At 35.1% G+C, this 72,089-nt stretch overlaps 1 long non-coding RNA gene across 3 annotated transcripts; it reads right to left on the bottom strand.

Annotated features, from left to right (window-relative positions):
• Positions 1 to 16,396: 16,396 nt before the first annotated feature.
• On the bottom strand, positions 16,397 to 50,578 carry LOC116997676. Of its 3 annotated transcripts, XR_004418227.1 has the most exons (4): positions 50,503 to 50,549; positions 45,952 to 45,980; positions 19,767 to 19,878; positions 16,397 to 16,906 (listed from the first exon to the last, which is right to left on the bottom strand). It is a non-coding gene; the product is annotated as an uncharacterized LOC116997676 (long non-coding RNA). The 3 variants fall into 3 exon arrangements; XR_004418226.1 differs by lacking the exon at positions 45,952 to 45,980 and having other exon boundaries at positions 50,503 to 50,578; XR_004418228.1 differs by lacking the exons at positions 45,952 to 45,980; positions 50,503 to 50,549 and adding an exon at positions 26,452 to 26,520.
• Between the last annotated feature and the right edge of the window lie 21,511 nt (positions 50,579 to 72,089).

The raw sequence follows: 72,089 nt of genomic DNA on the forward strand, positions 1-72,089 counted from the left end.
GAATGAAGCAATATGAAATAACCCAATATGGCTGGAATAAGTAATATGAGAATTCACTGTACTTAAATAAAAGTTTTTTTTTTTTTTTTTGTTCATTCAAGTAACTAAATTACTTGTGCATGTCTTATTGGCTGTATTATCAAGATATGTATTTGCAGTAGAAATTGTGAGAGTTGATTATGGTTTCACTGTGAGAATGAAATGCTGAGAAAAGTTTGAGGATGTTTTCTCTTTTCTCTTTTCCAGTTTTCCAGGATTCTAAAGGAATGTGGTATGAGAGATGACAGACTAAAAGAAGATTGATATTTTTTAACAAAATGTTGTAGTACTGTTTTAATGCAGATTACTCCAACTAGTTTCTTCCTTCTAGTATGAAAAGCAGACATGAGGAAAAGGTGGGAAGTGCCAACTATCATCTCCAGAACAATGATCACTGCAGCTGACTGAACTCTGAACGCTGCTATCAGTTGGACTGGGTAGACCAATTCAGTTTGCACGTTTAGTAACTAGATCAGCAACAGCAACATAACAATAAATTTCAGAAAGCAGCATGCTTGACTTATTATTGCAAGCTCAGCCTAAGCACCCATTTTCTGTTCATGCCATAAAAGGGATGCATAAACTTGGGTATAAACAAATATTGATTTTTTTTTCTGGATAGGGGGTAATTATCCAGGAACGAAATTTTCGAAGACTGGCTTGGAGTCAGAAAATGAGCTGGAAACCATTCCTTTATATAAGTCACCAGCTTAATGGGACAATACTGGAAAATTCTGTTTGTCAAAGTCGCTGATATATAACTGAAGAGGAAATTAGATGTTGGGTTAAGAAGCGTGTAATATTGTAACTCTTAGTCAGCTTTTCTTTATTCTGAACACTACTTTTCTGTTGTTCAGGGTTTCTTTCCCCCCATTCCCCCCCATACATTTAATAGAAAAAAATTCTTACAGGGAAGAACGGTTGTAAAAAAGTGTTTGCTTTTGGCTTAATTTCTCAATATAGAAATGATATGAAGGAACTATTTGATAATAGACCCAGTGAAAATGCTGTTACCCTTAGAAAGGTCTGAAAATTAGTAAAGAAGGACACAGAAAGCCAGAAGAACCCTCAAAAGAAAAATACTGGAAACCATTTATTTTATAATGCTAGCGTTTTTTTTTTTAAACTTCACAATTTTTATTTCAATGAATGCTTCTCACCTCTGACATATGTCCAAAACCGAAATTTTGAGGTCTATTATCAGTGCATAGAATTTAGATATCTCACAGTTATGTCTATTTGTTAGAAAGAGGGGTACATGAAAACTGAAAACAAGAAATATTACTAAAACTGACAGTGATTTTAAGAGTGTCTCAAGGTTTTCTATCGTTGTAGGACAGGTCTGGTTGATAAAGAGAGAAATTAAAATTTATTTGTATGCCCCTGTGTGTACCGAAGGGTAGGAGAAAGGAAGGGAAAGTTCATGAGGCAAGTGTCTATATCTTAGTTTAACAATTTGTATAAAAATTATAATACCTAAAATATTTCAGTATCTGATAATGAAGTTTTGTGGGAAGCTCCATTTCAAGCATCATGTGCATCACTTTTTAACAGCCTTTTTTTGGTTTTTTTTTGTCATAGAATCACAGCATCATTAAGATTGGAAGAGACCTCCAGAGGTCATCTTGCCCAGTCCCACTACTCGAAACAAGATGAACTAGAGCAGATTGAGCAATCATATGTCGAGTTGGCCCTTTACTTTCTCAATACAAGTATTGAGACTCTACACCCTCTCCAGGTAACCCATAATGGTGTTCAGCCACCTTACAGCCTTGAGCAACCTGGTCAGAAGAGCAACCCGAGTAAAAGATGTCCCAGTCCATGGCAGAGAGTTTGTCAAGATGGTCTTCAAGAGACCTCTTCCAACTCTAACTTTTTAGTGATCCTACAGGAATTATGACTTTCCTTGTATTTGTCATGATCTGCTCAACCTGAACAGGCATCGTGATGGCTCGTTCAACCCCAGGGTATAAAAGACAAATAGCAATGGACCCAAGTTTTCTTCTGCAGCAAGCAACAATGCACTTTATTGAGTGCCAACAACTTAGTTTACGATAGAGGAGAGAGAGATAAAGGAAATGCAGTAAAAGGGGATGGAGAGAGAGAAAAAGGATGGGGGAAAAACTACCAACAGATGGGGCGTCATCCTCTAGTCGTCCGCCGATAGACGGAAAGTCTCTTCAGAAAGTTATCTTTTTTATAGTTTTTTTCCAAGGCAAGTGGCCTCTGGCCAAAGGTGCGGAGATTTATGGACTATGGTGTGTGTAGATCGTTGCTCCAAGAAACAGGTGCAGAACAGAACAAATAAGCCATGCTCTGCTTGAGAGCAGTGTATCATGGAAGCAGCAAGCACTGGCAAGCACACCTGTACACAGTCCCTTGGCAAGCATCTACCTTGGCCAGACCAGAAACTCCTGTCCAGAGTGAGTGGTGGAGCCCCAGGGCCTCAGTCTCTGATGATGCTTGTGAGGCAGATCAGGGAATCTTCGGACCAACCCTTACAATATTTAACTGGAATTTCCTGCTTTTTAATTTCTGCATGTTGCCGCCTTGTCTTTTTTTTAGGTGTTGCTGAGAAGAGTCTGGCTTCCACATCTTTATTTTCTAGCATTAAGTATTGATACACATCAACAAGATCCTGCTGAACCTTTTCTTCTCCTGGCAAAAAATTCCCAGCTGTCTTTCCCAGTTCAACAGATGCTACAATCCTTGAGTCACGTTAGTTGTCCTTCACTGTGCCCTCTCCAGTACATTCATGCCTCTTGTACTGTGCAGCCTAGCCCAGGGAACAGCACTCCAGATGTCTCACCAGTGCTGAGAAGAAGGGAAGGACCAGCTATGTAAATATAATTGCTGCTACTGCTCTACCTAATACAGTCCAGGATGCTGTTGACCTTCTTAGTTGCATGGGTATGTTGGCCCTTGTGCAGATTGATTTATGAGAAGCAAAGGGAGAGAGCTAGCTTTTAGTCTGTAAATCAAGTCCTCATCAAGTAGTCTGATCTCATGCTTGGTTTTAACACCACAGTACTGACATTTCAAATGTATGCTTTATTTCTTATTCAAATGTCTAAATTCCACAATCAACCTTTGGACACTATTTTTCCACCTAACTGAGCCAAATTCTTTTCATCCATGTGGAACATTACTGAGTTCTATCAGCTATGGGTCATTTGTTTGTTTGGTTGTTTTTCTTCCTTCAAATTTGTTGATGTATGAGTTGGGAAATGCAGAAGACAATGGTCTAGTGTCATATAGAGATATTATATAACCTCCCCTTCCCCACATCTACTATAATTATTCTTATTACAGTCATGCAAATATTTAATCATCATTAATTAATTTAGCTTTAAAAAAAAAGTCTCTATTGAATTTCCATTAATATTTGTCCTTTTTAATCTGTGAAAAAGATCAGATTGAAAAATATATAGTTATTTGGGCCATTGGTTTTACCTTACTAAATCAGATGTACAGTGACGGTTTCATACCACTCTTTTGGGATCTTTGGAGTTGTTGAAAGAGAGGGAGAGACCTCATTAGCTGAGCCTTTTCCAATTATTGTTTGTAAATTATCAATAACTTGTGATTTCTAAGGTGCAAATTTATTAGTTCTTGTTTAAGTTCTGCTTAATATCTGCTCGGATGAAAAGTATTTTTTTCCTTCAATGACCAATTACTTATTTCCCAAACTCAAAATAGCTTTTACTGAAACACTTTAGTCCTCTATGTTAGCAGCTTTATTATTTGTATCTCATGGGAATACCTAAGAAGTGACCAAAGATTCATTGAGCCTTAAGTAGTCTATAGGGATTTCAGGGTATTCAAAAAAGATAAGAAGGGATGAAAAGCACTAGTCAGTGTCATGGTTTGAGCACATCTGGCAAGTAAGCCCTAAGCAACTGCTCTCTTAAAATTATGTTAACTTATAAAGTTAAATCTACTTTCTCAATGTAACAGAAAATTTAGTTTTGAAAGAGGAAGTTATAGAAAGGAAAACTGGGAGAAGTGCAGAGCTTAAATAAAGTAGAATAATCTCTGAAAAGACCCATGTGATGGCAAGGAGGCTGTGACATTACCAGTTTTCCCTAGGATTTGGGATGAGTATTGTTTTAGGGTTTTTAGAACTATAGTCGTTTTACAAGAGGAGGAAAATTTATTTGGCTGAGGGAAATGAAATTTGGATTGAATTCATAGTTATAATTGAGGTGGTTTTGGTATACTAGACATAGCTCTGCACTTTGGATGGTTTTGCTGTGTTCCCTGAGGGTCATGACATAGCCCTTCAAGGGCTATGTCAACTACCTTGACCTTTTCCTGATTGCAAGGCAATGCAACTGTAAGTTTAAGAATATTCAGCTGAATGTCTTGGAATGTGCAATTGTGCAAGCTGAAGTTGTTTGTAACAAGCTGCACTTGCTACTTTCCCTTGTGGCTTGGTTTAGGGATATTTTTATAAAGGCACCCAAGGTGCAGTTCTAGGCCTACCCAATAGTGAACAACTGTACAATTTAAAAGTAGGGTGAGATTCTTTTCTGGATTTACATCAAAACTTTAGAAAAGGATTTACTGAGTTGCAAGTTGTATTACTGGAGCCCTGCAATAGCACAGTTGATCCAATAATAAAAGACAAAAAGATGCTAAATTAACATGGCAGTCTGCCAGTTAAAAGTATTTTATTTCCTCAAGTTCTGGAGTTTCCTCCCAGGTAAGAGACTATGAAATCCTGTTATCTGGACATATAATTTTGGGACAATATTTTAAGTAGACCCACAATGTCTGTAGAATTGTCTAGTTTTAAAGTGTCTGGAAATCAGATAAATACAACAAACTTGTATCTTTCATTTGATTAGGGGGCTTCAAATCTACAAAATGGTATATAAACAGAATCATCATTATGAGCACCTCTAACTTTAAAAACTATCTATCTGTGGAAATGCAGATTTATTGAATTCATGTGAGCCTATTTGTGAGACTTTTCTCTATGGAAGAAATTTAAGTGAGCTGTCTCAATAAAACTGCTGAGATTTTGTTTCAAGGAATGTTTTCCTAATACTTTATATGCAAAAGTGCAGTAGAACGTCTAGTCCAAATTTATTTTTTCCAATCTAACAGCTGAAAGGTAAAGATTGAAAATGTCTCATTTGAAAAGTCTGATAGGAGGACAATAGATTAAAGAGAGCCTTTCATTTATCCCAACATGATGGCCTTAAGGTTTTTATTCCAGACACTGACAGTGACAGAAAATGAAGTTATAAAACACTGAATGCAAAAGAAAAACAATAAAATAAAAAAGGAGCACATACACTGGAGAATACTGTGAAAAGTTAATAATGTATTGTCAAATTCTTGGAGCTAAAATGAAGAAGTGCTTGTTGTACCACAAAGTTTTAGGTTACGTGTGAACTAAATGCAGGAATTTTAGTAACTAGGAATCTCATGAGAGGATAATATTCTTGCCAGTTCTTGATTGTATTTTTTTTAATTTTAATGACTCAGCTGTTAACTAGAGGTCCCTGAATGTAATTAATCACTTGGAAATGTGATAGAGATATATAAACAAGAAATTACTCAGCTATCTGCAACAATTGCATCTAAAATATAACCATACCATATAAACTTGTTGGGAATAACTAATCTGTACAACAAAATTCATCACAGGAGTAATTGATGGTCATCAGAACCAATATCGTTTCACTGATGATAATTCATATATTACAATACTGAATAAAGACATTTGCCATTTTCAACAAGATTGTACTGTGTGGATTTTTTGTTCATTCTTCCTCCTGCAACATTTATATCTGAGTGTTTCCAAGACCAGTGTCCTGCAACAGATGCTGCCAGCAATACTGAATACTTTCAATTAGCAGTTCTCTACTTCTCTGGTAGCTAAGCAACTGACCTGTGGTGAAGAATACATAATGATCTTGTGCTTATCCACCTTAGAGTATCAGGGAGAGCTAGACTTCAAAACATGGGTTTATTCACTCATATTGATGAATTTGGCTTAGCCTTCTGTGAATTATAACATGTATTTACTCTGTGCTTAATGTAAATAGGTCAAAAACAGAAATAAGAGGCTGTATACTTATATAGCTTTATCTTTCCCCATTCATGGAAATTACCATGCTATTAGCAAGAGAACATACAGAACTCTATAAAATCAGGGTAAATAAGGATTTGATATCATCAATATACAATGATAATTAACTGCATAACAATCATTTTGACTTGCTTTTTTAAATGATTTTGAGTAATATGGTCTTGTTAATAAGGCAGTATTTACTGAATGGGAAACTGGCACAGACTTAATCCACATAAAAGAGTGGCTATTAGTTGTCAAGGGGATGGTAGCATGAAAAGATAGCTGAGAAAAATAACCTTATCCTTTGTAAAGCCTTCCAGTACATTGAGTCTGTACCTCAGAGTTGGACAGCACTTACTGGAATCCCAGATTCTAGAAAATGCCTGAGCAGTTTTCTTCTCTCAGCTTTGTTTGATCAGGGGACTTGCTTATTTTAGCCCAATGAATCTTTCACAGTCCTGATCCATGTATTTATCACCTGTGGGAGACTGAACAATTCCAGGAGGATTGGGAGGGTCTTACATAACCCAGAAACTCTTAAAAAACCCTGGTCAAAACTCACAAAAAATCCAGAAGAAGCAGAATAAAAACATTATAGATTCCTGGGAAAACATTGCAGTGGTCTAATTAGATAAATAAGAAACAACACTTTGGTCAACAGAGGTAGTCCATGTTTCGCAAAAGCCTGAAATTTAAAGGTGGAGGTAGTTGTCAGAAATCAGTCTGGCTCAGCAGCCAATTTTGCAGAGCTTTAAAGAGTGTTTGGGTTAAAGTGTGGTTCAAAGCATTCTTCACGATAAAGAACACGTTACACTAACTGAAATGATTTGAAAAGGTCTCTAAGATGTTTGCATCAGTCCTGAAAAGTATTCAACTTTTATATAGTGCTTCAGCAGCTCTCCATTTTCAGTTAGCCTAATTCCCTAGGGAGATTTTAGGAATAGTAATCTGCTGTAAAATTAATTTAAAGGGAAGAGTAAAATGTGTGTTGTCAGAATGACTAAGGAAACTAACATTTACCTAATGTAAATCTATGAGAATGTCTGTAATAGTTCATGCTTCAGATAAGTTGCATTTATACTTCTTTTGGAATAACTTAAAAAAAAAATCACAATTATCCTACCAGTCTTTAAAATACCCTAATAATGACAGCTGTAACTGTGTAATGAGTTGATCCTGGCTGGACACCTGCTACCCAGCAAAGCTGCACCGACACTCCACTCCTCACCTGTACAGGGTAGAGAATATAAAACCAAAGGCTTGCAGGTTGAGGTAAGAACAGGAAGAAATCACTCATACAATTATAGTTACAGGCAAAATAGACTCAACTTGAGGAAATTAGTTTCAATTACTGCCAATCAAATCAGAGCAGGACAACAAGAAATAAGAGCTTGGTAAGATTTTAAAGCCACAATATTAAACATCAATCTTTTCCATGGCTTGGCTCTGAGAACCCTTCATTATCCATTTTGCATCACAACATCTTTACAGATATTTACTGTATAGTCGAAATAATCTGTCATCATGTACTGTCTTTTACTAATTTTTGTAGATATCAGAATCTATATAAATATATAAAAAACCCCAAAAAACTCCAGTGTACCTAAGTACTAAAATTCAATAATTTAAAAAAATCAAATAAATTCAGAAGTCAGAGAGTCTAAGATGGTATTCTCTACACAGTTAAATAAAAATCTCAAGTTCTTCACTTCTAAAGCAATCTGAAGTTATATGGGCTTTTAAAAATATTGAATTACTAAAATAAATCATCTGAAAAGTTATTTTCTAAGGCAAGTAATTTTCTTTACCTTAAAGCAGAATATTTAATTTGGGAACAATGATATAAAAACTTGTAAAAGATAGATAGCTCTGTATTCTATTTCAGTCTGGGACTGACAGTCCCTCTGTGATGTGAGGACAATAAATAAATCATGTGGTCTCCCTTAACAACTGCAACTCACTGCATTTGTCTCATACTCTTCCAACAGTAATGGGTATAGAATATGTTGAATTAAGAAAAAAAAAAAAAAAGGGTTGGTAAGGGTACCTAGACTGCTCCTACTGCACCTGCCTCATACAGAGAATTTTGCCTTTCTGTGAAGGAAAGTGTTACCTTGTTGAAAGAACTTTGTCTGACTCCTGGAAGTCTTTGAAGTGTGATGGTGGAAGAGGAACAAAGTGGAACAAGTACTGCGATAGAGTGAAGGACTTTTTAAAGAAAAGAAAAAATGAGAGAGAAAAAAGTAGCAACCAGTTAGGGGAAGAAAAGTGGAGAAGAGCTGATAGAAAAATAGTCTGTATATGTATGATTGCAAGTAGAATGCAGAAGAAACCTCTTCCTATGTAAGATCTAATTTAAAATTATATATAAATTTAATAAATTTTGTTCAAATTTTTGTTTTAAGTACTGCTAATTTTAAGGGTCATATTTTGGGATTTTATTAAGTGTGAGGAATGTAATTTATGCAATTCTGCCACATGTCACACAGCCACTGTGAACATTATCAGCCTGTTGCCACCAGAGTCGATGTTCAGCTGTAAGGATGTGGCTGTCTGCCTTACAGTGTGCAGATTCTTTTCTCAGTGTGCACTTCCCTTCTCCATCTGCTCTGTCCATGACAGGCATCATGGTACCTCTCAGGGTTTTGCTGCTGTGTAGTAAACCATGGTAGCACTCCATGCTGCATCAAATAATAGCACCCTACAAAGAATGTTCTATTCAGAGGATGGGAATAAAGAACCTAAACCATAAAATGCCTTCTCAATTTGATGAATTTAATTTTCCTTAAATTTACCATTTTCCTAAATTTAAACCAAGTCGAAGGTAAAGTTGTGGCTGATAGATATTGCTGACTTGTGAGGATATTGGAGTTGAACATTTCTATTGTATGCTTAGGATAACAGTATTTTCCCATGGACTCATATGCCAGGGACAGTCACAGAAAAGTAGTGATAGATGAGCTGCAGAAGGAAGTTGCAATCAGAGGAAAGGGAAAATTTGCTTTAGATTGGCATTAACTGTTAAAATAATGTTCTTACTTGTCTCCATAGTTTGATATGCAGGAATGGGTTGAAATGAACCATTTCCATATGTACATCTCCATTCGCACATACATCCAGATGTGATGACAACTTCCAGAGAATAAGAAACTAATATTTATAAAAGTCATTATTGTGAATTTCAAAATGTTTCCTTAAAAAGTTATGATATTTGACGACTTAGACAGAACTTTAGAGTCTCTTGCTTGGTTACTACAACAGCATCCTTCAAAATCTTTAATTTCACTTCCCATTCATAGCCACCTCAAGGTGGTTTTGTTCTTGTGATGTCTGTTTTGAGGGGTTGTTGTGGTTTAAACCCAGGTAGCAAGCAAACCCCACTCACTACACCACCAGCAGGATCAGGGAGGGAATTGGAAGGGTAAAAGCTGGAAAACTGAAAAAGCTGGGTTGAGCCAAAGACAATTTAATAGCAAAAGCAAAAGCTGCACATACAAACAAAGCAGAACAAGGAATTAATTCCCCAGTTCCCATGGGACAGCAGGTGTTGTTCAGCTATCTCCAGGAGAAAACAGCCCCATCACATGTAACAGTGACTTGGGAAGACAAACACCATCACTTCAAATGTCCCCCTCTTTGTGCTTCTTCCTACCACTTTATGTACTGAGCATGATGTCACATGGTCTGGAATATCCCTTTGGTCACTTGGGATCCCTTGTCCTGGCTGTGACAGGCTGCTCCTCCCAACCTGCCATGTACCTCCACCTTCCCTGCCAGCATGGCCGTACAAAATGCAGAAAAGGGCTTATCTCTGTGTAAACCGTGCTCAGCAATAACTAAAACATCCTCGTACTATCAACTTCATGTTCTGCACAAATCCAAAACACAGTCCCACAATAGCTACTGTGAAGAAAGTAAACTTCAACCCAGCCCAAAGCAGCACACTGATTTATTATTTTTAATTGCTCCTGCAGAGTTGTGTTATTACATACGCTTATAAGAAACCTTGTTTTCAGAGTATGAAGAAATCAAGAAAGAAGTATGAACTTTTTGTTGCCAGGTAAGTGCTGGAGCAGTGGTTTGAATATCTGAATTACAATAGACCTTCCTGCAAGAAACAGGAGGGACTCTTGTTGGAGAAGTTTGTGAAGGAGTCCTTCTCAAGAGAATGGAGTAACAATCTGCATTGAACTGAGCACTACTCCATTCCCCATCTCCCTGCACTGCTGTCCAGAAGGAGGAAGAGAATTTAGGAATTAAGTTGAGGCTGGAAAGAAGGGAGGAGTGGGTGAGAAATGTTTTTTTAAGAAGTGGTTTTATTTCTCATTGTCATTCTCTGATTTAATTTACACTAAATCAATTTCCCCACACTGAAACAGTTTTACCTGTGACAATAATCTGTGAATGATCCTTTCTGCTCTTATTTCACACTGTGAACCTTTCCTAATATTTCCTCTCCCCCAGTTCAGCAGAGGAGGGCACTGACAGAATGGCATTTTGGGCACCTGTCATTCAGCCAGGATCAACCCACCAGAATCCTGCTCCTTCATAATATATGACATCCATATCTGATCAGGCAAGGGTATCTCAGTATCAATCAATCATTAGCAATCACCTCAACTGAAAACATCTCCAGGGGTAGTAAGTGGCATTGACATATTTTATTTACATTTGCACAATTATTAACTAATTATATGTTCAAAAATATAACTTTTGCTTTTCAGTAGATTTGGGAAATTTCCAAAAAGATAATACTAACTTAATAAATAAAAAGATAATATTAAGATAATATTTTCAAACTTGACATAAGTGACCATGCAGATATTGCAGATATCTCATGCTGTCTAGAACAGCCAGAAATTTCATTAAGCTTTTGTGTTTAAATTTAAGCTATTTTTATTTACTAATCCTAAAAGATGCAATTGTCCTCGTGGAGGTGAAACACACAGGACTAATTATTATTATTGTTATAATTGTTTTTTGTTATATTTTCATGATAGATTCAGTTATATATTACCTACTCTGGAAGCAAACCATTTTATATGCAGATTTAAGGTAATGGGCATTCAGCTTTAAAAAATGGTTCTGATGTCCTGTAGCTTCTCAACAATACTATGCTCTTATATTACAACAGAAAAGAATGGATTATGGCTTTTTCAATTTGCATCAGGCATATTAATTGCAGAGTAGGATTTCCACATAAAATATCAATGTACTGGAACAAACCGTTAATGTACCAGAATATGAACACTTATATTCATTTCTTTAAATTTAAAAGCAATCTTCTTTTTCATATATCTGAATAGTATTTTTTTAAATACTATTTCTCTGCTAATGAGAACAACGTAGCCAATGTTTTCTGAAAACCTTAATTAGCTAAAGTGTTAATAGCGATTTCCTAGTCATTGTACTGGCAAACAATACAACAAGCCATTAAGGAAAGAAAATAATTTACAGGGTATGGAAAAACTTCAAAGCAGCTTTTAAGAAATGTGTCATGGAAGATCAACTTTATGTTGTATTAGTGAGAAAAGAAACATTGATTTCAAGTTTTACTTGTTTAGGGTTGTTTTTTGTTGTTCTAGGTTTTGTTTGTTTTGTTTTGTTTTATTTTGTTTTGTTTTTCCCTTGGAGAAAGTATTCCTAGACTAAGAAAAGTGTACTTGGAAGTGAAGTTCAGCTGGGAATTTGCAAAGTGTTTTTAATGATATAGAATAGCAAGTTTATATTTCATGTATTAACTAATTTGTTTGAATTGACACAAAGAAACTGAGAAATTTGTTTTAATAGGTAATAATAATACTAAAAAATTTGCTGTACAAAAAGAAAACAATTCTTAAAAGCGGTGAGTAAAGAGTTATGATTCGTAACAATACAAAAGGAGTTGTTTAGAACCATTATCTTGTTATTAATACACCTGGGCAAGTACATATCTTCTCATTCACTTTCAAATACTAGACTAGAGCTGCTTAAAAAGATGCAAATTAATTCCTTCTTTGTTTATGTAGTTTTGTTTTATGACTGCTCTGTTTCACACTACTAATCTTTAATGGGCCTTCAAATTCTTTTTCCTTTTTCTTTAAAACAGCAAATGAATGCAGGTCCTTCCTTTTAAAGCCAGACAGAGAGAAAAAATATTTAAGTTTTCATGCCACAGCTGCAGGCTGTGAATTATCCCACTAGGGAAGAGTGAAAATACCACCCACATAATCCAACAAGAGGCTTGATTCTTTTTTTGTCTGAAGCAATTGTTGTGGTCTTACAAAGCTGAAATAAGTTTTCTTTTCAATCTTCACAGGAGAAAAAAAATGAGAATATCTTTCTTACAGGTTCAAAGCAAGATTCCACATTTTAACTTATTTTTACATCTATTTCTAATTTTTATTTTTCTTCCTTAGTTTCTCACTATTTTGCAAGTACCTTGAATTTACATATAACAATGGAATTGATTATGAGACAGGATGTAAAGAAGAGCCAAACAATGTCTTCCCAGGCCTATCAATCCCAGCTGAACTTGTGACAAGTGATTTGGTTAGTGTATGAGCACCAGATACAAGGAACATTGTAGAGCTTGATTTTAAGGCTCCTATTTGCCCCAGAACAGTCAGGAAACCCTCCTGTCTCACAGACACAGGGAGTTAGTTCCATCTGTTTAAGATCCCAGTGGAAGTACCTGCCTAAGGTTCTCTCTAAGTATGCAGGACTGCACTCAGTATGCATAGACACTCTGTGGCTTCCTACAGATCATCAGAGATTAAATTCTGCCTTTTAGGTTCTTTACTCAAGGCTGTAGGGAGGTTTTGTCCTCTTGGGATCCTAACGGTTGAATTTTAACTTGGAGAACTTTAAAGTGCTCAGGATATATATATATATTTTTTTTTTTTTTAAACGAGCTGTATTAATGATTTAAAAGTTCAGCTACTGACAGATGAAATGATGACTGCAGTAAAAGTCAACTGATTGCAGTACTTGTCCAGAAACAATCCTTTCTGTTGCCTCAGTATATTCATGCACTTGCTGACCATTCCTTCATACAATCACAAGGCTGTATTTACTAGGCAGAAGGAAAAGGGGAGAGAGGAAGGGAGAAAGAAGGAAAGAAAGCTTGTTATTTTGAATTCTCTCTTGATGAAGGTGGTATTAAATAGATGTTTTTATCAGATGGACTGGTTGATTTTCCAACCTGGATTATTCTATTCCATATCTCCAGTGGATAACATGAACATGAGATTAATGCTTCTGATCTACATAAAGTAGAAATTGCAACTGTATGTTTAATGTGTGTGAAAAGGTGCACTTTGAAAACATTTTCCAGACCAAAACTCTCAGCTGAGTTGGCTTGCTGCATGAACAATTTCAGGATATTGACCAAGCTTAGGGCTGGGTGGTGTAGTAATCCTGTCAGCTCTCTCAAGAACTTGTAAGGATGTGGAAAAGCTCATCTCTTAATCTGATTTCAGAAGTTTTCACCATATAAGGCTGATAGATTTCAGATGCAAATAAAGATTTGAACTAAAGAATTCAATTTCATTGTAATTTCATTTTACTTTTAAATAGTAAAAATTATCTAATATTTCAATACTTTATTACTGTGATCCATCTCCACATTTAAACTGAGATTTAAATCCAAGTTATATTACATACAGTTCTAAATATTTCATCACATCTATATGTGTTTAAATTCATGTGTGTTTTAGATCTAAAACCTTGATCAATGCTTATTCTAGTGCCAGTAGATATATCTGGCTCAGAATTCAGTGAACTCACACAAATGTTGCTGAGACCAGTGAAGTTCTAAGGAGAAATGGCTAGTGTATTTAACAGCCTTAGACATATGTAATGAACTTGTAGTCATTATTGTTTTAAGATTCCATAAAAAATATAAAACTGAAAAAAAATGTATGTCAGCTCACCTCTTTTTAGTTTACTCATAAATCATAGCCTTAGCTGTATTTTGTTATGTATATTTAGGAGCTGTAATCTCTGAAAAGCTTGCCAGGCATTGCCTGTGAACTCCCACTAATAGGCATCCTAAACAGAAAAGGAACCTGAATACAGGAAATAACTGTTCTGAGAGCTCTGGCATGGTCCTCGTTGCCAGGGAAACCTCTTCTTTGTCTCTACGTGTTCAGAATGGCTGCCTCATTAGACACTGAACCTGATCATCACGTTGCACTACCAGGAGAAGAAAATGAGGAAGGGAAAAAGCTAAGAGTTTCACAAATCTTGAAGAAAATGCCAAGAATAGGGGTAATCTTAAATGAATCTATGTGTAGCTGTTATCGTAATTATGTTCTGTAAGGTAAATCTGTCCAGGCTGCTGCATTTATTTGCAGGTGGAGGTGAGCAATTCTGGGCTCTCTTTTACTGAATTAAAAAAAAAAAAAGAGAAAAAAAAAAAAGAAGAAAACCAAAAAGAATGTGAACACAAAACTGGTGACCTGCATATTTTGTCTAAAATATATCTCTTACTTTTAAATATTGAAAAACACCTATTTAATAAGGTCATTGTGCTTATTTAACTGCCTGAGACATTGTTTTAGCTTTTCTATTTTCTAGGTTTTATTAATGGAGTCCAAAGCATAAAATGTCAGGGAAAAATGTATATAGGTGCATTTATTACTCTGATCATAAAGAAGAGTGGTGAAAAAATAGTAAAACTTGAAAATATATAGTGACAAGAAAGTTACTTTATGTTTACTACTCAGTTTTAATCAAGATACTAAAAACAGCACCACATAAACTTCCGAAGTGCAGCAGAACTGGATGCAGTTTGAAGGCATTACTCATTGGCAATAAAACTACAAACCCAAGGTCCCTCAGGAGCTCAGCTCCTGACCTTGGCTGATGAGACAAGCCATTGAAAACAGGGCCAGAGCTTAACCTCCACCCTCTGTGGTTTATAAATATCAACATAAGGAAGGGATTTTAAAGTTATCATCTCAACAAGCCTGTTCTCTGAAAAGAAAAATGAAATCCAAATCACAGGTGAAATAGTTAAGGAATGTCTGACTTTGCTCTTATTTACGAAGAGGGAAAGCAAACCAGTTAGACCTTTTTTCATATTTTTTCTTGACTCTACCAGGTGTGAAACTGAATAGTTTGGTACAAAAGCTAGAGAGCCTGACCAGGTGGTCTGAGATTAACTGGTTGCTTTCCAAGAGCATAAAGAAATTACATGAACTAGATATACATATACCTGGAGCAATTTTCCTTCTTACTAAGTGATAAGCTATGCTGACTCTGACTGTTGCCTAAGTAACAGCATTCAAATTAATATATTTTTTAAAGAATGCCTTTAATCTAACAAACATTTCAGGCAGTTGTTTTCCTCCTCTAGGGAAATATTGTTAAAACAGGACTTGAAGATTGCAGCTAGAAGAAAAGAGAAAAGACATGGCTGAATGTAATTGTCTATCCACTACATGGCAAGAACAGAGTTGCTCTCCTTGGAAAGTAGTTCTTTTCAGTTCCATGGTGTAATATTTTCAAAATTCAATGAGAGTTGAGTCTTGTAACCACCAGAGTTCTTTCCTTTCTTTATTTTAAACAGTTACACATAGAGAAGAACTAGAAGAAGATATTTAAAATTAATATACAAGGCAAGAAGGAGTAGCAGGAAAGATACTAGAGTATTGCTTGAAGTGGGTCTGATGTGCAGGTGTGAAATAAGTTCTTTTTATATCACTAATTTAATAAAATTTGGTAAATACAGAGAACGTAAATGGTTCCTCTTGGCTTTGCTTTTGAGCAAATACACACAAGGATACCAAGGTTTGAAAAAGAATAATAAAAAACATGGTCTAAATCTTAATGCATAAATGTGTGAGCCTAGATGTCTGTGAGAAAAGGTAATTAATGAAAAGATACAGTTTTAACTGGGTAGCAGTTATAATCACTCTATTATATTATGGCAGTCAAACTGAACCAGGCTGGAAATTCTAGGAGCTACATTTCTAAATCTCATTTATGTCCTGAGCACCAGAATTTTTTCTTGAATTAGTTTCCATTGACATAATTTCATGATTGCATTAACAGACCCAAAATATGAAGTTTGGTGTCTCTTCATTATTAAAAGGGACTTTAGGAAAAATGCTGAAGAGATTTCAGTTGCCTAAGGATCTCTCAATGCAGAAAGCAGAAAATATTTATGAAAAAAATTGTGTACTTTTCAGTCCCAAATGCTTTACACATATGTATATTTCTATACTTTCATACACAAAAGCACAAAAAAAGAGAGAAAGAAATGCAAATGCAACTTTTGATCCAGTTTTGTAAAATTTCAGTAAAATATGTGCATACTAGGGGTGCCAAATAGTTCATACTCCTTTATTTTACATACAGTGTTGTGAGACCTGAGGAAAGAGTATTGTCAAAGTTTAATCCCTTTAAACATTACATACACAGTATGCACAATGGTGATGGATGCACAGTCACCATCATCATCAAACCAGAAACTTCTGGAACTAAAAAAATAAGCAGTTCTAGTTGGATGTAGAAGACCATGAAGGAAAAAGGGCACCTGTACAGACTGCAAAAAACTCTTGGAAGTCTCTAGGCAATAGTCCTTAAGTCATCTGATCCCACAAACTGATGCTTGCACATGCAAGTCACACTTTGCATAAAAAGCACAAAATAAGTAAGCAAAAGGGTTGGACCTTTGGGAGTGACTTAAATCACATACAGATAGTGTATTATAGATGCCAAATGTCCTCACAAGATCCTCGGTGTCATGATACAGTGTGCATCTTGCTCTCTGATCTCAGCATACGTCAAACCCCACTGTAAGAAAGAAAGCAGCAGATCAGCTTCATCTTAATCCCATTATTTTTCACTTTGCAATCTGCACCCCTTATGTAACCAACTAGCAACACTAAATGTGAGCAATGATGGAAATCCTAGGTCTTGCACGAGGTACATGCAGGAAAAGGAAATAGATTATTTGTTTAAGGTATATAAGAAGTGACACAGAAGAAAGACACAGGTCTCCCAACATAGCTGGTGTTATAAGAATATGGCGAGTACCCACGATTCTTGTTTGTGTTTCTTTTGTCTTTTGAAAACCCCACTTTAGAGGTTTATCCACACCTTCTTCCTAAGGTACTTGCATTTACTGACAGACTGATGGGAATTTTAAAGTTTGTATTTTAGTCCAGTGTGAAAATTGCAGTCTCTTGTCTCCCTGCTCTATGTATCTTTTTGGTGAATACAAGCAACAAAATTACCTTCTTAAAGCTGGAGACACAAATCAGATATATAAAGCAGAAATTTGCCTGCCAAACTCTTATTATTCTACCAGAACCCCCAGATAACACCCTCTGGATATTTGGAATGTAATTTCACCTTTAGAAAGGAAGTATTCTTATCAGTCAATTGATATTTTTAAACACCATATTATCACTGCAAAATGAAAATCACTGATGATGCTCACAAAAATTTGGTACTGACAGAGCTATAAAAGTAATCTTTCTAAGTGTTAAGCCTTGGGACATAGTGTTTATGCAGTCTAACAACAGCTCTTGTCTCAGCATAACATATATTAAAAATCTAGAACACACTTCGAGGATTATTTTTAGTTGTTTTTTTTTTTTCTCCTGTCTCCATGGTTTTACCTTTGAAATTATCTCTGAAACAATAGTATTGCATGCCTATTTGAGCCTGTTATTCCAGGTATACTCAAGAATATTTGAAAGGATTAAAAAAGACACTTGCTCTTCTGGGTTTAATGTTTTAGCTTTACTTGCTTTGACATTGCAGGTGAAAGCCAAAAATGAAATAATTAAAAAAGAAAGAAATTAACCTGTTGGTAGCAACCTACCGTTTTCAGTTTTATTTCCAATCACATCGAGACAGAAAGTAGCCCTGACAATTCTGTGACTGCTCCAGCCCATTGTAAACAGGAGGTGGCAGTTCTAGTCTTTGATCCAATATGCTGCAGTGTTATAAAATGGCAGTAACTAGCTAGGGAAGACAGTTCCACAATATGCAAGCTAAATAGCTTTTCCAAGGCTAGCCGGAGCTGATTCCCCTTTATTCCCTTTTTTGTAGAAAGCTAAAATGTGTCACACACACAGAGAAAAAAAAGAATAAAATAGAGCAGCCTTCTGACAGCTCAGAATTGGTACTGTGATAGAGACTCTAGAGCTAACTACAGCGCATCCAAGGATCTTATTTTTCTTTTCATTTCCTTTTTTTTTCTTTTTGTTTTGAGTGTGAAAACACATAAAGATTTTCTTTATAGAGCTTTTGTGGAAAAAAATCCTCTCTATTCATTTTGTGTTCTGTCTCATGCATTAGTTTCACAAATCGTTCTTATCACAGAAAATACTTTTATTCTAAAGTACTAAAATTCCACTTAAAAATAGATCAATAATACTCCTCCCCCAATATATGACAGGTGAAATCTAGCAGGAGTGGCTCTAAAATCCATCGCAGCCTATTCATCAGGCCATTCTTTTTTAATTTCTGATGTCTTTCTGAAACACCGCTGAATTGCTGAGAAGACATTGCTTTATCATTAAAGCAAATTCAGGATGAAACCTCCTCTGCTGGCTCTAGTAGTGGAAACAAGAGCTTTAACCTGCATGTTAAAAAGCCCAATGACAGTAAAGACTAAGAGCAAAGTAGAGCCATTGGAAAGTCTTTCACCACAAAATGAAAATAGCAGAACAAGAGAAATAAAAGGCTGTGAAGAGTGCAGTCTGACATCTAAGAGAAACTATACGAGCAAGCATTGTATTTACTGCCTTTTAACCAAACTCCATGTCTGATCACGATAAATACAAGGAATCACAGCAGAAATATAATACACAGTAATATTGTGAATTTTACAGAAGGCCTGGAAGCTAAGTGGAGGTGAGAACTACTGAAAGCACCTGACATTCAGGATCAGGCAGAGTAGCACATATCTGCAAGGTGCAAGTCTCCAGGAAGTTTTTTGATGTAATTACCGAACAATACACTTTCTTAAGAAGAGTCTTGAGATGCTTTATTTTGACCAAATACTTTTTGCCTTTCTGCGATTCCCCCTATGCAATTTCTGTAAGAAACTTCTCTGAGTAGAACAACTGCTTTGTACTGTGGTGCGTGAAACAAGGACATAATGTCATGGCCATAGATAACAAAATATCCTACTGTTCCCATCATGTCATCCAGTGGGAACTCCTGTAGTCAGAGATTCAGCAGTGTACATTAATCTTCACAGTGTTATACAAGACATCACTAGCTCAATTCCCTTGCATCCCCACAATGGATTATGCTCAATTGTAGAAAGACAAGATGTGAGTCTGATGTTGTTAATCAGACAGGCACATAGTCTGACATGTTTCACAATAGGAAGAGAGTACAAATCATGACTTGTAGCTATGGAAAACAATAAGAATGTTAAGGGCAGTACTGAACCAAAGAAAAAATCTGGTTATAATTTTAAAAGTGTTGTAGAGGCAGGAAAGCAGTACAGTAGTACATATCATTCTGCCAGGATCTTTCTGAGAGATTTAGGAATCATTTAGGGGATTTACACACAATGAAATTCAGTTTAATTACTGTGTATCAGCTGAGCAATAGTAACAGTCCCCAAGAGTGCCTTAGGGCCAAAATCAGGTCTGCAGCACTGCTTATCCTTCTTTACATTCCAACTTACCTCTGTTTAACATCACATTTTCTGAGCACTAGAGGAGCACAGTTGAAGAGGTTGGTGATTCTTCTGATGTGTAGTACCTTAGGCTGTGTTCTATGTTTCATTGGAGTATTTCCTAAAAAAAGTATTAAGCAAAGGTAAAATCAGCATTCCATATCCTAATTAGAAGGGACATCAATCCAACCAAACTTCTCACACAGAAGATCTCATGGTAAGAGGCTGTGCTAAGATTCACAGATGTTCTGGCTATAAAACAGAAAAAATGTAGAGTATGACTCAGGTTCTTAAATTTCTGTTCTAAGCAGAGGTATGTGCCTTCCTGTCCGCTACAAAGATCCATCTATTGAAGGTTTTACTTTTATTACATTAAGACATTTTTGTAGTCTATTTTATCCATGAAAAATAAGATAAACCCCCCAGCTTCACTACTCACAAGGAACAGTGTTACTTGTTTCGGTGAAAGAGATTTAGAGTCAGAACTTGAGTTAAATTTCCCTGTGTACTTGCAGAACCTGGAATGATTTGAGAGTATTTTTCCAGTGATTCCACTGAAAACTGTATCACTTTTGCTTATTTGTGTCAATTTTTCTGGGACTAGAATCTCCATGAGTCTCTATGTTGCATATCCCTGACAAATGCTTGAAGAGCAACCTACAGAGTTAGTCTTTTTTCTCTCCTTTCTCTCAGACCAATATTCTCGCATGCATTAAGCCCAGCTCTATCTCTGAGAATCCTTCATCTTAGAAGATCAGTTGTCATTTGTGAGATCAGGGCTCAAATTCTTGCTATGCAAGCAGTGGGTGCAGGAGACACCTGCGCAATTCAGTGATGCTGAGCAGACAAATGCCAAGACACAAGAGGGTTGCCTATTCTGGGGATCACACTGTGGATGTTACTCGAGGTCTAGAGGTAGTTATGGTAGCTGTGTAGCCTTGTAGATGTCCCCTGAGAGAGAAAGGAACACAAAAACATGGAAACTGAGGCAGACAGAGAACAATGTGGCCGTTCAAAGACTGAATATTGATGTGGTATTGGTACCTCTCTGAGAAATAAGATTTATAAAGCTCTTGTTGAAGTTTAGGTATATAAACTGTCCTGATAGCTTCAATGAGACTACCGATGAAGAAACTGAAGTGTGGGGTTTGATACCTCCAATAAGAGTGAGATTACAACATACTACTTCACTAGATTTTTCAAATATTTGAGAAAAGCTTAGAAAGAAATATAAAGACTTGGACACACAAATAAATTGCTAGAGCTAAAAAACCATTCTCTTGCACCTGAGACACTGTAACTGTTCATAAAAATTCTTTTTCATTGCAGATGTAAATAAATCTAATTATTACAATTTTGTAAGAGCAAAAGCCCACACATGGACAGGAGAGGAGATGGGAGGAGAGGAGATGAAATTGAAGAGGAAGAGACATGCAGAGACATATGCAGAGGGAAGAGAAGAAAGAAACTACCTGCCGTTGAAAACCAAATAATTGAGAAAAAATGCAAAGTATAAAATCGTGATTCTGGAAGCAGATAGACAGTACTTGTAGACATGTGAAAAATACTAATCTAAACAAAAAAATTAAAGTGGGAAAGAGTTCAAGGGGTTGAATTGTATACTAAAAGCTGGATAAACTCACAGTAAACTGTCATTTTTTTGTTTCTGACTTTTTACCAACTCAGATTTATAAAATACTTTTATAAGTATTTCTAAAATGATGTTACCTGCGATTTTATTCCTCTCCACATTAGTTATGAAAATTTGTCTCTTAATATACTGACTAGATTTCTACTAGAATTCTATACACAGTGAGTAGATTTGTCTAGTAAGTTACCACAGGTTTTATTTTTGCAAAAACATTGAAATGTTTTTTTTTTGTAAATTTTCTTTTTCTCCTTTTTTTTTTCTCCTTTAAACCACATAAACTCATAAAATCACTGAGGTTAGAGAAGACCACTTAAGTCATAGAGTCCAACCATTAACTTGGGACTGCCATGTGCACCTCTTAATCACATTTTTAAGCCTACATGCTTTTATCTACATGTTTTTTCAATACTTTCATGATGGCAGTTGCGCCACTGTCCTAGGCAGTCTATTCCAATTCCTGACCGGCCTTTCAGGGAACACAGTTTTCCTAAGACCCAGCCCAAATCTCCTCTGGCTCAATGTGAGGCCATTTCTTCTTGTCCTCTCACCAGCTGCCTGGGAGGAGAGATTGATCCCCATTTCTCTACAACCTCCTTTCAGGCAGGTGTAGACAGCAATAAGGTCTCCCCTGAGCCTTCTTTTCTCCAGGCTAAACAACCCCAACTCCCTCAGCTACTCTTCATGACTTGTGCTCTACTGCCCTTCCCCTGGTCTGCTGTCCTACTCTGGATGTGCTCCAGCCCCTCAAAGTCTTTCTTGCAGTGAGGGGGCCCAGAACTGGACACAGGATTTGAGCTGTGCCCTCCCCAGTGCTGAGCACAGGGGACAATCACTGCCCTGGTCCTGCTGGCCGCACCATTGCTGATACAGACCAGAATTCCACTGAGCTAATGTGTGTGAGATGCGTATTCTTCTTCACTGCCTCCTTGATCTTGTCAGCTTCATTCTTCTCACTTTTGTCACCAGTTTCACTTCATGAGCACTAGACTTCTTCGTTAATTATGACTCATCAGAAAGGTATAGTCATACCAATTCCTGCTCAATGTCCTTTGCTCTCACTTAAATACGAAGCTTTTGCCTGTGGCTGAGATATCAAATGTGTTTTATTCTCTGGATATCACAGTAAAATTTGAATCTGCCTTTTCTTAATTCTGTCAAGTTTGTTCTGCTTTACCATTCAAATTCTTTCCTACGAAGAGCTTGTTATGAATTATTTTGTTAAATATATGGGACTCTTGTCTAATTTAAATAAACATAAGTATTTAACCAATGCAGTTATAAAATGCACACTTAAGTACAAGTTATTATTCATAGAAATAGTTGGGTTTAAAACAAGATTTTCTTTTAAAACAAATTTGTAGATACCAAGTTTGTGATAAAAAAAGGAAAACTGATTCCTGCAAGTAACTGCAAGTATGCAGACTACCATTAACATAGATGGAGCACTGGCAGCAGTGACTTATTTCCCCTTTAAAATATAATAAGGAAAGAAAAAAATATTTTGTGGTATATCTTTATCCATTAATTTCTAGCACCAAAACCTCATAAACATGGGGACAGATACAGAGTAATTCTTATATTTCAGAAAAGGTCAATCAAAAAATAGATAAAAGGTAAAAGTACAGTCAATAAATAATCCTATAAGACTAAACATTGCACTCATCCTTTTCAAGGCACTCATTAGTCATCTACAGTGCCCTCAGTGACACTTTTAATGCATTATTTCAAAGTTCTTTCTTTATTATTGAGAAGGGAACTTTTTTTAACTTATAAAGCTCCATCTATACTCGAGGTCTGGTTCACCATAAATAAGCAATTTCCCAGTGGACAAGAATCTACTGTGACTGAACATTAATAATACCTTTGAACATCTACTGCCCCCCCCCTTTTTTTTTTTTACTGAAGGAAAAAAAGCGGAGAAGGAAAGAAGAGGCAGGAAAGGTTATTTTGTGGCTAAAGCTGGTTGAGTTATTACTGTTTAATATTCCATCTTTTAAATTACTGCTTAAAATTACAATCCTACATTGATTGTTTCAGTTTAAGTCGAAGGAACTTCATAGTTGTATAACAGACTGTTTTGTTAGGTATAACATTTCTAAAGATGGTTAAATGATTTAGATAGTGCTTTGAACCTGGAAGACACTAGATGCCTTTTGGGCATTGTGTGAAATCCCTGGAAATGGCTTAGGTAGCCATGTAATTTTTTGTTTCCTCTCTCTGCGCTTGATGTCCAATAAACCTTAAGAAGTCTAATAAAAACATCTAATTTTAAAGGTTTGTCCCTCATGAATGTAGTGTTCAATCTATTCCTGTCCTTCTGCATTGAAACCCTTCACATTGAATTTATACAGCTATTGAATAATTTGCTGAAGAGATGTATTCTTCTTTATAATCTAAGAATTTAAAAATCTGAATTTTGAAAAACTTTTAAATTATTTAAGTCATAGACCCTTATTTTCCAAATGCCCTCATCTAGGAATAGTTTGTCCTATTAAAAGTTACCATTTGGCTGTAATATTATTCATAAAATGTATTGTATCTATTCACACAGGAGATCTACTTTTCAGGTGTTCAATGGCAGTTTTATAAGGACTGTAATGACAAATATCCAAATGTGATTAATAAATCAGTTATCCAGTTTCAGAAAAATAATATACTCTGTGTATTAAAAAAGTGAAGAAACTTTAGAGTTGGGAATATAGAGGATGCCAAATACTTGCAAATAATTTTTTAAATGCAAAATTAATTTTCTAACCACAATAACAAATAAATAAAGGAAGAAATACAAGGAATTCAGACAAGATGAGAAGATTCAAGGCCATTGAAGAACTAATAGGAAAGTGAAAGGACTGCAATTTTTTCTCTGAAAGACAAAAAGGAAACCAGGGATATGTATGAAATAATGAATGATCAAACAAGCATATATGAAAAAATGAAATAGAGAAATTTCCTATCCTCATTCTGTCATATAAGAGCAAAAATATAATTAAATGGTAGAAGGCTTGAGGTAAATAAAAGAATATAGTTCCTTACAAAATATTAACTTGTTACATTGCAGCTACCATAAAGCTGCAGCCCTGAACTCAACCAGCCTAGAAGTAAACAAGCCCCTGAGTGAGTGATGATAAGATAGATTTGAACATATACAAAAGATCCCAGCCAGTCCATTGAGCCCTAAGTGCAGATATATCATTGTACGCAGAAATAGGTATCTTAAGACAGCAACTAATCACGTGTATAAATTCAAACCTTCTATTTAGTAGGGTTCAGAAAAATAAAGAAAACTTTTGTCACATAATTCTCAAGAGAGTTGTGTCTCTCTCTCCAGCCATGACCCCATTCAATGTTCTATTAACTCACCAAGGGAAAGAAACTGAGAAGTTTGAAATGAAGACTGGGCATGCAATTCCTGATGTAGATCAGTGGGGCACTTTTAACCCAAATGGTCTTAATGAAGGAGAGAGCCCAACCTATTCTGGACTATAACTAGAAACATGAGAGAGAGCTCAGGCTACACACCAGAGAAAGGCAGGTGAAAGGTGGGTAAAGCATTGAATAGCATAACTACAAGGGAAGATTCTGTCTAACATGGTGCTTCATTTTGCCATCTGTTTAGGGGGAGGGTAATCAAACTCAGGCAATAACATTAAGAATTGCAGTATTTATTGTGATCTATTTCCCTGAATAAAGTGCATAATGTTTTGTTGTGCAACAACTTTTGGGACTGAGGCTAAGTGGAAGAAGCTATAAACATGAGAAGAGAAACATTGGTACACAAGATATTATGCTGATGGTAGTATTTGGGAAATATGATTATGGCCTACATTTCCAGTTACCAGCAGCTCAAAAAGTTTCATGTGAGAAGACAGTTTTATATCTATCAACCATTTCTCACTCTCTCTCCAAATGCTGATCTGAAAAGTGATGTTTGCAGAGTAGTATGTGTCATACTCAGATATTATTACGCAGATTTGTTTAGTACAATGAAACTCTTAAAAGAAATAAAAATAATTTTCAAAGTCTCCAACCATAACATGCATACATGCTTTCTTTTAAAGATATCGAGAATATCTAAAATCTTAAGTTCCAATGTGACTCTTCTGTACAAAGTGACATTTTAAAGAACTTTTTAAGAGACCCGTGAACACCTGCTCTCTGAATCTTTATAAACTCAGTTCAGAGAGAATAAAAGCATTGGATTCAGAGCAGCAGCAACTGGCCCTGACTGGGTTCATGTAGCATCAAAAACTATTTAGCTCTCAGCTCAGCCATGATAACCATCTATGAGTCCATGCCATTTGTGAAATGGGTCTCTGAAATTTAGGGAAACTACCACAGATAATTAATTAATTATTGTGAACTGACTTCACAATAGCTTAATTAAGATTGCAGATCATCCTCAGGGCTGACTATTATTATGGCATGGATGATAATTTAAAAGTTGAATAGCACTGATCTGGACATGCTAGATTAGACACTTGGAAATGGCCTCATCTTTATCGTGGTATTTGAAAATCTCTAGCCTGACTTCCTCGCATCATGTATGTAGCAAAGGTTTTCTGTACATCTGCGAGTAAAGAACAGTCTTTGGAGAGAGGTTTTGAACAGCAGACATCTTTAAACATAACTTTCAGTGTTCAGTACTACAGAGAGGACCAACAACTTAGGGAAACACAGAAGGTGCAGGATTATAATAGTTGTGATGGCTAACCACGGCACGCAGTTAAGAGAACAGTATTTAACCTTCTCATTCTAAAGTTAAAAGTGTCAATTTTTGAACCACATAAAAATAATTAAACATATTCTATTAGAATCAGTTTGAAGCATTCAAAAATAGAAAACACTTGCACTTAAAAATTATAACTATTATTAAGGAAGTTTTTATAACAGAAGGAAATTAGAGTATCAGTTCCCTGTGTATGCCAGTTCCAGTCCCTGTGTATACTAGAAAGCCTGGATACGAAGTGCCCTTTCTCCAACAGATAATTGAAAATAGCATGTGATGAGACATGGGTTTACTGTGACAGTAAAATATAAACTTACAGAAAAAGTGAGCTGTTCTGTTTCCACTTGCTCTGTTGTATTCATTTGTTTCTGGAGCTTGATTACTTGGGTACAGCAAAGAGACAATTCCCATGAGCTATTTTCTCATTTTGAGAAGAGAGAGAAATAATATCAAGTGCTTCAAGGAAGAAAGGGTGAGTAAGGCTGGGAGTTGTGAGGGCTGAACATTTCTTGTGACCCTCTAGGGTCAGTTCCCCTCTGAAGATACTTACACCTAAACATTCAGAATATGTTGCTTTTAGCAAGTAAGCTTTCAGTAGATCTATTTACTGTAAAGAAGACTATGGGAGAAAATAATATTTATTCTGTTCTGTCTTCCATATCATCAACCAAGTTAAAGGTCAAGTTTCAGTTACGGAAACTTTATTACTGTAACTTTTAACTTTATTACTTTAACTTTTATTACTGGTGATACCCGAATAAAAAATTCAATCCAAATGAAGTCACACCAGACCAAACCAAACCTTGCCTTCTTCACTTGTAGGCCACAAGCTGAGTGGAGTTGGCACTTAGAGTAAATTGTCCCTGTCCTTCCACTTGTACACGAAGTAGATTTGTACCTGTAAATCACTGAGATAATAAAAGCTGCACCCCCCAATACACTTCCAGAGAAGAGTAGAACTTTCAGCAAGAATTGCTTGTGTTCTAGGTGAAACTTTTTCTACAAAAGAACCATTTTGTCTCCTGTATTTTTTTTTTGTTTTTGTTTTTGTTTCTGTGTTTTTGGTTTTTTTTGCCCCCTCTGCTTTTATACAAGAAATGGTGAATTGGCACATTTGTGCCATTCATTAAATAATAAAACCAATATAAACATTGTCTAATTTCCCAGAAAAGAAACCTAGTTTTATACAGTTCTGGAAAATTTGAATCTTGGTCTTGTTTAATTGCATGTTAGAAAATGTAAATGATGAAGGAATGATAATGTGAAACATTGCACAACATTTAAAAAAGTAGTTATTTAAGAAAAGTTTAGAAGTGTCCTCTTTTTACCTGTACATATTTGAGTTGTTTTTACCAGTTCTTGTGGTTGTTTGGAAACCCATGGGCACATGAGGCTGGTCATGTATCTGTGTGTTTGTAATTTAAAAATTACTTTGTAGACTATTATGCATCTGCCCTTAATTTCCTAGAGATCGCACTCCAAGGACGTACAGCAAATAATCTATGTATAAAGCTTTGATCCTCTTCCTGATCATGCTAGCTTGACTATTGATTCCTTATTATAATTTATTTAACATAAAAGCTGTTACATAAGGTGGTTAAAGTTGCTTAATGAACTAACCAATTAGGGAGGAATGAATTTGAGATCACTTTGAACCCGAAGAACCAAAATTTATGAGGTTTGGAGTCCTGGAGGAAAAGAGTAGAGCAGTTCTTTAATTAATAGGACATTTGAGTAGAAAAGATAATAACTACTGAACAACTTTGCTTTTTCATGGAACTGGAATGTGAAACGAGCTCATTCTCTGCCTTTACTTATGCCCTTGACACTGAGTAGAATTTGCCCTATGGCAGACTGAAAGCCCCTCATGCTAACACAGACTAAATTTCAATTGTTCGCTATTTTTAGTATGAGATCAGAATAGAACTACTTAATCAAATAAAGTTATGGAGAAGGGGACAGAACAGAAAAACTGTGCTTTAAAGTACAAAAGGAAAGTTTGCTTATGACAGTCATTATCACATTCACTTCTGTTTTCTAGTTAGACTTCACAACTTTTTTGCACCTGGATACATTAATGTATGTGATTTTTGATCTCTAACAAAATAAAGAAGGTCTGAAATCTTTGCAATAGAGTGATAGGCAAAGTTAGCAGGAGAAAATGTTTAGAAATCAAATCTTCATAAACACCTTGTAAATTTTTCAGTTGTTATCTCTGTTTGAGTGCCCCGAACCTTGTTATTTCTTTTAATCAAGGTGTAATAAAGCCTTCAATAACTATCCTTGCACTGGTTTCTACACTATCAGATTATAAACAGTCACAGTCACTGTCTCTACCATCTTGTACTGTATGCAGTTGCATAACAGCGGAGCATTCAGCCAACTAAAACAAATTCAGGATGAAAACTTAAAAAGAAGGTATTCTAAATTCTCAGGATGCTGATATTGGACAAAATTGTGGCCACCGTTTATGCACATACGCAAAACACCAAACTAATCAGAGGGAATTTGCATGCTATTTTGTTGCTGTGACAGAAAACCAGTAGAAAATAGCCCTTGTTTACCTTTAAGTGCCATTATCATGAATAGGACATGATATAGAGGGTTGAAGAAAAATAGAAATAAAAACTAGCTTGAAAACTAACTATGTTTTAGTATTTTCTTCCCTTAGGAAGATTTTTCTTCACTGATAATTTATAAGAAATGTATAATTAGGTTAACTTTTTTATTTTTCATGAGTCCTCTCACAAGAATATGGATGATCCACATTTGAAAAAAAAATCTTTATTTCTGATGTTTGTTTTTTAATATTTTTTCAGTCTTAAAAAATAGTTTGACAGAAACAGAGTATCTTTAGAAATTACTGTGGAATTATAATTCTCACTGTCTCAGAATTTAAAAAAAAAGTCACTTAAGAGACAATGCTGGCTATAACCCTCACATGTCTATTAACCACTGAAAATCCATCTGGAAAAAAAGTTGGAATTTCAAGTGAGAAAATGTGTCTTTAAGACGATATGCCTCAGTATGGTCAGTTGTTTGAACACTGCACCTCGATAAAAAATAATGCAATTCTCCATTGATGCATCAGTAAACATAAATTATTAGTTATGTTATATGGCATCCAAATGACAGATTTTAATTCTAAATTATAACTTTGGGGTTTTTTTCTCTCTAGGAAATAAGAGTGATTTCAGCTTTGATCCTACTTCCTAAATTCATCCTCCTAAGGTATCAATTCAAGCTACTAAACTGAAGTTCAGTTCACATTGCAGACAGCCTGCCATGTGTTTTCTCCTTTTAATTTGTCTTCATCATTTTTATACAGTTAGGAGGCTGCTGCACTTCTGCTTCCCTACTGCTCAGCTTTGACTTTTCTAATGTCATTCCATTTCACCTCTGAACATGACCAAAGTAATTTCCTTGTTTCTGTCTGAGATTATTCTATGTTGAAGGTGGTTTTCACTACATAATTATCAGAAAAATTCAATGTGTCCTCTCCATACAACAGAAAGGCATACCACACCTGTGCTGTCTCTGAATAGTCACATAACTAATAGCCAATATACAGAGAAATGACTTCCCAAAGGATGAGAACACTAACCAAAATCAAAAAGTACCTCATCCCCGAAAAACTGGCCCACAGAAAATTATGGAAAATTTATGGACACTTTCCAGCTCAGCGCCCTTCAAGGTGTCTGCTTGACACCAGTGGTGTCTGCATGCAAAAGCAAAGCCCAGTTTTGACAGAACTTTTGTTTAGGAATTTTGCCACATTCTGGATTTATAGTGGGTTTATGCAGCGCTCTTGAACTATTTTTGGAAAGACACAAGAAAATGTTGACGTAACAGAAGGTGTTGGAAAAGGATAAAATGTTGACAAAGGTCTCTCTGTACATTGTATGCCAATCAAGCACACTCTGCTGTATAGAATTTGTTGATGTATTAGTTCTGTCAGACCTTTTGAACCTGCTAACACTACTCATGGGATTCATCATATCCAAATCTAGCCATTTCTGTTAGAAGAATATTTCATTCAATCAAAATTTTTCTGAAGGCACTGTTAAGGTTAATGGGAACTTCAAGTGAAGTGCTGAAAGAGAGAGTTGAAATAGGATTTTCCTTGTTAAATATGATATTCAATTTTTGTTCAAGTTTTAGTGCTTCAGAAAATAATACAAGTTATCCTGCAAATGGTCTTTAATCTTTCATTCACCCCATTAAAAACACTAAAATTTAGCTTTCAGTATTAATAAAGGTGATGATAATCTTGTCAAAGATTTTGAGAAGATGAAAGCAATATCTCTAGCTCAGTGACTTATATCAGTGAATGTAAACTGAAATAGAATACTGGCAAATATTCAATTCTCAACTACTTGAATTAGTTTTACTGAGAGGTACCTTTTGCCTAATGCCAAAGAAAATAAGGTAATAAGAATCACAGGGTTCAGAGGTAAATCTCTACTCAGTCAGACTAGTTTTTCCTACTGTGCTACCAAAGTTGAGGGTGGTGCTATGTTGTAATTCAATTAATTAGCTAAAATGCTATAAAAATAACAACAATGAAAGAAAAAGATTCAGTATTACTCTTGGTAATGTGGAAGAAAAAGCTTGAAGTAGCAGTTTGTTAAATAATAAATTATAAATTGAGTGTCCTATATTTTAAATAGATCTGAGGGTAATAGCTACAGAAACATGCTGGACAAGAATCTTCCTTAGATGAAAACTAGGAACATTTTGCTCAAAGCAACTTTTTGGTTTGTTATTAGCGACACTAGTTGCCACAGAGACAGTTTTCCTAAAGATGAAATTTAACTTTGAACAATTAACCTATTAAAACCTTTATTTAATTTATTAACAAGTATTGCACTTAATAGCAAAATTCTAATTATGTATATATTAACAAGGAATTTTCTAAGTGATCTTTTAGTAGAAAGAATTATTGTGTTGTAGACAAAACTTGCATCATGAATAGACAATTTGCACAGAGTTAAAACATAAGCTACAGTTTCAACAATGATGCATGACCTAGATGATGGGTATCATCCTTAGAAGCACAATTTTTATGTCAATAACAAATTTAGATTTAAAAAATCCTGCTTTATGTTACATTACATTTTTTAAAAATAGAAGTATTTGAAGAGGAAAAATACATATCTAGCATGCCTTAGGAATCATTTGATACAGACTCTGAGAGAAACTTGAAAATAATTTTAAATACTTTTCATATCTGCTTATGGTTCTGAACAAACTTTGGGGAGAAGAACTTATTAGTGTAGCCATTGCTGCAGTCTGAAATAGATTATAGTAGTAAGTAGGGGAAAAGTCATATGAGAAAGTGTACCGATTAAAAGTATCAGGCTTATCACTGTACTTATCACTGTATCTAAATCTGAAGCATTTATTTTTCGGGCCTCTGCAGCATGTGTTGCTGTAGGAAATGCACCCATAGGAGAACAATCACTCAAAACATTCAGGCAAGCTGGGTGGACAACCAGCACAGCAACACATTTCAGATTGCAAACAGTGTCTAAGTTGCCCTGCTCTGTGTCTCACAGCAGGAGAAATTTGGTTTCTCCAGACTCCCAACTGGATGTATCAAGCCTCAGATAAATCTTTTATACATTATTTGTGCACATAATAATGAGTTATCCCCTGCAATGGAGCACTGCTGTCTTGACGAACACATTTGTAAATTTTATAGAAAATGTGTCTTGAAATATAAAGCTCACGTCAAGCTGATATTCAAATATTAAAGTTATTCAGTAGCAAGTGTGTTCTGAAGAAAAGCATAACACAACAGGAGACAATAGCAATCAGAAGAAGCAGATACCTAAAAGAAAATGTAGGTATAGCTGGCATTTTGTAAAAGTAAACAGATTCAAATTCTTTCTAATAAAGAGAGTTGAATTCCTGCTGTGCACATTCTGGTATTTTCAGGATCCCAAAAGCATGAGAAACAGTTGAAATTTCTAAAGGCTTTCATAAATGTTTGATTTAAATTTTAAGGTGGAATTTTGGCTTTGTGAAAGCTTGTGGAAAAATTCCCTTTGGCCACAAGGGAACTGAGTTTCCAGTAACAGGATTGTTTCAACACCTGACAGGTCTGTACCAGCAGTAAGAGAGAGCAAGATACAGGGAATTTTTAGTACTGTTACCAAAAGCCTTTCCAGTGATGAATTCATATCCATCCATTTTTTCAAATAGTAACTATTGTGGAAATCACAGGAGGGAGAAGAAAAATGTATTTTTGCTTCTGCTATATTTAAAGTAAGATAAAGGCATAAAGATCTCTGCTTGTATCTTTAAAATAATTATTTTTACTAGCAGTGATGTAGCCAAAACCAACTGCAGAATAGAATGATTCTGGAGAAATTATGAAATGTTTTTAATACTTGCTTTGCTGTGGTCTGGTGTTTATGAACATTTCCTGATTTTTAAAAATTTATTTTCAGGTTTCTCTATTTTCATTTTAATTTAATTTGTCCAAAAGAATTGAAAAACTAGTTTGAAAATGTTAACTTATCTTAAATGGAGGTCTCTCACCTAAACTCAGATGTACAGTTCTGAATTTAGAAGATTTCTATAAAAGGACATCCTCCTCTACCTACTTCCTTTTATATGCTGTAGGTTCCTCTGTTGAAGGTGTTGTGTTTTTACTTAGGAAGGAGGTTTTGTTATAAAGCACAACTTTGTGAGACAAGACTGGATAGAAAGAGAACTAGAAAATTTTAAAGGGAAAATATTCACCAGACAGTCAGCTAACCACACAAGATGATAGGATATAACACATTTTATTAACATCAATGGGCAGACTCAGTATAAAAGAAATATTAAATGGCTTGAAAAGCAGAAATCATGATTTGTTTTTCTTTATTACAAAACAATCAAATATATTTAGTTGACATTTTGAATGGAGCTTTAAAAATGTTTGGCTTATACAATAACCTTCTTTTGGCTTTCTTGACATTTGGGTAAGGTCTTATCCACACTATGATGTCTAGGGATGAGCATTCCATACCATTGCATGATTTTCACATGAGGATAAAGAAGTCAATTTTCATCAAAAGAGTGAAACAAATATTTTATGTATTTTAAGCAAGACAATTCCAATTAGCTAAATATGTTAGTCTAATTTCTGGAGTCAAGGCATGAATCGTTTTCTTCAGGCAGTCTGAGGTCTAAATACGGGGAGAAGGTGATATAGGGCAATGGACAGCAGTCAGTAGTGAGTTATGAAATGTTCAGTGATTGAGGTTGCTCTCTCTTTAAAAGGATGTTCACTTTAGTTCTGAAATGTATTCACCTATAGTTGTCTTAACCGTCTAGGTTCATTAGAAACTTTGTCTAATATTTTGGATAGTCTCTTTTTCTGTATCATTAAGTTTGTGCCATTTTGAAAGGCAGGTACATAAATATTCTTATAGTTAGACTTCAAACAAACAGAAACAATTAGTTTCCTGTTTCTTAGAAAACTTGGATAATTCTCCAAGATTTTTTTCCTTTTGGCTATTTATGCTGTACATTTTTACTTCAGCATAAAATACACTCTTGTCTTTTCCTCTCCTTGTGTAATTCTGTTATAGTTAGTTTAATTTATACAGGAATATTATAAAGCAGATTTCTGTAGCTATGCTAACAAAGATAAATGAAAGTAGGAACTTCAATAAAACTTGCAAACAATTTCATTATATCTTGTCAAATGCACAAGAAACCTCAGGTGTAAATTGTTTCATTTATATGTCAGTTTTGTTGACATCACTGACTAAAAGCATGGACCCTTACATTCAATCTCTGCACAAAAGAATAAAATGACAATTCAAGCATGAAGCTTTTTACTGTGTTTTTAGCTCTGACAATTTTACTACCATACAAGGTTTTACAGCAAAAATGAGAACTTCTTGAAAAGCCCAAAAGCAAAGTTTCATGCTATTTGAATATTGACAACACACTCTAAAAATTAGAAAGCTTGCATAATTTGGTTTCTCCTTTTTACATTATCTTCATGCAAGATGGAACAGCCAAGTAAATTACAAATTATTTTGATTTATATACAAAGTTTTATAGATAGTTTCTACTATATTCAAAATGTTCTTGTATGAGTTACAATGATTTAAATTCATGGCTTTTCTGTTTGTGGGAACTGAGTTCTTAGTTTTCATATCTTTTATGAAGGACATGAACCAGTGTGCTGAAGTTCATATATACATAGGGTATTCTTATTAAACATCCACTACTGTACACAGGAAGTGGAAATTATATATAATGGGTAGAAAGAAACTTGCAGCCCTGAGTCAGAGACAACCTGGCAAAACCCCTGCATTCCCTTCAGCCCTGGAAAAGGAAGGGCACATCTTTGCCTCTCATCTTTCTGCTAGGAAATCTGTTTATCATTTTTAGAGAGAGAATCAGCTTCTTGATGAGGCAAACATATGCACTTCAGGAAGTTTTTAAGATTATCAGTGCAAGTTACTACTCTCTCATCTGCTTTTATATACACCTTTGCAGATTTTATAAGCAACTATAAAACAAATAAACAAAAAAATCAAGGCCATTGCCATAAATAATAACCAATGTTAATTATTAATGCAAAAAATTAGGTATTGTAATTAGAAAATGAATCTCAAATGTCACAGTGAATTTAATCACAGGACATCCAATTAATACATTTGGCAATCAAATCATTAAGTTAAGACAGGATGCATTCAATTCTTACGAGTCTCACTACAGGATCTGCATTCATTTGTTCAGTTTCCTATCCCCAGTAGAGGTAATCTTTTACATTTGCCATAATGTAAAAATCCAAATTCATTAACTCTCAGTCCTCACGTCAAATGGAGGTTCTTTTTTTCCTGAAATGCTACTGTGTACAGGACACCTCCTTTCTCTCCCCCATTTCTTTTAATTCCTGTTTAGTCTTTGTTCTGCAATCCTGCATTGGTAAGAGATAACCATCATACATGTTTTCTTACAGGGGTAAACTTGTTTGTCTGACAGTTCACATAAACATTAAAAGGAAAAGAAAGTGTTGCTATGGTTTACCAAATGAAACTCCTTTAGATTCCCAGTGCCTGGAAATTATTCTCAGTTCCTTTCCAAGGGATGGAGATTATTTCTTATGGGAAGGAAAGTGGAATAAATACAAACATATATATTAAAGAAAATACCAGGTATAGTATATAAAACTATGAGAAAATCAAGAGTGAGGACTAAAATCTTTATGCTTTCTGGCATATGTTATTAGAATCTGTGTTGTGGTTCAGGAACAAAGGTGACATGACACCAACAAAACTTTTGTTTCCACTGAAAATTAAGGGGATGTGATATTTACTAAGAAACAGTCCTGTTCCAGCCTTAGACAGCAAGGGAACATGTACCTGTGGGTAAACTAAGCAATTAATTACTGTAAAATAAAATAATTTGGCAATGACTCTTGTTTGGCTAATTCCATGTGGGATTAATATAGATGACAGTTTGAAGATTTAAAATATTTCAGTGGAATACAATAAATCCAAAAAGTTTAGCCTAACAAGAATAAATTATGCTTCATTTGGGACCTTTTGACTTTAGTATATTCATATTTTCACTAATTTGAGCCTAGTTGGTGTGATATAGACTGGAACCCAAGAGAATACCAGTCAGGGAATAGGGATACCAAATTAGTTGCAGTGGAAACATTTTGCCCTTACAGGAACTAAATCTAAAATGGGTGCTTAAAATGTATTGGCATCTTTTCTATTTCAAACTTTTTATGATTATGTTTTATTGCATGTGGGTAACAGCCAATCAACATCTTATGGTGCTTAGTTAATTATGCTAAGAAAAATCTACATAGTTTTCTAGTTGTAATTGTTGTTTCTATGGTTTGGTTTTTCTATTTCTTTTATAAACTGTTTGCTTTATTAGTAGTACAGTTTTCGTTCCAATAAACACTAGAATATCTACATTTCTTCCTTGCAGTAAAATTCTCCTAAATTTAAGACATTGCTTATTCTAAATCACAGTATCAGCTAATTACAAACATTCCATGGCAGAATGTGTTTATAATTTACTAAGAATAGTTGTTTTTCTTTAATTTTCTGCAGTTGCCATTATGATAGGAAAGTAGTACTCTTCTAATAAGACAGAATCCTACCTACTGGGTTGCACTTCCTGTTTCCAGCATTTCTGGAAGAAAACTGTGAAAATGATGCTCCGATATCTTGCTACTTAATCCTCATAGTCTATTCTATTAGCAACTGGGCTTCTAGAGAGTGTAAGTGCTGCCTTCTTGGCAGATGTGCTACACTTTCTTCATGACATGGCCAGATGTAAGCTCACTAAGTCTTACAAACCCAGCAGCAGGAGGCTGCACCGCTGCGCTGCCCATTCTGTTAGAAATCCAAGCTGAGAGGAGGGATTTATGATATTGATATTTACAATGTCCCCACATGGTCACAGGACTCCCAGTAGGGTCTGTGCATGATCAGCAAATTTTCCACTGTCTGCAAAGTGCCCACATAGAACAATGAATTTGCAATTCTCTCCATATGACCTCTCACAAAGGCAAGCCAGATATAACATTTTAAACAGAATTATGTCATATGTTCATAGGATCATATGTTGTCAAAATAGGAAGGATTAAAGTAAAGGCAGTTTGAAAAATCCCCTTTCTGAAAGCTCTTTAAGGTGTCACACAGGGCAAATATTTGGAATCTGATTCTGAAAATATTAAGAATATTAAGACTAAGACAAAGAGATCCTACTTTCCCTTTTAAGAAAATGCCACAGAATTTTAACCACAAATATTTTTAACCCCACGATTTGAATTAGAAATACAAATAATAAATAAATCTGTACTTACTACCAGACACAACTATAAATAAATGTTGCCAAATACTCATGAATATTTGTGATTACAGAGCTACCAGATTAATTTCTTGTTTCTTCCCAGAAAGCATGTCTAAATAGAAATAAATTCAAGGAATGTGTGATCTGCTTGTGGATAAGACTTGAACAGAAGGAGAGGTTAACATTTTTAGCTAAATTATGCATTGCAAATGGCTCACTCAGTTTTTTATCATTTGCATAAATGGCCCTGGTTCAAAATCTCACTGATTGATTGCAATGGAAACAATTTTACTAGCTTAATTTTTTTTTCTTTTTCTTTTTCATTTTTTTTTTTTGTTGTTGTTTTGTTTTTAAATCACTGTAGGGCTCAAAACTACAAGATAGGGCTCAAAACTGCAAGATAGGGAGAAAACCAGAACAATGGTCCAATTTAAAGACCACTTTCTAATCTTAATTAATATGGTAACCAAACTGTTTTTGTAAATTAGGTTCTATAGCTGACCATCTGGAATAAAGAAGTCAGAATTTTACTGAAAACAGTTTCAAGTTTCAGACAGAAATCCTAACTACTAAGATCAGTATTTCAACCCTTAAGCTATACTTTTTAAGGAGAAGAATTTCTCTAAATTGTGGGCTTTGGATAACTTTGTATTTCAGGAATATTGAGACAATAAAAAAACATGCTATTAGCTTAATTCCTTTGCTTCTGTTTAGGACCATGCTAATGAGTTGCCCAGAGATTTGCAGCAGTGGGTTCTGAGATACAGAATGAGAAAACAAGGACTAGAAATCAATTTTTGTGATTTTTCTAGATTATTTATAAGACTTGCATCTTTCAGTAACATTACCAAATCACTGCTCTTTTGAAACTATTTATAGCACCCTTATTAGTCTGATGAAAATCAACAACCATTGAATTGCAAAAAATCAAACCAAAAAGTGCTAGATAACTTAATTAAGTTGAAAAAAACATCACTCAACCACTCAGATTTGTATTATTTCTCCTTTAGTAAAAAAACTCAGGAAATGTTATGGTTTGACCTAAGAAATAAATTAACAGCTTCATCTTTATTTCATTAGCTGACTAAAACATGAGTGAAAAAAATCAGATTCAGTGTTTCTATCTACTTAAGAGTCATGAATGAGTTTTTCCTATTAATTACTATTTAAACTGATATTTTCATAGAGCTGTTGTGAACTGCAGAGCCGTACAGTGAGTATAGATAAGTCCTACACATACCTGCTTTTATTTTCTACTTTTCTGCATCATCCTTACACTGTTTTATAGTCATCATCTGGCCAGGATGGATAATTTTGCAGTCAATACAGTCACAGTTAATGAAAATATGAGAACATTTTAAAGGCTCACAAGATTTATGAACCAATCAGGAGTCTAGACTGAAGGGTTTGAAAAAAAATAGACTTAGCTTGCTAATCCTATGAAAGAATATTTAATTCCAGAGTAGTTGCTATTTCTAATACACATTCTCTGGAGAAACACGGTTTGAAATTAGGGACTTGTAATTTGAAAAATGCAATTTTAAAAATTTTTACTTTATTTAACTAAATTCATTAATTTTCTGGTTTTTTATGTCTTACTGTAATTTAATTGGTAGACTCCTTGTAGATGAATGCCCTTCATATATGTTCAAAAACCAAAATCTCATTGGTGTAGTTTTAAATTGCAAAAGATTTTCAGATTTGGCTGAGAAATGTGAACTGCAGAGAGCTTCACATTTGTATATAAGAGAAAATTTAAACCATTTGCATATGTCTTGCTTCCCAGATTTGGCCCAATGTCAAGCAAAGCAACTGAAATTCTGTGAGCAAAAGTGAATCTTTAATGTAATTTTCCTATTAGAAAAATAGGCCAGGTACAAAACTAGAAAAGTCATGGCCAGGTATCTCCAATAAATTCCTGCTGCATAATTGCACCACCTTATTTTAACCTAAACGGTGATCTAGATGGAATTTGAAATGAATTGTAGGTCTGAGCCAGAATATCGACCACACTAGAAAAATATTTTTTGAACATTAGATTGATTTTTATTGCCTTTTTTTAATCCACATTTTTAAGTGAGCAAAAGGATTTTCATACAGGTCAGAACAGTCAAGGTTTAAGAGCCTTGCATTGTGCTTTTGTCCAGAGGCATTTTAGGTAAACTTGAGCAAATACCTGACACTTCTCATCTATCATTGATCTAAACTCATAAAAATCAGTGGGTTTCTTCAGCTGACAAGGGTTTTGGGAAGATTATTTAAAAGGTTGACTATTATAGTCAATATAACATGAATTGGTGTCTTAGAACTACTGGAGACAGATAAAAAGCAGAAAAACAAAAAGTGTTTGAATTTTAGCTGAATGCATTAAAAAGACATTTTGATCACTCACTTAATGTTACCATAACTTAGGTGTTAAGTCGATTATATTGATTACAGATGTGACAGTGTAAGGATACAAATTAGGTAAAGCTTGTAGGAAGATATAGTGTCTTTTAGATCACTTGGTATAGCTTGAGAAAAGAGGGAAGCTTTTGGATCCATAAGCTCTTCTGCTACGAGAAAAAGAATAGACAATCTTCAAAGCTAAGTACAAGTTTTAGAATAAATGCTGTGGATGTGACAAGATATATTAATCAGACTGGGACAAAGAAAATAGTTGATAGCAAAATTTTGTTAAAGGAGAAAGATGAGATTAATTATCATGATCCATGAAATTAGAGTTTATGATTTTGGAAATCTGATGATGCTGTTTTATTTTCCAGTCCACTCTTTTAAAGCCTGTCTGTTTTGATATTTTTTATTTAATTTTTTATTGAGAACAAATACTGAGAGGTGAAGGTAACTGAGGATTTTTAAATTTTTTTTTTGAGAAATTTAGGTGAAAGCTTCATCACCACTAAGAGAACTTCAGTGCATTTTTTACATGATCTTATTCTGGTGCATGGTAATTTTTTAATTCCACACCAGTAATTTACATGTTTATAAATAATGACACACTTGCATATGCTACTCAGTTACCGTCAGCTTTGATTTCTGCCTAATCTTGGAAATTTTGTTTCTGAGGTCAAATATAATTCTGAAGTGAAAAGGACAGTTGAAGACCAGTTTCTGGGAAGCTTTCTTCTCTGGGTAGGATCCTTGTTTTATACAGCTCTTAATATATTGCATAAGACCTAGATGGTTCTAGTATCCAAAGTAACTATACAACCCAAAAAAGTGTAAGCAAGTTCAACATTTATTTTCTCTATATTCCAAAGTCACTTTCTACAAAGTATTTGGACTCTTCTCTGTAAAAGTCTGCTTGCTGGGCAAACCCTCTCCTCTAGACTGTTGAGATGGGAATCAGCTGTTTTCCCCAGAGCATGCACAGGTGCTTCCCGCAGGTCCTCTTAGTCCTTTAATATATTAACAAGACAATTTCACTGAATTATTACATGTGCAATACACATCAAATACAGAGCATTTTCCAGTATATTGTGGGATAACTCTTCATAACAAAGTCAGTAAGAAAAAAACCCTGACAGTCAATTCAATCAATGTTTCACTAAGTTTGGTGGAAGTCTATAGGCAGATTTATTCTAGCACTCCCTAACCTATAGTTAGCAAAAACTGTGTTTACTGCTACCAAGCAAAAGATAGGAGCATTTCAATCAGATTTTCTCCTGAACTCCTAGCTCAATTTATCTTAGGTCTTACCACAGCTAGGGCAGTTTCACATTCTCTGAAATTACAGAAATCCAAAATTAATTTAATCTTATTGTACAAAATCATGAACAACCTCACCCCCTCTATGCCGCAATTTGTATTACAAGCTAAAACAAAAGCTACAAAAGACAATTCAGGAAAACTTACCTGAAGAATTATTGCACCCAGATGCCATTAACTTGAAATGAAGACAATATTACCATTTGAACAAAAGCTGTTGCAGCGACATGTGGGGCTATGTTTCCTGATAAGAATTGTGAAAAGTGCTGGAAACAAAATGGCTACTTGAAGTCCTTTTATTTTATCTTGCCTCCCAGCCCATCCAGATTTGTATTCCTCCCTTTATATGCATTTATTTATGGAAAACCTGATTCCCTTCTGTTCTCAGCACAATTGGACATATATGTAAGACATCTTAGACTTAAAACTTACTTTTAAAATCCTACTCTTACTAAACAATCAAAATCCTGTATTTTAATACATGATATGTTTTTTCTCAGAAAGCTAGCATTTAAAGTATGATGCTTGTCAGGTGTGTACTTCATGTTATTGCATACTTAGTTTTAGAAGAAATTTTTTGGAGAAAATATTTTATGCCTATTTTAAAGTCAGAATTGCTGAAAGGTCAGCAGTCTTTGTCATGAGATGGTAATGAAAATATTAATCTTCTATTTAATCAGTTGGTTATATGAGATTAATTTACAGATGGAAATCACAGACTAAAATACATAGAAAATTTGCAATACATCATTGTGTTTGTTGCTCTATTCTGAGCAAGATTAAGAGCACCTGGACAACTGAAGAGTATTTGGACCACTCAAAGATTTTTGCATAAAGACATCTTTAGAAAAATAAAATGGAAAAACAATCACACAAAAAAAGAAAAACAAAAAACCTAAATAATAAACAAACCTCTGTTAAATAGAATTCAAAAGTACTGATTCTAAGTTGTTTTCATAGCTTTATCTCTCCTGTCTTTGTCATTGAAGTCTTCGTGGTTGCTAACTACTTCAAAATTTTGTATTCTTCATGTAATTTTTTGAACTGGAGAGACACTCAGGTGTCCCAATTATGAACAGCTGTGTCATTTCAGATCCTCTAAAGCATTTTGGATTTCTTTATGAAGTTAACAGATATGACACTACAGCAAGTGCTTGCTCTTATAAGAGAATTACTGGAAGCTAAGCAGGTCACGTGGGCTGTTTTAATTGGCTCTAGACATTAATATTAGAATATTAAATATAGAATATGTAGAAATATTATATTTTCTTACTAAAATTTGGATTTGAATGCCTTATTGTTAATGTTTTCCAAACATCTTCCCTTCTCTTGTTTTCCTTTTGACTTCCTTCACTATGATGAATTCTGAATATGCATCAGCCCAATAAATTCCAGCTGAGACTTACCCACACTGTGTAGAATGACCTACTCCCCACATATATATTGTCTCATTTTGGATATAGTCTTATCTTTTCGTGACAACATCTTTCAAAATTCATATTTTTGCTTGAATTCATAGCAATTTTAATTTTCCAAAGCTAAAGTATTTCCTCTAACACAAAAATATTCCCTAGTTAGAGAACTTCAGCTGTGTAGAGGTCAAGGACTGTGATGAGAAGGTTGAGTGCCTATGGGTAGGAACCTGGGGAAAGGCTAACAAGGCAGATATCCTGGTGGGAGTCTGATGTAGAGCATCCAACTGTGATGAAGAGGCAAGTGAAGTATTCTGTGCTTCAGTGGCTGGCTGATGTTTTATGATTGCTTGCTCTTGTAAGAGACTTTAACTTGCTGGATGTCTGCTGGAAACCCAACACAGTGGAGAGGAGGCAGTGTAGGAGGCTCCTCCTGACACAGTTGTGTCACATTGGACCTGCTGCTTTACAAGGACTGGTGGGAGATGTGTTGGTCAGAGGCTGTCTTGGACATAGCAACCATGAAATGATAGCATTTTCGATTCTCAGTGAAGTTGGACGTGGGTAAACAAAACTTTTTTTCAAGAAACAACTGAATGTGGCATCTAGTTCTATGGTCTATTTGACATGCTGGTGTTCATTCAAAGATTGAACTCTCTGACTTTGTAGGTTTTTTTCTGATCTTAGTGATTCCAAGATTCTATTCAGCCCATGATTCATTCCAAAAGAACCGTTCTGGTATCACAAGTAAAATTTATTATATATCTGGTCCATTTCCTAGATTGTAAGACTCAAAACCCAGAGGTATTATAACTTTAACATATATAACTCCATATTCCACAAATGAACCTCCTTTTAATATTCTCTCCTTTTGTTCAGCTAAGGACTCACTCAGTCACACATGATTTCATCTTTATCATTTTTTGTTATTTTGCTTGTGAGAATGTTATACAAGACTATACTAAAGACTTTTTGAAAAAAGAATGTAATACACATACAACCTTCCTACAAGAGCAATAATCTCATCAGTAAAAGGAAATTAGGTTTATTACAAATATCTTGATTGTACTAATGCCAGGTTTTGTGTATGTTTCAACATCTCCTAGCTGCTAGAAGTTGATTATTTAATCCTTTGTTTAAAGAGTTTTTCTTTTCTCCCACTCTCCCCAGAATGGGATTAGTAACTATTTCTGCCTTCTCTCTTTTCTTCCATTGGCTGAATTCTTAACAGCAAACATACCTATGTGATCTGGATCACGTGAAACCAGAAAGAAACCCATCTGTTTCAGAGCTCTGAATGCATCTTCCTCCTCTCCATCCTACTAATCTGGCTGATGGGCCTCAGGTAGAGGCAGCTCCTTGCTTTGCAGAGGGTCAGCACCAGTACCCTACAAGCATGTCCCTTTGCACTTAGGAGCTGCTGTAACTGGTAACAGGCAGCAAGACTGTAAATGAGAAAAAGTGATCTGAAAAGGGAATTCTGGTGATTTTTTTTTTTATTAGGTTATTTTTTGTTTGTGTTTTAAAACAGAAGGTGCTGATAAAGTTTTAAAGGAAGTGCTACAAGTGGGTTAAGGGAGATAATTGACTCAGTCAGATAGACAAAGAAAAATCTGGATGAAAGCTTTCTCTTTCTATTTACTCAATTAAAATTGAGTGACCTTACCAAAATTTGTGTTGTGTCGTAGTCCTTTTGTAGCACTTTATGCAAATTAGTATTTGCAATACTCTATTAGAAAAAGTGCTACTTAGTTATAAGCTATTTATATGATTGGTTTAGTAATGAAAGCTTGTAAAAATGGATTTATTTGTCCTAGAAAACCCAGGTTTTAATATTTTCCTCCTTTATAAATCTGTACCAGAATTTTGGTCAGAATAGTATTGATTGGCCTTAATACATGTGAATTTTAACAGACAGAGGCAGAGAATGCATTCTAATAAATAAAACTTTTAGAAAAGCTATCATTGTCTATAAACATAGAAAAGAAAAATTCCAAGGATGGCCAGGGAAATGTTGCTAGACCTTGAATAGTCTTACTTTCTATAGGCTTGGGTTAGGTCTAAAGAAACAGATACTAGGAAAATAAAGAGATGGCATGTTTCTTCTGTAAGTCCAATCCGTACCATGATTGTAATCTTAATGGTATTTTGGCATTTAACAGTTTTCTTTAGAATGAGTGACTTGTGTTTTGTTAATATCACATTTCTTATATTCATAATTTAAATGTCCATTATTTATAACTCTCTTGAATCTATTATTCATCAAATGCAAAATGTTAAAAAAATGGAAATCTCTTTCAAGATAAGAAAATAAGTTAAAACCTTGAAAAAAGAAGTGACTTTTCTACAGTACTTAAATTATACCTAAGAATAATGTTTTTTGAATAGTACTTGTTAGATGGGTTGATAATTCAAGTTAATTTGTTCTCAAAACTTTGAATTTAATTGTACTGTTATTACTACACATCCTCTTTTGGAAGACATGATTTGCACATGCCTACCATCCAAAAACACAATATGCTACAGTCTGAGTCATAAAACTTTTGTTCAGATACCAGTATCATCTGTGATACTTGTTAAAAAAGTATATACCTATTTGGTTTACCCCTCTCCTGGACATTAATCTTTTTTTTTGTTACAATTATAAAGAAATTGTAAAACTGACAAAATATTTATTTGAAACTCTTCCTTTTGGATCTTATTAAAGATTTCATTACTTCGACAGATCTTGCCTTTATTTAATATACATTTGTTAAAAAAACCCAAACTGTATTTTATTAATTGGAACTCCAGCCAGCTCTAGAAATCAATGTCAGGAGACAAAAACTATATAGTCTTTACAAAATTCATAGTATACACAGCAATGTGCAATTAAATAGAAAATACTAGGAAGTTCTTTTCTACTGCTGTGTGTTAAAGGGATGACATGCAGAAGGATGTTCTCCACACATAAAATATGAGGCCAGGCTTCTGAGTTTCTAAGTAGTCAAAGAGCTAAGTCCTTGAAGCCATATTAGAGAATTTTCCATTTAAATTGCTGGCCTCTGTAAGTTTCCTGTATACTTTGTGGAGAAACCTAAAAATCTCCTTTAGGGCTGCAGACACTATTAAGTATTAAGACATCTAAAGTAGAGAGAGATACTGTAATGCCCGAGTCATTTGTTACATTTAGTAGCTATGCTTAGTCTTATGAGTCACAGGTGACTAAATATACCCCATGAATCTGAAGTATAGTTTATCTTTACTACAGTTCATCATGTCTAGATGCTGTGGTAAAGACTTCCAGCTTGGTTCTTCCCAGAAGAAATTTGTAGCCAAAAATACTGGAAGGTCCTTTTAAAGACACCTATGATGGTGTAATGTAGTTAGAATTTTTTTGTGCTGTCCCTAAACAAAATAAGAGAATCTCTACCTCTTTTGAGCAATACCTTGCTACTCTCTGTAAAGTTTGTAAGCCCTTTTTTGGTAAATCTACATTGAATTTGAAAAACCTACTAAAATATGTGTTGCTGGTGCATGTGCACTGGTGAGAAGGTTTTTTGATTAGATTACTCCTTGTAAAGTGAGATAGAGAGTAGCTGCAAAAATGCCCATTGATTCTTTGCTTATTTGCTTCTTGTTTTATTAAATACAATATGTTTAAGGACACTTCCAAAGAGGACATTTGGCACAAAAAAACCCCATAAGCTATAGACCATGGAATAACAACAAAATTGATAACAACGGGTGCACCAAATAAGTACAATTTGTTCCTTGGGAAGCCAGAACATGCTTTTTCTTTACAGCAATATACAGCAATTCTCAGTGCAAAACTAGTCCAACTCCTTATGTTAAAACAGACGAAATGGATAACTGTTGAATATTTACCTACAGATAAGAGCAGTCTCTGTTCACATCTGTAAAAGAGAAAGTTGAATTAATAGTTGTGTTTCCAGTGTAAATTGTTACCTATGTAACTACTGGTTAGAGACTTGGCATTATTCAGAGACCTGAAAACAGCTATTGGTATGACATCTACTTCATAGCCTAACACCATGAATCTTGGGAAAGGAACATGTTTCTATCAAAATTTCAGCATTTTATATAATTAGAGTTACAGCATCCTGTGAGGATTGAGAGAATTCTAAATTTACTAGCTTATTCATCAGAGTTCCTCCTGAGCTTTCCCCTTCAAATAACTGGCAGTAACTCGAAATTTTTTTCCTTTGTTTACTTGTACATAAATTCAAAAAATCTGTAAAATTTCAACACCATTCTTCGCACTCTTTCCATACACTTGCCACTGAGCAACTCTGCCATAAAACCGTGCGAAGGGTGATGACTCACCTCTTTCAAATTTCAGACACATAGTAAAACCCTCACCTCCTGCACGGTGAGGGTGACTATGCTCACTGCAGGCAAAACTACTTAAAGGAAACTCACTGAGGATAAAGCAACCCTGTCAGAAGCATATGCTGCAAGGATAGCTTAGCTTACATATAAGATACCTCACACATTTTTCCCAGATGCAGCAGCATTTCTATCAGTGGTTACTGAGAAAGATAGGTCTCCTGCAAAGACCCAAACTTTTGCTTATTTTAATTTTTCTCTGATTTCAGGAAAAAAAAAAGAGAAAAAAATTAAAAGAATCTCAAATACTACAGCAACAAAAATAGCCACTATCATAGTGACTATGTATTCCAATATTTATATGAATTTGCGTGATTAGTTTAGGACCCTAGTACACACCATAATGGAGAACTTTGAAAATTATTTTTTCTACTACAAGTTTATAGAAAATAAAAATATACACCTCATCCCTCAGAAGTTCAGTTATGGAGCTATTCGAAAGGGCTGATAGCAGAAACATATTTGTAGGTTTTTGGTATGCTTCTGATGTCGATAAAAAATGGAAATCAAATTTTTCTTCTGACTTTATCTATAGGTTAAATGATATTTTCCATATGATTGAATATTATTTAAGATTCAATTAAATTGATTAATATATTTTAAAATATTTTATGTGAATTTCAAAAGCTTTAAACTTTCACAAGAATAACTTCCCAGAATGCTTTGAATGTTTAATGATGTTTATAGATTTTTTTCACAAAAGATGCCACTATCAATTAGTAGAATTGTACAACTATTTTTGCTTTAACCTAAACATGTGTCAGTATACCTTGTACCTGTGGTAACCCTTTGTTTCTATATAAGAAGTCATTTCAAGCACAAAAGTGTAGGTCCAAAGAACCTAAATCTGTCAGGATGGACTAGCACATAATACATTATTTTGTTTCCCATTAAAATGTATTAAAAGTACTGTCTTGATAATTTCAGAAGTAGAGCACAAAAATGCAACAAAATTATTTCAGACAACAATAATTAAACTTTATGATATCTCAAGCAAAGTTCAATTTTTTTTTTAATGTAAGGTAAAAAACAATCTAAAAGAAAGGTTATGGGTATTATGTGCTTGAGTTTTAAAATATATGAATACTAAGAAATTATTTTTGTTTGGTTTTTTCCTTGTCTAATGTGAATATAATCAAATAATTCAATTTCATGATGTACAAGTAACTAAACCATGAAAATTAACACCTGATGCCTGATTTATAAAAAAGACACTGATAAACAATCTTCTTCCCCCTTATTCTCAATACAGTTTTTGGAGTCTCTGTATAATAGCTTCATTTTCAGCAGAACTCAGGACTTACAATTCTACTGCACAGCGAGTACATGAAAATTTGGCCTGTTCACTTAGCTCATAAGTGAAAGCTGAATTATTTTGAAAATCTGGACCTTGTGGCCCAAATTATTGAAATTCTTGTCTTGCAATTACTCCAGAAAACGCCCTGGTCATGATCTGGTTTGAATTTCAAGTTTAGCCTAGAAAAACAAAAATTAGGAACCATTAATTTTAAATTATTTTCATTTAGTAGAATATATGTGAATTCTATCAGGGTTACAATAAGCTCGCAATTTATGTATTTGGTATTTTAAAAGCATGCTTAATCCAACTTTCTTTAAGTAATGGAACTAAACAGCAAAAAAACATATCTGATTTAAAAACCAGCCTGTATCAAATGGGAGCTGAGGGTATCAACATACCTAGTGCTTTCATCAGCGCAACACATGCTTTACTTTTGTTATCTTATTTAAAAGTAACACCGCACAGGATGGAGAACTTCATCCTGTCTCAGTCTTCTGAGTGTCTGCTTGCCCCATTTGGTACACCTGCAGCTAGCACATATTTCACTTAGTACTTTTTTTAACACGTCATCTGCCAGGGAAAGAAAGGGAGGGCAGGCATAGCCTACCAAGCAGCTGCTGGCAGAGAATGAAAGGTTTCATGCAGCGTGAATCAAGGATTATAGTATGAGACTGGCAGCTGATACAAGATACGAAGTTTATAAGCTATAATCTGTTGTTTTAAATAATGAATTTTGAGTGGTTTGTATAACTTAGGTAGTGAATCCCAGTGACTTATAGTTAGGTCAGATATTATACAGATTTAGATGAAAAGGAAAAGCAGGGGTTTATGTGTAAAGCAAAAGGAGAATCACTGCTGTTAACACAATTCAATTTTTAAAAAGATAGCAGAGGTGAACAAAAGCAGCAAGTAAAAAGTTAGTCATATGTGAAAAAATGTGTTGTGCTTGGTACTTAAATGCTGTGGCTATTAAACCATTATGGGCTGAACTGAGATCCTCAAGCTTGTTTCACTTTACCAACTTCATGTCATTAGATGCCCCAGAGAAAAATGACAACACCTTGAGCTACTGTTCATTGTATGTTCAATTTGTTTGTATTGATCTGCATAATTTTTCTATGTTTCTTTAATAATGCAATATCTCTCAGCTCAAATTCAGACCATTGTTGAATAAATGAATTCAGATTAAAGTAAACCAAAGTCTTAAGTAATAGAACAGGCCATTTGTATTTACTCTCAAACAACAAATCCTTTTAAGATCCCCAAAGCAAAATTAGTTCCATCTAGTATGCGCGGGGGACAAACTGGGGGTAGAGACTAATTCAGAGTGAATTAATCTGCAGTTCATTAGCAAACACTAATGTTGCTTTTGGGAATGAGGAAATTAGCAGGATTATAATTATAAGCAACAAGTGTTTTCATAAACATATAATTGCTTGTCAAGGGTGTACAATATACTAGTAAGGCCATTAGGTAGGATTGATGCATGAAATAAATCAAATTTTCAGTTATGCAACAGATTGTGTTTATAAAATAACACCACTTCTGAAGAGTCATTATAGTGACCGAAGCAATTTCACAGGTGTCAGCAGGCCTGGTAAATTGCAATAAGAAATTAATTAAAGCAAAATTTCTTTCTTTATCCTTGTAGATGAGGCACCCTACTTACAGCTATCAGCATCATCCCCTAGTAAAGACAGTAAACCAGCATTAGGCACTGGAGGAAGAGGTTCAAAGAGAAGATCAGCATGTCTGGTCTCTGTCAGAGTTTGTGTGTGTGCATGCAAGCAGTGGTGTGAAAGGAGAGGCAGCCAGTTGCCAATAAGTCTCTTTCTGTAGTGGTAGCAGAGTGATTGGATGCCAGGGGAATCAGCTAAGATGTGGTCTCCTATGGGGGCTTGTTAGGTTATACAGCAGACATCCTGCAAAAACATTGAATAACAAAGAAGCCTGGCAGGCAGAAATTATTGTGCTGCCTGTGGCTGCTCTAACCAGTCTCTTCTGGCAGGGTCACTGGATGGGATACTATAAAGAGCATGAAAGGGATTTAGAAGAGCTACGTTGCCTAGAAACTGACTGAGCCTCTTTACAGGGGAGAAATTTCTGCACTCAAAACTCTTTAAAGACTTCTCTGCTTTCAGTGTCTCACAGACTGTATTTTGGATGCTAATTCCAAAGAGTTTTGTGAATGCTACAGGAGATCAGTTGTTTGTAAAACTTGCTTGATACAAATTTCATGAATGTAAAATCCTCTGATTCTAGTAGGGCTTGAAAGAGAAACATATATTTCTACATTTATTTTATGCCTGTTTTATATTTGATTTTCCCTTTTTGCCTCATTTTTATCATTTGTCAGTTTAAAGGTCTGCATCAATGATTCAGACTTTTACAAGGTGACAGCAATGACATACTAATACACAAATAGATTCATTTCTGCAGTTAAACAGATCTAGGTTAATGACTACTGTGCTTCTTACAAATATGCTTTTGACAAAATTCTCAGGCAACAGTAAATATGAAAAATCACGTTTTAAAAAACCATAGAAACATACAAAACACACTGAAACTGCTTCTAAAATTTAAATATTTTCATATTCCTTACTGCTTTGCTTTAAACTAGAGAGGATGGGGACACAAAGTAGTAAGGGTGAACTACCTTCTCATGGTTTAGCTTTCAGTTATTAAAACAGTTCCAGAAATATTCTCATGTAAAATTCTTGTTGTCTTACCTGACTAAAGGATGAGTGGGGAGATATTGGAGAAATTTATGTTTCAGTGAGCTGTAGTGGGAAGCAAAGACCTCTGTGCAATGATGAATTCTTTCTAAATGTAGATTATAAGGATAGATAATATTAAAGAGACATTGATCCAATCCCAGTAAAAGATCACTGTTTTGTCCAATATCAGAAATAATGCACCTAAGCATATATTATGTTGAGTAAAGGGAAAGATGAATATAGCAGCAGGAAAATTCTCACATATCTCATCTCAAACATGCAGATGTCATATACAGTAAAATTCCTTCTGATTTCTGTCTCTTCCAAGGAAAAGCATTTGCAAGGTGTGATAATACATTTCAACATGAAGGTAAGTTACATAGACAACAGAGACTTGTGTACTACTAACAATATATAGATACAGTAATATCTACCAAGATACACTGTTAAATAACAACAATTTATAAAACACTACTGACATAGGTCATTGATAATGTTGGGTTTAAAATCCTCTGCATTCATTAATGATAAGACCTTGAAGCATGTCTGCTCTGGAAGGTATTTGATTTTATTTTGTTGGCATTTTAACTGAATCACCTTAAGACTGTCTGGAGATCTTGTTATGCAAAGAAAGTTCTTTGCTTAGAGTTTTAATATACTTTAGATATATCATCGCTATTTTCCTCCAGATTAATCTTGTTTGAACCAGATCCTATGACTTTTGCAAGGGCATTCAAGTTCTTACAGACATTTTCATCACTGTATATGCATCTTGAGGTTGATTCCAGAAGTACTCCTAACAATCAAGATTTGTTTCCTTCAGCAAGAAATTTTCTACGATATCTCTCTATATTTAGATTTTGAACCCTAGGATTTCAGGCTCAACAAAATAGATTACTTTGCTGGCACATCTGGCTTTGGTTGAGAGAAAAATACATCTGATGCTTTATAAATAAAATAATAGAAATGAGGTTTGTTTATATGATTGAGAGACCTTCCAAATTCCAGCTTAAATCTTGGTGTTGCCTGACAGATTCCTCTTTTGATGCCTGGAATATTAGTTTGATGAAACAAAACATTGCGCAACTTAGAATCTAATTCTGTTTTTTCTTTGAGAAAGGAGAATTAATTATCTCTAATAATTCACTTCAAAAATTAATTGCCAGAGATGATATTTAAGTAATATTTGATTAAGTATATTGACAATTTTTTCTCTGTTAGCCTGAAAATGAAGTTAACTAATAACATAACTTATCTGGATTCCTAGTTTGTTGCTAATAGCATTGTGAATACTGTAGTACAATGAAATTAGTAAAAACTTCAACCTCTCTTCATGGTCTGTTAGTAAATATATGTATTTATTTTAAAAATATTTTAAAATATTCCACAGGATAGTATGAATACGAAATAAACATGCTTGTTTCATACTTACATGAACTGTGATTTTGCATGAAATTTGGATAACTGTACACAAAAATGATAAGAAGGAAAGACGGTGTATAGACATTATATGTTAACAGGAATGAAGTTAGGCAAAATTTTCTTTAAATGCTGAACAATACTCAGGTTCAAAAAATTGAAGGTTTTTATTGATTTGGATGATAATATGACATTTTGATTTCCCATGAGAAAGAAAATATCACCATGACTAATATGTATTACAATGCTAGATAGTTATAAAAAAAAAAGAAATATTAAACACCTATTTATGTTTTACTTGAAGAACCTGAAGTATGTAATTTTAGCTTAATCACTTTGTAATAAAATTGCAATATTCTGTTCTTGTTTAGAACACTTAATAATATATTGGACAAAATGAACAGAAATTTACCCAGTTGCAAGTTTAGGAATATCAGGAAAACCGCGTGTAAGATCTTTCTGTCTGTTCAGAAAAACAGATGATAACACTTAGTAGCAGAATAAGAGGTTTAGGTATCTTGCATTGCTTATAAAATTGTGATAATAGAATAGTAAGCTGTATGATGAGCTGAAAATGGCCATTTTCTATGCCTAGGGTCCCTAAAAACAATGGACAGCTATCATCTAAAGATGTGTAAATGCATCAAATTACAGAAATGGAAATATCACTCTAGAAGAAAGAACATTTAAAAATCACTATGGTGAAATGTCAGGAGCCATTGATTTCAAAATGGCATTTATTTAAAAACATCTACAGTGCTTTAGTCTCAAACACTGAGTTGTAGGCATATTTCAGCTGTCCACATTCTCCTATTGCCTCGAAGTTTTATAACCTCAGATATTCAGGCATGCTCTTCAGGTAGGATAAACTCTGTTGATTTTGGGATATTTTTCGCTGTATGACAGAGTGAAAGATGTTCACCTTCCCAACCAAGCATGTAAAAAAGTCACTAAATATCACACTACTCTAGATTTGTTCTGCTTGCAAAGGGAGTACTGCAGAGGAGAAAAAAATGCAGATTTAGGCTAGAAAAGTAGAACACATAGCACTCTACATCAAGTAGGCTCTTTGGCTAATAACATTGCTATTAGACACAGGTCACTTGCTCAGAGGGGAAAAAGGAATATATTCATTCAGGCAGTCAGCTGAATCAGACTGTAACTTTAGGGGAAATAGTACTGAAGGCTTGGCATTAAGTCAAGTTCCTTTTCCATTAAACTTTGAAATGCCTCCTGCTAGAAATACTTTTAATGAACAATATGTGGATATGAAAATTGACTATACAAATTTATAATGTCAAGTGATGGTTCATCTGTGTTTTTGCTGAGTTCTTATTTCGCGCTATTACAGAATCAATTAGGTTGGAAAAGACCTTGGAGATAATCAAGTCCAACCTATGACCTAACACCACCTTATCAACTAAACCTTGGCACTGAGTGCCACATCCAGTCTGTTTTTTAAACCCCTCCAGGGATAGTGACTCCACCACTGGGCAGCCCATTTCCTGAGCAGCCCATTTCAATGCCTAACCACTCTTTCTGTAAATAATGAGTAGCCTAAACCTCCACTGGCACAGCTTAACAGATTGATTTTTGTTCGTTCTCATGTCCAACATATGACAAAAATGTATGTCTAACTAAACAACATTCAAGATACTGTAAGTTTGTGTGTGAGAACCTAAGTTCATGAACACTGTAATTCTTTTTATTCTTTAAAAACTACAGACATTTTTATTCAGTTTAAGACTCTAAGATTTCTAAAAGCTGGAACTGAGATGTCTATCTCCAAACATTTCCAGTTCATGCCCAAGCTCAATATTGATTTTTAATCTCTGTTTTCACTGACCAATATTTTCTAAGCAATAAAAAATAATTATTCCATATTGTATGTCAAAGCTTGAGTAACTATGAACCTTAGGAGTCCTACAGAGTCCTTCACTCTGATTATACCATACTTCAGTGTTAACTGATTGGGCCTCTCATAAACATTAAATAATTTGGATTGCATGACTTACCTTTGACTAGCCCATCATGAGTCTGGAAGACAATGCACTCATTCAAGGTTTTGATATGGAGGCAGATTTAAAGGAGAATATTATCTTTTGAAAAAGGTACATTTACCAACTTGCATTGTTGCCTTGCTTAACTCAAGGAAAGGTGAAAGCTTAGTGATTTACTGAAATCCTACGCCACAATGCATCACCAAAATTAAGTTTCTCATAATGAAAGTATGAGTAAAACGATATTTTTGTGTGCAGGACCTACATGTCAATGCATAATAAATTATTTAATTTTTTTTTTTTTTTAAATTTTCAAAAAATTAATTAACTGGCTTTTTCCCACATTCACAGTATTTTAACATTTACTTTGAGCTTACATAAGGCTACTTTGCCTCATCTTTATCCTTTTTTAAAAAATATAAATGCAATAGATTGAGAATTATGGCTTATATTGGACAAATTAATTGCAGTTTGAAGTCAAGTATATTCACCATATTAAAATATCCCGTCTTCAGTCACAGGTGCTCCCACTGTACAGAAAAGATTTGCAGTGTGTTTTGGAGAGGTAGGTACTTTTTTTCTAGATGACCAACAATTAATTTTTCACCCGGGACCTGCCTGCAACATACACCATGGAACAAATGGACAATATATTTTTTTTTGTCCTTTGGTTGTTTCTTTGTTTTTCTGGAGTCCATTCCTGCCATCTTCCTTGTTTTCCTACAGGTTACTTACGAATACAAATTTTGCAAAGAATGTGTGGCAGTTCCTCTGGAACACATATGTTCCCTTTGCTAACAGGCTTTTGTTTTTGTGTTAAAGAAATATTTGCAATGGCCCCCCGCAGTGAATTGATCTAGAAATGTTGGTACTTTTGCTCAGGTCAAGGTAAGACTGCAGCATCACCAATCTTTGATTCAATAACTGTCTAGCAAGTTGTTTTTCAGCAGTGTCAAATATGAAAAATAATACAGAGAAGTTTCTAAAAATAACAGTCTCCATTTGTTAGTTCTTTGCTGATTGTGTGAATGTTATTCACTATGTATTTTAAAGTAACTTTCATTTGATACTCGACAAAACACATTTGAACCAAACTGCAGCAAGTATCAAGTACAACAGTGATTAAATATAGTTATACTGAATTTTTCACAGAGCAGCTGAAAATTGAGTACAGTAATTTCATGATTATAAACTGCACCATTTTGACTAAAATTTTGGTCTGAACCCAAAGATTTTGGTCTGAACCCAAAGAGCAGCTTATAATCGGGTGTGGCCAATATATTGATGAGGTTCAGAAATTTGCTAACCCGGAAGTGCAAACCTGCACAGCCCTGAGCCAATCCGAGCCCTCACGGCCCCGGCAGGGGAAAAACGGGGCCCATCCAAGCCCGCACAGCCCCAGCAGGGGAAAAGCAGGGCCCATCCGAGCCTGCACGACCCCGAACCGAGCCAGTAAACTCTGTGATCCCACAATTCTGTTACTAAATGTCAACTTTGTGAAAGTTGCCTGCAGATCCTTGCTGCAAACAAAAGTGCGGCTTACAATCTGGTGCGACTTATTTATGGAAGAAAAATGAAATGTTGCTGACACCCCGGAAGTGCAGCTTATAATCGGTGCAGCTTGCAATCGTGAAATTACTGTATATACTGCAGGCTTTGATTAGACGCAGTATATTTTATTCTGGCTGTATTGGTGAACTCATTTGTACTGTGGGTTGTTCAATGGTTTTTAATTAAGTATAGCAGCATCCCACCTGGCGCGCCTTTACTGCAGCATTGTTCTTGAGAGATCATTAAACTATTTTGATATTTGCTGATGTTTTGCATGTTGGTAGTTAGAATTCAAGGGAAATAGTAAGGTGGACCATTCTTGGAACATATTAGGGCATGCAATAATTCAAGTACTAGAGACTTAACTAAGAATTAATTCCTCTCTACTTTGGTCTTCTGTGGCCTCACTTCAAATCCTGCCTACGGTTTTGGTCTCAATGATATAAAGATATAAAGCTCTTACAGATTGCTCGAAGTGGAGCTATAAAGATGTTGAAGTGCTTGGAGGGGAAGCCATATGAGGAACAGTTGAGTTCACTTGGTCTGTTCATCCTGGAGAAGAGAGTGAGGTGAGACCTCACTGCAGTTACAGCTTTCTCATGAGGGGAAGAGGAGAGGCAGGCACTGATCTCTGAGTGGTGACAAGAGACAGGACCTAAAGGAATGTCATGAAACTGTGTCAGAGGAGGTTTAAGTTGGGTACTAGAAAATGTTCTTATTCCAGAGAGTGGCTGGGTGCTAGGACGGGTGCCTCAGGAAAGTGCTCACCGCACCAAGCCTGCCGGGCAGTGTGATTCTTGGTGTTGGCCTGCAGGGCCAGCAGCTGGACTTCAATGATCCCCTTGTGACCCTTCCAGCTGAGGATACTCTATATTCCACGAACTGCAGTGTATATTCTTCCAAGGTTGCAAACTGCTGTATTCCCAGACCGTGATCAGCTCTCAATCTCTATCATCACATTACATTTCAGAATACGTGACTGACAAACTGACACCATGAAGGTGCTAAGACCAGGATTACAGGGTATGCTCATAGCAGTCGTTGAATTATTGTTCCCTCAGAATTTTATCCAGTCACTTCCCAAAATCATGGAGTCATTACTACAACAAATTGCATTGCGATATTCTACAACTTCCTTTTCCCTGTGAAATGGCTGATTATTTTGGAACTGCACTTCTGACTTTAATGTTATGCATTTCCCCATGTCCTCATATCGGGAGAAATAACAACCAGTAAATCCACTTTTGGTGTCTCTATGCCACTTACAAGTCTATAAAACTCTATCATATTCTTTTTTATATATAAAAGTACCTGTCTTCCAAACCAGGACAACAAATAAAAATATCAGTGCCCATATTCCTTACATGGAAATCTTGTTTTTCCTTATATGTCTTCCTTCTCTCTATTTTTTTTATTTATCCTGTCATTTCCTTTGAGGCAGAAAGGTCTGAGCTGTGCACAAAATTCTAGAAGTGGCCGTGAAGGATATACATTGTGGCATAATTTTTCTTTATTTCTTTCTTAGGAAATCTGAGGTATTTCTACAGTAAGTAAAGATTTTTCTCAGTTGTATCTTAAATTTCCAAGTCATGTTTGCTGCTGAACAGCTGATACCAAATGCATTAATTTCACTACCAGAGTGAAACCAAATCTAATTTTGTAATTAAAAAAAAAAAAGATTAGGAAGGAGGAATGTTGAAAGGAAGCAAACTGTCAAAGGTAGTTCATTAATAAGTTTAGCATTCATACTTGACTAATCTCCAAAGTTTTGTTTTGTCAGTAACACAGAAAAGTTATTAATGGGAAAACATTTTGTAGAGTAAATATCGTCTTTAAAAGGGATCAAACGTGTGATGTGCAAAAGTGGAGGTCAGTAGCTATTTATGATGCCTATCTTTTTTTAATCAATTTCACAAGGGAGTAAAAAAAAAATTTCATGTGTTTATCTCTTCCTGACCTGTATGAGAAATTTTAGGCTACTTATGTCCAGTTCTGTAAACTTTGTATCTATCATGACTAAGGAACAAAGTGGTATTCAGGTCCAAAATATTTTAATCTTAAATGATATTTGAATAGTTTTAAAAAAATATTACCACTAAAAAGAGATGCATATATATCTGCATTTAGCTCTCTAAACACATAATAAATAAGCCCATGACATCTATTCACATAGATAAGTCCATAAAATATATTTTTCCTCTCAAATTTCCAAGCATTTTTATGCCTATTTTGCTGTTAGGGAGTTAAACTCTAGGAACTGAATTTTCAGGCATCTGTGCAAGCTCCATAAGGGTTATGCACCTGTCGACCTTTTATAGATAATTCACTGGATATTGACATATACTAAAACAAAGATAGGCAGATATATGTGGCTATGTATTTATTCACATAGATATGTAAATGAATAACTGAGGGTTTTTTCCAATATGAAGTACGGGTAAAAAAAGTGTATATGGTGTATGATTTACAGGTTATTGTGGATCCATGAACTCATAAACCTTTGGGTAATAACATTTTCTGGTAGATAATGTCTTTGTGGCTTCAAAATTTGGTATTTTTTCAAGTGGAAACATTGTTCTCTGTGATGATTCTTTCTGTGTACGTGTATGGGCTGTGGAAAAATATTAGCAAATATTAGAGAAGGATAATAGAATGGTCAGCTATCAACTGCTGTGCAAGTTCTTGTCCTGTCATTCAATCTCAGTCACTATTTAAATTAATTGCATTAAATATTCTTTAAATTGAATAGGAAAAATTATATTTTATTTAAATGGAAAACCAGTGAGATGGTTGTCACAACACTGAGGGATAGTAAGAGAGCAGAGCAAGACAGATTCCAAGCATATCATAAAGGAATATCACTGTCTCAATTAAAAGACTCTTTTGAATTTTCTGCTTTTGGTGTTCCTTTTTAGTGGAGATTGCTCTTCTTTATCCATCAGTAAGGAGATAATGAAGTTAAATAGTGCACATTTTCTCTTTATATACTCCATGAATAGAACTTGTTCTGTTTCTCTCTAGCTGCAGTATGAAAACAAAGAATTCATTTGTAACAGAAATGGTCAGTATGATTGCTGAAGATGGAATTTTATGTCAAAAAGGAGCATCTTTGGCAGTTTATGGATTCTCCCAACTTTTGCTGAACTCAGAGGTCCTGAATGTCCTAAACAAATTCTGGAGTCATCTTAACTTGTTGTCCTTCATGGCCTTTGCCTGTTCCTGAAATAAACTATGCATATACTACACTTTGCAATTTTTTTTTAAATACACAGGAAATGCATATTTTATATTAAAAAAATTACATCAAAGTGCTGATTTCTACAAGAGATATCTCTTTCCTCTCCATCTGAAAGCCTTCTTTTGTTTGGTGGCAAATAGCATCTTTTTTTGTCTGCTTCAAAGCCAAATTATTCCCCATCCTTGTCTCTAAGATTTGAACTATGTATTTATAAAAAATCAGTAGAGAAAGAGCATTTTGATGGTTTCAAGCAATAGTTTCTCTGCTTATGTTTTACTACCTTGGTTTTGTTTTCTTACATCTGAATATGCCAGTTTTCAAATACAGGGGCATATCTTACATCTCTTAGCCCTACCCAGTGGATCAAAGGAAGGATGAGCTGAAAGTAACCACAATATAAAGAATGTTCAAACAGTCCTACAGTGCTACATTTGAGAGAGATTAGGATGCTCCCCATACCAGTGATTAACCAATGAATATGCTCATCTCAGTGAAGTCAGTTATAAATTATGTTTACACAAAAAAAACTAATCATCAAGAATGAGTACAGTAATTTCACGACCATAAGGCGCACCGGACTATAAGGCGCACTTTTTTTTGCAGCGAGGAGCTGTGTCGCGTGCAACAAAGTAATGAATTACTGGCAGGTGCTCAATTTGCAAACATTTTTCTCAGATCAGTGTAGACTTTAAACGCAGCCCCAGGCGCCCTCCCTGTGCAGCAGGCCCCGGCACTCCCAACCCCACCCAGCGCTGGCTGGCACGGCTTGCGGTTCCCGGTTCCCACCGTGCGGCCGCGCCATATCCCAGCGTCCCCTCAGCCGGTGGCCACGCCGCATCCTGGCTTCCCCCCGCCTGGCAGCCGCAATGGATCCCGGCGTCCCCCCAGCCGGCGGCTGCGGCTCCCACGGTTCCCGGTCCTCCCTGCACGGCTACAGTTCCTGCAGGTCCTAGCTCGACTTGCAACTCACACTTCCGGCTTGGCAAATTTCTGAATTTTGTCCACACATAATGCACATCTGGACTATAAGGTGCACTCCCGGGTTCGGACTAAAATTTTAGTCAAATGGGTGTGCCTTATAGTTGTGAAATTACTGTAATTTTTATTTAAAAGCATTGTTTTACTGCACAGACTGACAGTCTGGTTTGTTGCTGTTTCACTCTCTCATGAAATACCTCTCTCACCTTTGCAATTCCCAAATATTTACAGGATCCTTGCAAAGAAATTCCTTACAGGAAGCTTTTCTGACCTTGCTGATTCCTGCCTATCTAAATGCACTACTCAGCTGTTGATAAATGAGCTCTAAATGACACCAGGATAGTATGTTTTTTCTTCTCCCATCAGATGTCACTATTGGACATCCTGCCTCTTCGATGCTAAGGGGATATTTTGGAATTTTATACTTTCTGGCTACCAAAATTACTGTAAACAAGCTGGAAATGGAAGACGTGTTCTGATCTACAAATATGTTTAGAGGAGATGTTGCATCTTTAAATTTAGGCCATATTTTTAGTAGGCCAGGTGATAAAGTTAGAAAAATCAGTCCAACTTTTGATAAAATTGCTTTTTTCTAGGTCTAACAATGTAACAGATAATTTCAAGAATATCAGAATATGATATTTTGTCTTAGTGTAAAAGTAGATTAATTTGTATATTCCTAACAGTGGTTTTCCAAATCTGTTTGTCACTATCTTACATATTGCTTCGTATCAGTTTTACTCCCTGGTTTCAGAAATATCCACAGTAGTGTTAAGAGATTTATCGATCTGGTTTCAAAGGATAATTAATGTTCAAATGACCATGGATAATTTTATATTGCTTTCATATTAACTATAAAATTTGCCCTCCTGCTAAGTGACTTTCACAAATTCCAAGACACTTTGTGGGATTGAAAACATTGTACTTTACTAATTTCCTCCCTGGCATACCTCACATAAGAACTATTTTAATCTGGCCAAAATCTGTCTGTAAATTAGGCCTGAAGTCTAATCTTTAATTATATAAATTAAAAATGCACAGGCATTGTTACATTTTACAATCAAAACATTTCCTTTCCTTACCCACTAGAGTGAATTTAATTTACAATTGAGCTAAAACCTGATACATACCTTCAGTACTTGCATACATTACCTTCCTCATATCATAAAACTGCATTGCAGCATTTCAGGAAACGCTGCCCCAGAGGGTGATAATCTAGTGAGTGCTCCTTCATATCAGCTATTCATTTTCTCTCTGATTCAGAATGCAACATTTTGAGCATCATTTTCAAGACGACATAACTGTAGGTGTCTAATAAATGTAGACATATTCAAAGAGTATTTTTTCTGTAGTTTAGTGTACTGAAGAGACAGCTAACTGGAACCACTGTAATTCATCTCAGAAAAGTATGCAGCAAGCACTGTCTCATCACATTATGTGTGGTGGAGTTACAGAGTTACAACTTCATTGCCTCCAAATACCAACGTAGAACAATAGAGCAGTGCAATACATTGAAGAGTTTGAAAGAACATGCCAAGGAGTTTACAATCTGCATGAGATCATTAAGACTGAGAGACCAAATCAGTTCACAAGAATTCTGAGAAAATTTGTGGTAGATATATATGGATTACATATACATATAGAATAGAGGTGCTTCAACTCTCTTCCCAATCAAGTGACCTACCACTAAAATACACCAAATGACAGATAATGCATTTACACTGAGCTGCATGTGTCTGATGCACCTACCAGAGAAACATGCAAATCAGAAAAAGAAAGAGAATCACTGCTGAGATATGTCCTGTTTTACTCTTGCCAGTGCCTTTCTAGATCATTACTAAAAGTGGCAAGCCCAAAGACTGATAATGAAATATTTCTTCTTCTGTACTCAGAAGAGAGCAGGTAAAACATCTGCAAGGAAGGAAGGGAGGAAGGGAAGAAGTGAAAGAAGAAAGAAAGAAAGAAAGAAAGAAAGAAAGAAAGAAAGAAAGAAAGAAAGAAAGAAAGAAAGAAAGAAAGAAAGAAAGAAAGAAAGAGAAAGAAAGAAAGAAAGAAAGAAAGAAAGAAAGAAAGAAAGAAAGAAAGAAAGAAAGAAAGAAAGAAAGAAAGAGAAAGAAAGAAAGAAAGAGAAAGAAAGAAAAAGAAAGAAAGAAAGAAAGAAAGAAAGAAAGAAAGAAAGAAAGAAAGAAAGAAAGAAAGAAAAGAAAGAAAGATGTGAGAAAATACATAGAAAAATTAAATTTTGAAGATAAAACTGGGGGTAAAAATAAAACTTGCAACACTTTTGTTGATTTAAAAGTGGTAAAAAAAATCATGGAAATACTTTGCTTCTTTTTGCAATTTTCTCTCTGGAGTGCCAAATATTTATTTTCCTTTTTACTCACTTGAATGGCAGCTTTAACAGCAGTATTTTTGCTTACTGATCAATTCCACTACCTCCTTTTCTATAGATGACTAGGAGAATTTCAAAAACTAAAGTTGCCTACTTTTTTCAAGTTTTTTCATGTCTTTGTTTTACTTTTTATTTTCTGTTCTCTTCAATAACAGAGTCAATAATTTCTTATAGTTCACACACACTTGCAAGATTAATTCAGTTTCTGTTTACCCAGATAGCTGTATCCAATGTATATTACCAAACTGCTTCCCTTCTTAAATATTTATTTTCACTTAATATTCTTTCCATCATAGCTTAATTTGCCATACCTTTTTGACCATGCACCTACATGTCAAGTATTACACTGTAATGCAGATATCATTGCAGGCAGATTCATTTAAGTAGCCAAGATATCTTTTAATAAAGATGAGTTAGTTCAGTGAAACTGCATAAACTCCTGAAGGTTTTCAGGAGAAACCTCACAAGGATGCCTGAGATCCTAATTACCGCTGGCTGGCTGTAGAAATTTTTTTTAAATGTCAGATTTTTTTGATACTCAATGTATAAGGCCTGTCTATATTTACAACTATAGAAACTGAGTTTAATTTAGTGGTAAAACACAGAGAGATTTCAGCTGCATTTCTTTTTGCACCACTGACATATCCAAACTGCAATTTTGGCAGACTAAGCCTGGGACCATTTACTTGAAGGAAGTTATTGGAAGAATAAAACTTTCTGAGACTGCATGTTTTGGATTCATCTAAGATTGACCTGTTTGAGTATTTTCTTTTTAGAAGGCAATATGTACATTTTTATTCCAGAGACATTTCTTTACTTTATTCCATTTTACTGTGTAGAATGGGACAAGAAAACTATAGAAAACAGAAGACAAAGAAATGGAGACAATTTTTTTCTTTCAGTTTGGTTAAGATGGATGCAAATTATTTTCTCCTGCAATTTTCATTTAGGTCTCTACTGAGCATCTGTGATTATATCCTCACTGTTAAACTAACTGTAGTTTTGATACAAAAAAAAAAAAAAAAAAAAAAAAAGAGAGATATTCTAGGAAATATTGATGTCCTCTAGATCAAGGTATCTTTTGCATTGCTCTATGGATGAAGTTGCTCTGTGATCCATACAAGAAACCATGTAGAATAGTAAAATTATATTTTTTTCAGTAGTCTCTTCTTTTCCATCCTTTTCTTCAATTCCATAAGTTTACCATTATTATTTACATAGTGAGATATGTGAGTAGAATATCAACTCCATCGTCCAAATTAATAGAGCAGAAAAAGTGCTGGAGTTCCTATTTATGGCGTTCCTATTTAGTTTTCTCTATCATGAATTTTAGGAAAATGTGTTCCTGTACTTTTAATCTAGTCTAATGAGATTTACAGCTGTTGAAATTTGCAATGGTGACACAATGCCACTGTGCAAGGGTTAGGCTGATGAAATGGTGAAATGACAAAATGATACCAACAGTCTCCAAATGAAGTTGAACTCACCTCAAGTTAAGAAGTTAAGCCCTCACTGCTAAGCCTTCATTTGTGTTTATTGTTTCTTTTCAAAGCCATTAGTGAGGTAGGGATCAGACTCTTCTCTCAAGCAGCAAGAGCTAGGAAGAGAGGAAATGTCACTCAAGTTGTGATAGGGACAGCTTAGATTAGATATTAGGGGAAAAAAAACCTTTATCAAATGAAAATGCCAAGCATTGGAACAGACTACCTAGAGAAGTGGTTGAATCAGTATCACTGGAGGTGTTTAAAAGACCTGCAGACAGAGCATTTAGAAACTCTGTTTAGAAGGAGATATGGCAGTCCTGGGTTAACAGTTGGACTAGGGGATCTGAGAGGTCCTTCCAAAATTAAATTATTCTATGAATAACTGCCAAAATTTAATACATAGTATTACATCTAACACCAAATCCTAACAATCTTTGGATGTATGTTTAGCTGTTTAATTGACTTTCATTTTTTTAGTAGCTAGACCAAGTCTCTAATTCAGCAAATCTAAATTGCTATTGCTTAGCCTTACAGATTTGTATGCCGAGTTGTGTGATTCATATCAAGCAATTAAGTGATCTAATTTTAGTTTCTTTTCTGACACTGAGGTCGGGCTTCTGATTTGACACCCTCAAACCCATCAGGCTGAGTTACTGTGATAGTTGAAGTTTAATGTTGAGAAGTTTTTTACTTTTTGTTACAAACATTGAAATGACACAGTATTTTATAGTAAAAATTTATATTCTATTTCTTATACTTGTAGTATTCATGAAGTTACAGTGGATAGCTATGATTTTTCCAGAAAGCTCTCAAGATGACATAACTATGCTTCTAATGAAAAATGGTTCTAACAATGACAAACTTATGATAAAATATAAGACTGATACAGAAATGGTATTTTTCCCCAATACTTTTTGTGTCCATCATGTGCCCAGTGTGGTAGAAAATGTCTGTAACACAGAACTCTACAAGACATCAGAGGCAGAGACCTGTGACAAGAATTCTTTGCGGTCAGACCTGAGAGGGCAGACATTGTGTCATTCCTGATCCTTCTTTAGTCCTCAGGAGTCCTATCATCTTATTCTTCTCAGTGTCACAAATGTTATAGTTTGCCCTCTGTGCACAGAACTACAACAGCTCCATAGCCATTAAACTCACAAGCCTTTTATTTCTTGAGCTACTTGTTACTACTCTCTGTTATGAAACAGTGGTTGTACCATGGTAAGTTAAGGAAAAGAAGAAAATAATAAAAATGCTTGTTACAGATAAAGCATACTCATCAAAAGCCCATTGAAAGCAACAGACAGGCAAATACAAGCTCAGAAATAGAAGTAAATACGAGCTCAGAAATAGAACAGCTCTGAGCTGAGGCCTTGCAAACTCAACGCAAAACTTACAGGCTGCTCTTAGCAATGACAATACTGTGGTGTGGGGCTACAGGCTACATTAACAAACACATTGCACTCACTCTCCAAACCATCATCACCACTACAAACAAACCTACACGAGATTATTCATTCATTCATTCATTCATTCATTTATTTATTTATTTATTTATTTATTTATTTATTTATTTATTTATCTTAGCAGGAGGAGACAGGATTTCATTATTATTAGCGATTCTTGTAAAGCATTGTGGGCTTTTTATAACTGAAAGGGATCTTTTCAATCCTACACATTAGAACTGCAAGCCAACAGAGTTCACATGTTCATATGACTTAGCATCCTGACTTGCTAGATTTCTGTCTTTGTGTTTTATTGTAAATTGATCTGTCATTGCACTGAGTCCCTTTATATTGAATTAAATGCGGACCTTACTAAGTCTTAGGACAGGGTATCAGTGTAGTCCATGTTTGATGTAGCTCTGCTCAACATTAATTATATAAGATTTCCCATTTGAGATTATCACAAAAAATATCTCCATACATGAGCAAAAAGTTTCTTTTAAATGAAAACTTATTAGCTGATATAAACTAGGAACACTCCAGAATGGATCCATGACTTGCAATACAGTTTCATTAATGACTTTATTTTGTTTTCTTCATATGTTTGAGAACAAATTCTTAACTGTTTTTAACAATCTAACAAAAGACATGCAATTGAACTTGATTTCACAGAATATTTTTTTTCCTTAATTGGAGAAACAGTGTAGAATACTGATGGATAATCTGATATGCAGTCCATGTTATATGGTAATTACAGAGCTAGAACCATCTCATTCTGAGGCAACTATCTCACAAGAGAAGGAAGTTATTTAAAAAATGTACAAAGTATTTTTCAAAATTTATTTACTAATTCTTTTTTTGGCCATAACTATTTTCAGGAAATAGTTCTTGGCAAAGACGCTAAGGGAAAGGAATTTCATCTTCCTGAAGTTTTTTATAAGAGTTTTCAGCCATTTTCTACCTAAAAAGCAATTAAAAAATCCATAGGTGGACCAAGTATTAATGTCCTTTCACCCCAATTATACCTGAGAAGGTAACATCCTTTGTGAATTTATTTCCAGCTATTTTCTCAGTTCATTTGGTTTGTAGATGCTTACTGTGCCATATCTTCTGAATCTGACAGTTTTTCAATGCCTCCCTCAAACTGTAACTACCCTGACTGTTCTAAAATGAGTTTTGCTAAACCAGGAGTTGGTACTGGAGAGACCAGGAAAGCATTCTGTAATGAAAACAAAGACTTCCAAATAAAGGAAATCTCCAAATAAGCTGTCAGAGCAGGATTTTTTGCCTCCATATTAAAATTTCCTTTCATGTGGTTAGTTTGCATTAAGTGGCTACCTAGGGATATTCTTTACAATTAGTTGACATATTGTTTGGGTTCTTGTTGCTACCCTATATGAATAATGATCTGAAATCAGATGAAAGAAGTTTTATCCCCCAATACCTGAGAGACTGCAACCCCCCTCCAAGTTTGCCATTTAAATCCCAACTGTGTTGTTGCCTTTAACTGTGTAAGACAGCAAGACAGCACATTTTGTAGATTAAACCAATAAACTAGCAAACATAAAAGAAACAAATCTCATAATTGTGGATTTCAATTAAAGAAAGGAAGATCAAAGCAAACATTCTGCTTGAAATTGCACAGCTGCTATCTACACAAAATGAGAAAAAAAAATCCTTCTCCAGCTAGCCATAATTTTGGGGGTGGGGGAAGGAGGAGGGAGAGCTCAAACCCTGCAGTAGAACAGATTGCTTATGCTTCTCACGTCCCAATCAGTAATACAGAAATATTGAGTAATAAATTCCCTGCCTCTCCTGATCTGAGAAGCTCCCACCATCTGTGAAAGCCAATTTGTAACAGCTTTAGTATAAAGATTCAGTAAACAGACAATCACAAGCATTGTGCCAAACAGTGCCAACATTTGAAGAAAAAAACATAAAGCCAAAGCACGAGTAACACCACGACCTTTGTACTGCAAAATTATCCAGCGACCAAAACACTTTTGACTGCAGAGATTTTTTTCCTTCTTTTCCCTGTCAGCAAGCAGTGCCTGTACACAACTCAGCTACATCTGTGGGCTGTGTATAGGTCTTGTCCTAATGTGCTGAATTATTATTGATGTCTGGGGCAGTTCTGCTCTGCTGGTGAACCAATAATGTCAAGGCAGTACCTGCAAGATTAATTATAGGAGAGAATGGGCTCTGCTTTCCAGGGACTGAGACTTTAATAGAGACTGAGCATTAGTTTCAGGGGATTCAACAGACAGCTGAACAAATGCCTCAGACAATGTTATACATGCTAAATCCTGGCACTTACCTCTTAGCAGTACTGAAAGAAAAGTTTGAACAGTTGTGCTTAAACTGCAAAAAACAGAGGTGTCTATAAACCAAATGAAAACGAAACAAACCCATACCAAGATTGCTGAAACAGGTTAGGCTCTCTAAACCCATGTGAGCATGTTGCCCTCTGCAATTACCAAAGAGAAAAGAGACAGTAGCAAATTACTCTAGCATTAGCAGAAAAGGAAATGGCTTTTTGGTGACTGACAGTGCTCAGGTTTTCAAAAGACACATGACATTCTACACATGGAAATAGAAGTTCGACCAAAGAGCAGAATATTTTATGCTGTTTCTTTTGCACCACTGCAGTGGAAATTTGTACTCCACAGGGCATTTTAGCTGTAGAGAACTGAGAATATGCAGTGGATGAAGCTGCAGCCATAGCAACAGCTACATAAATTTCCAGGCAATGGCAGGCACATGGTACACAATTGAAGCAGTATAACTCCTACACTAGCTTAAAAAAAAAAAAAAAGTAGAGCAAGGAGAAGAGGGTGTCAAATATGGCTTATTACCAAGAAATCACACCTTCCACTTCACCAAGAGCTGAGCTTCCTGCATTTTGCTCGTGTGATTCAGAGAGGCAGCTGAGAGCTTAACTGTATCTCTTTTTTACTTAAACCCTCACAGATATTATTCCTCTTTATTGTTTTCATTATCTCCTAGGCCTAATATTTTTGAAAAACTCCTGGGAATTCTGAGGCTAAATTTTCAATAGATTGTCCAGCTGCCAAAATCCTGTGTCTTTTTGTAGTCGTACAATACTTTGTGGCTCAGCACAGAAAAAGATAGGCTTATGAAATTAATCTCAAAAGGGAATGAAATAAGTTCAGACTTCACTGAATTTTCAGTTTCACAATTTCTAAGTTCCTTCCTGCTTTTCTTCAGACTTGGAACACCAGCAGAACTATTAAGCAAATGCACTTGAGGCTGAAGGACCTCCAGAAGAATGATATATTCAAGCTTTCATCTTCACTTTGTGTGCTCAGATTCTGGGTGATTGATTTCTTTGACAGTGTCCTGTGAAGCTCCACTGAAACTCCACTCCAATTTCACTGGCCTCAGGTACATGATAGGAGACCCTGAAGAACTTTGCACATCTCAGACTAACTAGGGCTTTTGCAAGTCAGTTTAGAGGTTGACCAAAGGGACTCAAATCCTGCTCCAAAATGAAAGAGTAAGGCTCCTAAAAGTTACTCCTCCATGCTGGAAAGAAAAAAAAATTTAAAAATAATGCTTTCAGAAGCAAAAGATGCAATTTCAGCTGGAACACACCAATCTTTTTTCTTGGGTTTTTTTTTTTTCAGATTTGCATTTTAATCACTGAGTCCATGACAAATCTTAGAGATATTGCTCTAAAAGAGACATTCACAAACTTCACAAACCTTGCTGTTCTAACAAAGCAGAGAATGCCAGAAAAATTAGTTTGAAAAAATACAATCAATTTGAATAGTAAACCCATTTTCTTCCTCCTAAGTTCAAGAGTAATTTAGTTCATATTAAATAAATAAAAGTACAAAATCTAAACCTAGCACTTGAGTGTAGACAAGCATCTCCTGTTACAGTGTTCCCAGATGGGACTTGTGAAGGAGTGAAGCTAACGTAGGTTGCACCTAAGTACCTGAGTTAAGAAAAAGAACTTCTATTAATTTGAATTTAAGCTACTCACCAGTGACACAAATAGTGCTCAGTTTCCTGTCATATGCCATAAAGATGTTAAAAGCCTGACTGACAGTAGAGTACATTACTGTTTGTTACCATCCTGAAGACAATTTTGCAAGACTGGTTGGTTAAAATGTCACATTATTCACAACTATATTTGAGTGAAGCACAGCGTCATGGCTTTACTCTGTCTTTATCCCACACTGGTTTGTGGAGATGTGAAAAAACTTGACAAAACTTTATTGCATGAGAGCATCATGCTATTTGAAGCTCTATTTGATCTTCTATCCAAAGGTTCTTTTGTTTCTCCTTAAATATCAGCTGGTATTTTTCTTACTGTTGGCCTGAGTTTTGGGATGAAAGACATGCTGAACTCAAAAGCCCAGACCTGGATATTTTTTTCTTCCAAACACTGAAAAGTTTTGAAATAGGAAATAAAAAGCCTTGAATGTTATAAAAAACATTTTTAAAAATTTTTGTAAATACTTCAGAGGTATTTCAATTGAAAAAAATTTATAGTCATTATAGAATAAAAGCTCCCAGCACAAGTGAAAAAGTTGCCTGAGAGACTGTGGACTCAAAGAGAAGATGGGTGGGCCAAGTACATTCAGTCTAGAGTAAATCATAGGTGGGATAGGCTGTTTTAAAACAAATAGGCCTCTTAACAATCAGATTTAAAATTTTCTCCAAATGGGACAATATATCTCTGAATGTTGTTGAGACACCTGAATGCTGCAAGAAACAGATTTATGTCAAAACTTCAGAGCAAAGGCTCTAAACATTTATAGTATGACTTTTGAAGACATGGACTTCTTATAACTTACTCTGGTTCAACTCTCTTAAGATTGCTTCTGTCCCTCGTACTTGAAAACTAATGTATCACACACATCTTTGATCAGGTGATAGGTATTTGGAAACAGTAGGGTAAAGACAAAGTCTAAATACTTTCTTTTGTGTTCTGGAAGGTATTATGAAGGAGTTATGACCTGATCAACTTCAATTTGCACTGCAGTGCAATGCATCATGCTAAAAATCATCGCCTGTTTGAATTTTCAATTATTTAAATGTTACTGAATCCCAAAACTGAGTTCAGAAGGTAAGCAGACTTTGGACAACATTAGCCAAGGTGACTTATCAAGAGAAGCAGTAAAATAAGGGGCAAGGAATTACAAAACAGAATGGTCATTCCTAAATGAGAAAATCCATCAAAATAAGAATTAGTTACTTAGTGCAGTGGACACTATCACTCCTCAGAAAAAGTAATATTCCACACTATACTTGGAGTATCTTTCAAGTGTTTAACAAGTAGTAACTGCATCCCTTTTACCTCATATTAATGTGGTTGCTTTGCTAGAGCACTGATAATGACACCTATGTTTTTTCTTGAGCTTCATGGAAAAGCTATTGAAGTCAGTTTGAAAGTGATTCCTACCCTTTCTGAACACTAGCTTAGTGAAGTAAAGTACATCAAGTTATTTGAGTCAATGATCAAAAGAGGCATATTTTCATGTGACAAAGTCAGCTTCTGGAAAGATATGGTGGAAATTTACAGCACAAAAAAGCACTAACAGAAAAAAATAGCTTTCAATCTTCAACCATGTTCCTCTCCTCAGATGATAATCAAAAGTCTCAACAACAAACTACCACATGAACTGTGGTGGTGTGTCCTGACTTCTCAGTGAATATTCATTATTTTTAAATTAATTATAAGAAACAACTATTTATATTGTGTTTGTGAACTTCTAGGAAAAATAACAACCTGTATTTGTGTGCGATTTTCTTATGGAAATTTTTTTTGTGGCTGAGTGGTCTTGCAGCTTTATAAGTGTATCTGTACAGTTTACCTCATGAAAAATGAAGGGAATTCAAAATTTTTTGTATCTATACTTGCAGTAGTCAAGTGCTATAACTCAGGGAAAGTTATTCTAGATAGGAAGCTATTAATCAAATAAAAGGGTAATACCTGCCTTCAGTAATGTGTGAGTAGTGCTGCACAGCCTCTGTTTGTAGCTCTTCATCAGCCCAAAGCCAGCATCTTAGCCCAGATGGCTGTAGGGATGAAGGGTGACTGTGGCTGTTACAAACAGATGGTTGTAACACTACATGACTGTGTATGGGAAAGGAAGAGACAAGGATTGTTTTTCCTCACCATCATTTTTTTCCCAAGAATGCTGGGTTTTTTTTCTGAAAGTCACATACACAATATTGATGGGAGTCAGTAGTAAGGGTGTTCAGGAAAGCAGGCTGTAGCTATCCATTATCAGAATTAGGAATGTGTTCAGTTTCAGTGTTTTGAGCCAGGAAGGGAAATGGTACCTGAAGGAATACTTCTGGCTCTTCTACAAGACTGAATTAATTTTGTCATTATCCTTGGGGTGATAAAATTCAATTTTGCTTACAGTACCTAGAAGCTTTGAGCTATCTGTGCTACCTCCTCACCAGAAAGGATGGATAATTATTTTTGTAGGAATGCCCTCCTGTGACACAGGCAGCCCAGATTCTTCCCCTATCTCTAGGCAAAGCTTCTCATGAAGTCATAAACAATTCAACATGTTTACAGGTTTAGAAGTGACCTGTGTCTTGATATGCCAAAATCCAGGAATTAAGAAGCACAACAATGAATAATAAGACTAGGGTAAGAAAATAAGTATTTGATAGCATTTGCAGTGAAAATCTGTTTAGAATAAACAATCAGAAACTATATTTTATTTCCTTTTAAAATGGAAACAGGTTTGTAAAAATATGAGACCTTCCACTTAATTTTCTGATTTAGAAAATGATACTTTTTATTGCAGTTTGAGTTAGTCTCATAGAGGTATAGTTGATTCAGAAACTGCCTACACAAGGATTTCTTTTCTTTGCAGCATCCTATTTCTAGGTCAAATGAAATAGAATGTTATGATCTTATGAAAGATACTGTCCTTTAACTAGATTTTATTCAGAAATTCATGATCTGATTTATCTGAGTTCTTCTTTTAGCAATTCACAAGCTCTTCTCATTGCAAGTCAGACTGTGATACTTCCTCCTCAAAAATTCTTTTTTCCTACATTTCCTTATTTCTGGACCAAATGAAATTAAAAAAATTAATA

The sequence above is a fragment of the Catharus ustulatus genome, chromosome 6 (genome assembly GCF_009819885.2).
Source record: "Catharus ustulatus isolate bCatUst1 chromosome 6, bCatUst1.pri.v2, whole genome shotgun sequence".
Lineage (NCBI taxonomy): Eukaryota > Metazoa > Chordata > Aves > Passeriformes > Turdidae > Catharus > Catharus ustulatus.